At 34.1% G+C, this 72,089-nt stretch overlaps 1 pseudogene; it reads left to right on the top strand.

The window, feature by feature from the left end:
* Positions 1-24,138: 24,138 nt before the first annotated feature.
* Positions 24,139-60,069, top strand: LOC127541442 (60S ribosomal protein L6-like; annotated as a pseudogene).
* The last annotated feature ends 12,020 nt before the right edge of the window (positions 60,070-72,089 follow it).

The following is a 72,089-nucleotide window of genomic DNA, read 5'->3' as shown; positions in this document are numbered from 1 at the left end:
AAATGTTTAGAGAGCATTCAAGGAAAATGTTCAGATACCATTGCTAGACTTATAAAAAATCAAAGTTTAATTAGAACCTGAGAGCATATCGTTGATCTTTTAAAAACTGTACAGCACACATCTCCTTGGATCTCTAAAGAAAAAGATTTGGATCCAAATGAGTGGAAGTTAGTGGGAGAACAGCTAGGTGAATTCTACATTTCTCACCCAAACTCAATTTCTAAAAATATACTTTATACATACAATTTAATAGAATTGGCTATAAGAAATTATTTAAGTGTTAGAATGAAGAAAAAGAAAGTGCAGGAGGGAGAGTTGCCAATTATACTAGATGAAAAGGAGCAAGAATCAGATAACAATGGAGTTAAGTACAATTCTGATTATGATACTTCACAGCAGAAGGAATTAGGTCATTCCACATCTCATGACCCTCCTCCTTGAATGAACCCTTCCTGGGTGGTGGAAGAAGGGGAAGGGAGAGAGGCAGAAACACAATCAGTGTCTCCTGTAAAGAAGAATATGACAAGATTAGAAGAGGCATTAATTAAAGCAAAAAATGAAGGAGAAGATAGATCTGATTTTATAAATGCATATCCTGTGATTGAAAAGCTCGATTCTTCAGGTCAAAAAGAGAGAAAATACACTCCTTTTAATTTGGAAAAAATTAAAGATTTGAAAAAGGGTTGCACTCTTTATGGGGCTACATCCTCTTATGTGAAGATGTTACTAGATAATTTGTCTTATGAAATCTTAACCCCAAATGACTGGAAATCCATAGCTAAGACATGTCTAGAACCGAGACAAAATTTATTGTGGCTTTTGGAGTTTCATGAATTATGTAGGATTCAAGCTCAATGCAATAGACATATAGGAACTATTGTACAAGTTGCTTTTGACCAACTAGCTGGTGAAGATCAGTATAGAGAGAATTCAGAACAGATTTATTTTCCCATAGCAGTGTATGAGCAAATTTCTAAGGCTGCAATAAAAGCTACCCAAGAAATATCGGGTGATTCTGTTGCTGATTATGCTCACCATTGAAAGAACATGGCTGACAATGAGACTGTTAAAAGAACTCTAAAATCTTCAGGAATCATTGGATTTCCTAACATAAGATAAGACTGTTTTAGTTCTTGAAAAACCAGCAAGAATCATTAGATTCCTTGAGATGAAAAATTATTGATGAGACTTTTGTAGTACTTCAGAGCTTACAGAAACTATTGGATTCCTGGCACATGAACTAATGGACAATGGAATCCTTTTGGACTATTTCTAGGACTTATGGACATGTATAAATTTTCACATTGATTCATGTTATTTGTTACATCATTACTAGCCTGTGTTATATTGCTATGTGCTTATGTAATTGCAAGAATCATTGGATTTCTTGAGATGAAAAATTGTTCATGAGACTATTGCAGTACTTAAATTTTCATGTTGATTCATTTTATTTGTTACATTACTACTAGCCTGTGTTATATTGAGTATGTGCTTATGTAAATTATGTATAATGCCTCCCATATTGATGGATTTATGTATACCATGTATATCTGTTTCAAAGTTCTGGCCCATATTGATGGATTTATGTGTATCTGTTTCAAGTGAGCCCCTTCAGAAACCTGCTAATCTGATTTGACTTTCTATTTCCTTTGGTGTTTTCATCTCCCTTCCTGAGGTGTCAGGGAAGGCGTGATTACCTTTTTTGGGGGGTTCTCACCTCCTTGAGAAATCAGGGAGGTCATGACCACCCTATGTTCTAAAACAAAAGAAAGGGTGAGATGTTGGAATCTTTACAAACTGCTAACTCATTAGAGTTGATAGATTATTGATCTGATCTTACAAGAAGATGTTTTGGGCCAGAACCTGAAACAAGGTACTAAGTAGAACTAATTGATACAATGCTTGTTTGCACCTTTACTCATTGGAGTTCACATGTTTGGGAAATTTCAGGGTTCAGTATGAGATATCTGAATTCACAACTCCCTTGAAGCTCTTAGGGCCAGAGAGCGCTATGGGAGAAAACCCATAATCTCATTCTCTCAGAAGAGTCATATATAAGCCAGTGAAGATTGATTCATTTCAAAGAATATTTTCCACTTGGCTGGCTGGTGGTGGAAGAAGAGTTTTCAGAGGAAGAAGCTATGAGTCGAGAGTTCAGTGAAGATTGAGAAGGTTCTCTCAGAGGCAAGACAGATTCAACTTGGTGCTTGTTCTAGAGGCTGAAGAAAGCAGAGGCAGAGGCTGAAGGACAAAACCTTTGGATTTGGAGACATTCGGAGGGAGCTCTTGGAACCAAGCAGAGAGAGAGGCCTCAACTAACCAGGCAACTTTGGAAGGAGAAAATAAACATTTGTATTTTTACCAGCTGGCTGCATTTGGGGTAATTATTGATTTGAACTGATACTAAGGCTGCCTCCAGAAAACTTTCCCGAGAAACCTGCTTTCTCCCCCAGAGAGAATTATTCTACTTATTTTAAAAGAAGATCACCACAGTATAGCATCTAACTTCCTAAAGGAGAAGTTAAGAAGTTGCAGCAAAACTATAATAGCGGGAGATCACAATCTTGCACTCTCAGATTTAGATAAATCAAATCATAAAACAAATACAAAAGAAATTAAAGAGATAAATAGAATATTAGAAAAATTAGGTATGATAGATCTCTGGAGAAAACTGAATGGTGACAGAAAGAAGTATATTATCTTCTCAGCAATTCATGGAACCTACACAAAAATTGACCATATATTAGGACATAAAGACCTCAAAATTAAATGCAGGAAGGCAGAAATAGTAAATGCTTTCTTTTCAGATCACAATGCAATAAAAACTACATTCAACAAAAAGTTAGGTGTAAATAGACCAAAAAGTAATTGGAAACTAAATAATCTCATCTTAAAGAATTATTGGGTGAAACAGCAAATTATAGACACAATTAATTTCACTGAAGATAATGACAACAATGAGACACTATACCAAAATTTGTGGGATGCAGCCAAAGCAGTAATAAGGGGAAATTTTATATACTTAAGGGCTTACTTGAATAAAATAGAGAAAGAGAAGATCAATGAATTGGGCTTGCAGTTTAAAAAGCTAGAAAAAGACCAAATTAAAAACCCTCAATCAATTGCTAAACTTGAAAATCTAAAATTAAAAAGAGAAATTAATAATATTGAAAGTAAAAAAAAACTATTGAACTAATAAATAAAACTAAGAGGTGATTTTATGAAAAAAAATACATAAAGCTTTGATAAATCTGATTATAAAAAGGAAGAAGGAAAATCAAATTGTAAGTCTTAAAAATGAAAAGGGAGAATATTCTACCAATAAAAAGGAAATGAGAGTAATAATAAGGAGTTATTTTGCCCAACTTTATGCCAATAAATTTGATAACCTAAGTGAAATCCCTCCCAAAATATAGGCTTCCCAGATTAACAGAGGAAGAAGTAAATTGCTTAAATAGTCCCATTTCAGAAAAAGAAATAGAACAAGCTATTAATCAACTCCCTAAAAACAAATCCCCAGGACCAGATGGATTTACATGTGAATTCTACCAAACATTCAAAGAACAATTAGTCCCAATGCTTTATAAACTATTTGAAAAAATAGGGAATGAAGGAGTCCTACCAAATTCCTTTTTATGACACAGACATGGTACTGATACTTAAACCAGGTAGGTTGAAAACAGAGAAAGAAAAGTATAGACCAATCTCCCTAATGAATATTGATGCTAAAATCTTAAATAAGATACTAGCAAAAAGACTACAGAAAATCATCCCCAGGATAATACACCACGATCAAGTAGGATTTATACTAGAAATGCAGGGCTGGTTCAATATTAGGAAAACTATCAGTATAATTGGCCATATTAATAACCAAATTAACAAAAACTATATGATCATATCAATAGATGCAGAAAAAGCATTTGATAAAATCCAACATTCATTCCTATTAAAAACACTTGAGAGTATAGTACTTTTCCTTAAAATAATCAGTAGCATCTATTTAAAACCAGCAGTAAGTATCATATGTAATGAGGAAAAACTGCAACCATTCCCAATAAGATCAGGAGTGAAACAAGGTTGCCCACTGTCACTGTTACTATTTAATATTATATTAGAAATGCAAGCTTTGGCAATAAGAGTTGAGAAAGAGATTAGAGGAATAAGAATAGGCAATGAAGAAACCAAATTATCCCTCTTTGCTGATGATATGATGGTATACTTAGAGAACCCCAGAGATGCTATTAAAAAGTTATTAGAAACAATCCACACCTTGCTAATGACACTCTAGATTTAATCATGATTATTCATTTTATATTTCTCTCAAATTTGAAAATAATGGAGATAGGATACTTCATGGACTATCGACATTACTAAATTACTTTAATTCACAGGGTTTAGCAATTAATTTTTTACCTACCTTGTCCTTAATGTATTCAAATAATTTAATCCAGACAAACTATATCCTATATGATAACAAATTGATTGTATGGGTTTTAAATGACTAGAAAACAAATTGAAAACTGGTGAGATATCATTGTCCTTGAGGTAGGAAAATATGATCAGTCTTATTTACTTAACCTCAAAGAGTAAAAATGATTAAAAGAAAAGAAAGTCAGATTGTGGAATAACATAAAGAAATCTAGTTAACATTAAGCCTTGCCCAAAATGTGGACAATCTGCTTTGAGAGAGAAACTAAATGTTCAATTCTTAAAGATACTGTACAAGAGAAATGTCAATGACTTTCTTTGCAACACTACCAAGTGAGGCTGAAAATATATATATATAATATATATATATATATATATATATATATATATAATTTAATTTAATTTTATAATAACTTTTTATTGACAAAACCCATGCCAGGGTAATTTTTTTTACAACATTATCCCTTGCACTTGCTTCTGTTCTGATTTTTCCCCTCCATCCCTCCACTCCCTCCCCTAGATGGCAAGCAGTCCTATATAGTTAAATATTTGCAGTATGTCCTAGATACAATATATGTTTGCAGAGCTGAACAGTTCTCTTGTTGCACAGGGAGAATTGGATTTAAAAGGTAAAAATACCTGGGAAAAAAAACAAAAATTCAAATAGTTTACATTAATTTCTTTCTTTGGGTGTAGCTGCTTCTGTCCATCATTTATCAATTGAAACAGAGTTAGGTCTCTTTGTCAAAGAAATCCACTTCCATCAGAATACATCCTCATACAGTATTGTTGTTGAAGTGTATAATGATCTCTGGGTTCTTCTCATTTTACATAGCATCAGTTCATGTAAGTCTCTCTAAGCCTCTCTGTATGGCTGAAAATATATTAACATGTAATTGGGAAATATTTAACAAAATGAATAAAATACAATAAAATATAGATAACATACATTTTAAAATTGTCAATATGCAATTTACATAGATCTTTATGCATGGATTAGTGGTCCTCATTTCTAGCTGAGTTTAACAACACAGCTACTGAGGAAATGTTGTTAGTATTATCTCTAAGGTTCCATCTACTTTTGAAATGTAGGGATTATTTAAGTTATTATTGCTATAATATCAGTCCAATCAATTTTATGACTTTTTATATACAAAACATATGCATGAGTAATTTTTCATCACTGACCCTTGCAAAAACTTCTGTTTCAGCTTTTTCCCTCTTTCTCTCCTTCCCCTCCCCTAGATGGCAGGTAGTCTCATTCATGTTAAATATGTTAATGTATATGTTAAATACACTATATGTATACATATTTATACAGATATCTTGCCATACAAGAAAGATCAGATTTAGAAAGCAGGTAAAAATAACGTGAGAAGAAAATACAAAAAGGCAAGCAAACAATAACAGAAAAAGTGGAAATGCTTTGTCATGGTTCATACTCATTTCCCAGTATTGTTTCTCTGAGTATACCTGGTTCTATTCATTACAGATCAATTGGAACTGATTTGGATCTTCTCATTGTTGAAGAGAGACACATCCATCAGAATTGATCATCATATATTATTGTTGTTGAAATGTATAATGATCTCCTGGTCCTGCTCATTTCACTTAGCATCAGTTCATGCAAGTCTCTCCAAGCCTCTTTATGTTCATCCTGCTGGTCATTTCTTATAGAACAATAATATTCCATAACATTCATATACCACAAATTACTCATCCATTTGGTAGGCATTCCTTTAATTTCCAGTTTCTACCCACTATGAAAAGGACTGCCACAAACATTTTTGCACATAGGCGTCCCTTTCCCTTCTTTAACATCTCTTTGGGATATAAGCCCAGTAGTAACATTACTGAATCAAAGGGTAGGCACAGTGTGATAAGTTTTTGAGTATAGTTTCAAATTGCTTTCCAGAATGGTTGGATCCATTTATAACTCCACCAACAATGCATCAGTGTCCCAGTTTTCCCACATCCCCTCCAACATTCAATATTATCTTTTCTTGTCATCTTAGCCAATCTGACAGGTGTGTAGTGGTATCTCAGCATTGTCTTAATTTGCATTGCTCTGATCAACAATGATTTGGAACACCTTTTCATATGATTAGAAATATTTTCAATTTCTTCATCCAAAAATTGTCTATTCATATCCTTTGACCATTTATCAATTGGAGCACTGTAAAAATGTTTTCCCAGTTTATTGCTTTCTATAATGTTTTAATTATTTTCTGGAGGTCTTTGGACCAGCCTTTATTTCAGCAGAGAAATTATCACAAGAATAACCAAGGATAAAGTTCAAATTCTTTATTATCTCCTTCAAAGTATGTCTCCTTCACTTGGGGCCTGGCTAGTTTTCTAGAGGTCCTTCAGATGCAACTTGGTTTCAGTGGAGAAATGAAGGAGAGTCATCAAGCCTGATCAAAGATTGAATGTCTCTCTGGGTGCAAGGGCTTGTGATCCAGCCTCCAGCCACCACAAAGGTGAGAGATGGAATGAATGTCTCTGGCTGAGTTTCTTCCAGTTTATATACTCTATTAAAATTACATCATCATAGGTGTGAATCTTTTAGAACTATTAAGTATTAAGTATATATACTGACTAGAAAACTATTAATCACTATGCTAAACTAGCTAACCATTGTATTATCAATTCTACTGACTTAACATCTTATAAGAATCCTTGTTTCAGAGTTCTGGCCCATTACAACTTCCTTTCTAAGCCTGCCTGCATTAATTTTGTTTGTACAAAAGCTTTTTAACTTAATATAATCAAAATTTTCTATTTTGTGATCAATAATGATCTCTAGTTTTTCTTTGGTCAAAAATTCCTTCCTCCTCCACAACTATCCTATATTCTTCTAATTTATTTATAATCTCATACTATATGTCTATCATGAACCCATTTTCATCTTATCTTAGTATATGGTGTTACGTGTAGATCAATGCCTAGTTTCTGCTATACTACTTTCCAGTTTTCCCAGCAGTTTTTGTCAAATAATGAATTCTTATCCCCAAAGCTGAGGTCTTTGGGTTTGTCAAACACTAGATTATTAAAGTTATTGAATATTTTGTCCTTTGAGCCTAAACTATTTCACTGATCAACTAGTCTATTTCTTAGCCAATACCAAATGGTTTTGGTGACCATTGTTTTGTAATATAGTTTTAGATCATGTACAGCTAGGCCACCTTCTTTGAGGATTTCCTGTAAAATTGTATCTAGGCTCTTTTTTTCATCATAATTTTTGGGTAGTTTAATGATTCTCAGGTTCTCTCTCTTAGATCTATTTTCCAGATGTGTTTTTTCCAAGTAGTTATTTAGTTTTTTTTTAATTTTTAATTTTTTTGGTTTTGCTTGATTGATTCTTGATGTCTCAAGGAATCATTCATTTCTATTTGTTTATTATCTCCTTCAAAGTATGTCTCCTTCACTTGGGGCCTGGCTAGTTTTCTAGAGGTCCTTCAGATGCAACTTGGTTTCAGTGGAGAAATGAAGGAGAGTCATCAAGCCTGATCAAAGATTGAATGTCTCTCTGGGTGCAAGGGCTTGTGATCCAGCCTCCAGCCACCACAAAGGTGAGAGATGGAATGAATGTCTCTGGCTGAGTTTCTTCCAGTTTATATACTCTATTAAAATTACATCATCATAGGTGTGAATCTTTTAGAACTATTAAGTATTAAGTATATATACTGACTAGAAAACTATTAATCACTATGCTAAACTAGCTAACCATTGTATTATCAATTCTACTGACTTAACATCTTATAAGAATCCTTGTTTCAGAGTTCTGGCCCATTACAACTTCCTTTCTAAGCCTGCCTGCATTAATTTTGTTTGTACAAAAGCTTTTTAACTTAATATAATCAAAATTTTCTATTTTGTGATCAATAATGATCTCTAGTTTTTCTTTGGTCAAAAATTCCTTCCTCCTCCACAACTATCCTATATTCTTCTAATTTATTTATAATCTCATACTATATGTCTATCATGAACCCATTTTCATCTTATCTTAGTATATGGTGTTACGTGTAGATCAATGCCTAGTTTCTGCTATACTACTTTCCAGTTTTCCCAGCAGTTTTTGTCAAATAATGAATTCTTATCCCCAAAGCTGAGGTCTTTGGGTTTGTCAAACACTAGATTATTAAAGTTATTGAATATTTTGTCCTTTGAGCCTAAACTATTTCACTGATCAACTAGTCTATTTCTTAGCCAATACCAAATGGTTTTGGTGACCATTGTTTTGTAATATAGTTTTAGATCATGTACAGCTAGGCCACCTTCTTTGAGGATTTCCTGTAAAATTGTATCTAGGCTCTTTTTTTCATCATAATTTTTGGGTAGTTTAATGATTCTCAGGTTCTCTCTCTTAGATCTATTTTCCAGATGTGTTTTTTCCAAGTAGTTATTTAGTTTTTTTTTTAATTTTTAATTTTTTTGGTTTTGCTTGATTGATTCTTGATGTCTCAAGGAATCATTCATTTCTATTTGTTTATTCTGATTTTTAATGAGCTATTTTCTTCATTAGTTTTTTTTTTACTTCTTTTTTTATATGTCCAATTGAGTTTTTAAATGAGTTCTTTTGCTCTGTGTAATCTTTTTTTTTTTTTTTCCATTTCACTATTTTTTTTAAGTGAGTTATTTTCTTTTTCCAATTCACAAACCCTACTTTCTTGGGAATTCTTTATCTTTTCCAATTCACAAATTCTGTTTCCCTGCATTTTCTGTGAGTTTTTTACCTTTCCAATTCACATTTCAGGAAGTTGTTACTCTCTTGTAGAGCTTCTCTTTCATTTCCCCATTTTTCTTCCAGCTCTCTTTTAAGATTCTTAATAGTCTCTTCTAGGAGAGCCTTTTGTGTTAGGGACCAACAATTGTCTGGAGACTGTCTGCTATTAGTCTCCTTGGGGTTGAAAACTGGCTCTCTTTCTGTATAGAAGCTATCCATCATGCTTTTGATATTTTTACTCATATTTTTTTAAAGCCTGTAGGGTCTGCCTTCAGGGCCAAAAGATTACCAGGTTCCTCTGTAGAGCAGTGATAGGTGTATGGATGGTAGCTGTCCTGCCTACAGGCTGCAAAGAGCTGTAGGGTACGGGAGTGCTCTAAGTAAAATTTCCCCACTGGAAGTAACTAGGCCTTGGTTGAGCTGTGGAAGTGCCCTGCAAAGAACCCTGTTGTTTGGATTAGTAACTACCCTGGGGCTAGAATCTGAGCAGTGAAAGTGACACTAACCCAGGCCAAAGCTTGCAGTGGGGCTGTGGGTATTGCCAGTTGTCCAGCAAATAGTGTTGCAGGGATTGGAAGTGTCTCTGCCCAGGGAAGCACAGTGGCTTCAGAAGTTTTATTGCCCTGGGCTGCACTCCCCCTGCTGTGCAGATTAGTGACTGCTTGTTAGAGCCCCATGCTGCAGTTTGTAGTTGCACAACTGTGTTGTAGTCTGTGCTGAGTCACTTCTGGTTTTGGGTGTTTATAGCCAGATCTTGTTAGGTTCTGGTACTTTTAGAGTACCCTCGGGCTTGGCTTTAATTTCTCTGCTGATCTGCTGTTTTGCAAGTGGAGCAGAGCATAGGGCAGAGTCATCTCTATAACTTTTCTAGCCACAGAAGCCACCCCTTCACCTGGTCAGCTCTGGATGCTAGTCTCTCCTGTCTTCCTGCCTGCACTGATCTACTCTGGCCCCTCAGGACAAACCTTTCTTGGCAATCTTCCAGATTATCTTCAGCTGGTAAGTTGTTGTACTTCTAATATTCGTGGGTTTTACCAGTCAAGCACTATTTTTGAGGCTAAATTTAATAATTAGTTGTGAGGGTACATTAGGAGCTTAGAAAGTCACATTGTCTTTTCCGCCATCTTGGCTCTGCCCCCTTTCCTTCTTTATGATTTACTTTGGATAAAGACCCAGTAGTAGCATTGCACAGTTTTATAGCCCTAGGAATAGTTGCTCTCCAATATGGTTGGATCATCTCACAACTCCACTAACAATACATTAGTGTTCCAGTTTTCCCACATCCCCTCCAATATTTATTATTGTCTTCTATTATCATCTTAGTCAACCTATAAGGTGTGCAGTAGCATCTCAGACTTGTTTTAATTTGCATTTCTCTAATCAATAGTGATTTATAGCATTTTTTTTCAAATGACTATAGATAGATTTAATTTCATCATCTGAAAATTGGGTGTTAATACACTTTGACCATTTATCAATTGGGGAATGGCTCTCATTTTTATAAATTTGACTCAGTTCCCTATTTGTTTGAGAAATAAGGTCTTTAATATGAGTATGTTGAAATATTAGTGTGCTATAAGAAATGATGAGCAAGATACTCTCAGAAAAACCTGGAAAGACTTCCATGAGCTGATACAAAGTGAAACATATTGTGTAATAAGTAGCATCGATATTATAAGATGACCAGCTATGAATAAATTAACTATTTTTAGCAATGTAATAACTCTGAATGACTTATAATGAAATCCATATCTGGAGAAGAAATTTATTGCATCTGAACACAAATTAAAGAATGTTTTTTTTTTAACTTTATTCTTCTTGAGGTTTTCCTTTTGTCATCTTTTTTTCTTTTATAACATTATTATTAAGGAAATCTTCTATATGATTACATATTATATATATATATATATATATATATATATATATATATATTATATATATATATTTACCTATTTTTCTTAGAATGCAATCTCTTCTATGCATGCTTGCAGATCTTTCCTTAAGGCTTAGGATCTCCTCCTTTTCATCTCTATAAATTTGTTGCCCACCCCCCAAGACAAATATTAGTGGTTATTGTATTTACTATTGTGCTTATAAGTGCTACTGTTCCCTTCAATCAAAAGTGAAACTCTCCCTCCTCAAATTTTCCTAGAGTAATTTTCAGTATATTTTGTTTGCTTCTATCTTATCATGTATGTTTTACTTATATAAACAAAATAGTAATAGCAGCTCATATAACTAAAACATAAGCTTCTTGAGACAAAGGCTGTCTTAGTTGTGTTTTTGGATTACCAGAAAACAATTGAGATTATAAAATCTCAATAAATGTATAGTGAATTTAATGGACATCTATCAATCTATCTGTTTTTCTGTCTGTCTGTCATCCTGATGAGGGCCTGAGTAAATAGATGGGGAGAGAGAAAAATTAAAATATTGGTGGAATTATGTCCTGAAACAAACAGGGAAGGAAGGGCACCGATGGGGATCAGTTTAAACTTTGTGGAAGACTATGGGTAGTCACATTTTGCTACATTCAATCAGAAATCTGAATTTATCAAACCCTGAGGTTAAATTTCTTCTATCAATATGTTCATGGATCATGCTAACTTTGATAAATCCAGCCTGCCAAGCATTCTGCCTCACATATTTCCCATGCCATGGGTGGCTGTCCTGTCATCTCCCCAGCATGCTACATGGGGTTTTTCTTCTTCTTTTGCCTAACTGACTCTGCCACCTAAGGACATATTTCAACCTCATTTGTTGTTCCCTTCATCCTGGTTAGTTCCACTAGGGAATTTATCTTTTCCATGATTAATTTCAAAAATCCCTTCCAATGCTCTCCAAACTCTTATTTCATATTTATCTGTCCTGACATTTATTGTATCCCTTCTTTTTTGCCTGTAACCTCTTCACCTAAATAAAGCTACTTTTTGCTGAAGAGAATGGCTAATGTGAATTCCCTGCATGACTGAAAGGTAACATTTGTGCCTACAACAATCTCATTAAACACATCATTTGGACCTAGAAATTGCTCTCCTAAATCACATCAATCTGTCTATGTATCTAGCTAGCTAGCATTTTAGGTTATAAACTAAAAACTAAATTTTAACTTAGTTTTAGTGTATAAATTTTAATTGGTAAAACCTCCCAAGATATCTTGAGATTTCAGCACTGGGAGCATTTTTTAAACTCAAATTACTTTGACTCTTATACATGGAACAATAATAGGTCCCAGACCAAAACTTACTTGGTCCTTGTTTGGATCCAGATTGGCTCAGAGTGAATGTAAATAGAATTATTTCTGGTTTTGTTGGGAATCTTAAGGGTCTTATCCTCCCAGACTGATTTTTTAAAATTTAACTAATTATAAGATGTCATTTTCTGTCTTATATCTTAACTAGCCTTAATCAATGATTGGGCATCACCTCTGTCAAAATGAGACATGTTAAAGATCTCAGCTTTAAAAGGCCAGGGTCTTTCAGGGCATTCAGGGCCATCTTCAGTCTTGATCTAGATTTTGTTCATGGACCCACATGGCACTGGAGGAGAGAATGAGTTTAGTGATTTCACACAGCTTTCCCTCTCTTAAGTCTAATTCACTTGCATGTCATGGCATAACCTTCTTCATCAAGCATAAAGGGCAAACAACAATTATCTGATACATGGGCAAGATAGATAATATACACATATGTACATATATAGTAAAATTATTTAGAAATCTACATATGTGCATATCTTCCCAATTTATTTACATCTATATATCTTTCTATAATTTCCTATCTCAAGAGAGATAGATATAGATACAGATATAGATATGGGGCAGCTAGGTGCCACTGTGGATAAAGTCTTGGACTTGGATTCAGAAAGATGGAGTTCAAATACAACCTCAAATGCTTATTACTTGGGGAACTCCAGCCAAGTCACTTAATTCTGTCTGTCTTAATTTCCTAGAGAAACAGATTTCCTTTTGAAGTGGCTAATCTTCCAGTATCTCTGCCATGAAAATCTCAAATGGGCTTGCAAAGAGTCAAACAGAACTAAAATGAACGAATCACAATATTACAAATTTGTTTCTTCTTTCTTTTTGTGCAATTGCAGAAGCAGAGAAAATAAATGCTTGCTAATCAAAAAAAAAAGTTAAAATAACAAAAAAGGTTGCAGATATTATCCCCATTATATAGATTATTCTGAAAGAGGTCAAATTGTTCTGCCACCATAAGTTTGACTTCTAAATGATGACTTATTTTTGCTCATGGTAAACTATGAATTAAAAACCTCTATTTTTATACAGGCTTGGTTTTGGTTGATGTGGGGAACTATCCATGAGGAAATTCTTTCCTCCAATGAAGATTGGTGATGGATCTCTAAACTTAACTCTTCATATTCTTCCAAATATTCAAATGGATATGTCATTGCATTCCTTTGGATGTTTCTTCCCAGAATACAATGTGAAACCTACAGATGCCTCCTGTTCTATGAAGCCCTTATCATATCTTTCCATGAATTTATTACAGATTCTCTTCCCAGCATTCTAGGGCTTTAATCCATGACAAAATAATACTGGAGTGATCAGGTTATTACTTTTGTTATCCCTTGTTATCCCCTACTTTTTGCCAGAGACCATGGGACCAGTCCATGTTTTTCTTTTAGATAGTTATCTACTACTAACTTCTTTGACTTGTGGCATTCATATAGCACCTTGATACACACACACACACACACACACACACACATATATATATCTTTGTAAAGTGTTTAATACAATGTCTGGTATGTAAGGTGCTTAACAAATTATTGTTTTCTCCCCCACTCTCCACGCCCTCACTATGCTGCTCTGGGCACTGATTACCTTTCAGTTATCCTCTATGGTAGTCTCATATCTAATTCTTCAGAGAATATTGTATTCCATGTCTCACTGTCATAGAACAGTGACTTAATAATCTTCATTTTATCATGGATGTCTGTGTCTCTATATGACTTTGAGACATAATTATTTGTAATAAAGAAAAAATAATTGTCTAAAAAAGGAAATTTTATTGCCTGTGGTGATCTTCTTCTTTTAAAATAAGTAGACTAGTTCTCTCTGGGGGAGAAGGTAGGTTTCTTGGGGAGGATTTCTTGGAGGCAGCTTTAGTATCAGTTCGGATCAATAATTACCCCAAATACAGCCAGCTAATAAAAATACAAACGTTTATTTTCTCCTTCCAAAGTTGCCTGGTTAGTTGAGGCCTCTCTCTCTGCTTGGTTCCAAGAGCTCCCTCCGAATGTCTCCAAATCCAAAGGTTTTGTCTTTCAGCCTCTACCTCTGCTTTCTTCAGCCTCCAGAGCCAGCACCAAGTTGAATCTGTCTTGCCTCTGAGAGAGCCTTCTTAATCTTCACTGAACTCTCGACTTGTAGCTTCTTCCTCTGAAAACTCTTCTTCCGCCACCAGCCAGCCAAGTGGAAAATATTCTGGAATGAATCACTCTTCACTGGTTTATATATGACTCTTCTAAGAGAATGGGATTATGGGTTTTCTCCCATAGTGCTCTTTGGCCCTAAGAGCTTCAAGGGAGGTGTGAATTCACAAAGTTACAAAGTTTACTTTGTGAATCTGGCGTACTTGTGAATTCCAATGAGTAAAGGTGTGAACACAAGCATTGTATCAATTAGTTCTACTTAGTACCTTGTTTCAGGTTCTGGCCCAAAACATCTTGTGAGATCAGATCAATAATCTATCAACTCTAATGAGTTAGCAGTTTGTAAAGATTCCAACAATTGCCCTTCTGTCCTACCTAATTTTTTTATTCTCAGACTCTATATAAAGTCTCAAACATATTGTATTTGAAACCACCTTATTTTAGTAAAGCAATCATAAATATACATATATATTTGCACATATATGTCTATGTACAGTGTAATTTCAAATGCAGTGTATGACTCTAACTCAATGTGTAAAAATAATATGATGCCACCATGGTGCAAGACTTCTATTTTCTTCTATAATATTTAGCAGCTGTCCCAATTCTGAAATGGGTACTATTTTATCATTTTTATGTTGCCTCACAATCTCTACAATCATTTAAAACTATTCTAGTAAATCCACTTATTGTTGTATGCTGCTTACTAATCTAATTAGACTAAATCCTACTCTCTAGAATATTATCTGAAACTATCCGTGCATGTTATTTTTTTAGGATAGAATGACTTTCATGGCACTGAAAGTGTTTTGATCTAAAGTTTTAAGATGATGAGAATGATATAAAAACTATTTCCCATCTTTAAGAAATTTTCATATCCAAGCAAACCAAAATGATAACTTTAGCAATTAAGTGTTGTGTTGATGTCTTTCCATTAAAAAAGATTTGTTAGTTTACATAACAATTTAGCTAAACAAATAATGAATATTCCTAAATCACAGTTACAAAGGAATATTTTCACTCAGGAAAGCGTCAAAATTGTATGATAAGACATAACAATTCTACATGTAAAGAGAAGAATTATTGAATCCAAGGTACTCATTTTATCTCTTCAAGTATTTCAAGGGCTGCCATGTGCAATTTAGATTGGGATCACAGGAAAAGAGATTAAAAGAGGATGAGAAATCTTGGATGATACCTAATTTAACCTAGTTATCTTATATATATAAGAAAGCCTCTGAGGCCATAGAAGAGAATTAACTTGACCAAAGTAACAAGTAGAAGGAGAAGGTCCTAAAAAGGGGGGGGGGAACCCCTCCAAAACCAGTCTGCTTTTCACTAGAGAATACTACCTCATTCTTACCTTAAAAATAGAAGAAACAGGGATGGAAATTGCAATAGTACATGTTTCATCTCAATTTAACACGGAAAGCCTCTAAATGACTAGATAGTCATAAAACTGTGAATTCCCCTCATAGCACCAAAGGAGTTAGTCAGTGCAACATCAAATGTGATGTATGCCTTTAAGGCAATGTGTAATAATAATATGAAGCCACCAAGGTACAAGACTTCTATCTTCTTCTATAACATTGAGCAGCTCTCTCAATTCCAAAATGGGTCTTATTTTTATCATTTTCATGATGACATGTTTCATGTTGATAGTCATTTGTTGAGGATATGAGAGTTAGATAAAAATTGAGTTAATCTTCCAAAGTCATTTCTGACTCAAATGCAATCATTCAGTGGAATTTTGTTACAAAGGAATATGAAAATGAGAATTAATTTATTAATTTTTACAATATTTATTTTTAACTTTCAGAAAAACCCAGGGATAATCTAACAACGGAAAACAAAAATTTTAGTTGCAAATAAGAAAAGAAAAGGTCTCAACCTACTTTGAATTTGAGAAAATATTAAGCAATATTGGAATTATAAGGATGAAATTTTTCCAACAGTATATTCCAAACAGTATAATTACAACAATATAAAAGAAAAACACTCTTAAGTACAAGATTTGTAAGTAGTATTCATGGGTTAAGATTTCATTTCTTTCACAGCAGGATAGCATTAGACTTGAGAACAATAAATCTATGACTTCAGATATCTATTCATAAATGAGCAAAGTATAAGCAATTGGCTAAGGCAGCATAGTTAAATTGATTGAATTGGACCTGTAGTCTTTGTAGGTCCAAAAACCACCTTATAGATAATGTATGATTCTGGAAAAGTAATTGAACCTTTCATGGGTCAAACTTTTGGCCTGCTGAGAAAATTCCAAATAAGGCTTAAACCATATTAAAAGGTAATTGGTAATTGTTCAATAAAATAAATAACATAAAAATGGATAAATAATTCATATTTGTGATTTTTTAAGTCCATTAGGGGATTTGTTTTAATTTGGTTGTAATACAAACACTAGGCAATCCTACAAAGAAACAGTCAATCTGCCTTGGTAAAAGAGTTTCTTCATTCAGAAGTTTTTTACAATGAAAGCACAAATCTATTTCCATTAAATAAATTAGAAATTTTAATATAATGATGTAATTTGGAGAAAATGGTTATCAAAGAGTCCTTGAGTAAAGACACATGACTGATACATAGTAATGGAAGTATATATTATACAAAGGAATATACTAGTTTAAAAAGGATGGTTATATAGTAAAATACAACAAGAAAATTCATTCTAATAAAGAAGTCACTTTAAAGAAGCAGGGGGAAATAGTGAATATCATTGAAAGAAGAAATAGAAGGTCTGCTGGAATTGGGACAAAATCAAGTATAAAAGAAATAGATAATAAGTCTGGGGAAATAGTATACTAGTTGAATAAGAAAGCATGCTATACTAATAATGGAACTATTTTTCCCCAGCCATTTGCTAAATCTAAATTGGAGGAAATGATGTAAAACTTAAAAGGATGCAAGAACTCCCTCTTACAATTTTGCATCGAAAAGATAAGTTTTCCTCTTCTCTAAATGCACACACACACACACCACACACACAGACACAACACATGCACACATAAGACACACAGAGATACACAGAAGCATACTAACAAATGTCCACGAAAAATGAGGGTAGGTATGTAATAAGGATGATGTCCTTCAGTTGATTGATGTATTTCCTAAAAATCTATTTTCTATGAAAAACTTTTTGTGCAGAGGGTTCATAACACATGTTTAAGCTTCCTTCATTCTCTATAGAACAAGCCCTCTCCTTCCTCTGCTTCCAAATAAATTAGCCTTCTTCCTCATCCATGTCCTATTGTCTCCTGACTCTATGCCTTTTTACTGCCCCTCCTACCTGTAATATTCTTCCTTGTCTTTGCTTTTTGGCTGTCTTGTCCTTCAAGTCCTATATTCTGCACAGAGCTTTTCCTGTCTCTCAAACATTCACTGGTAGTATCTTCCCTCTAAGTTACCTTCATTTAGCCTTAATAGATCTTCTTTTATAAAGTTTTATGTATGTTGTCTTCCCCTTTGGATTAGAAAATCTTTGTTGGGAGAGGATTGTTGTTAGGGAGAAAGGAGGGGTGGACTGTTTTTGCCTTTCCTTTTGTCTACAGAATTTAGCCGTTTTCGAAACAGAGTGTTTAATAAATATTTGGTCACTTGATTATGCTGTAATTTAACTTAATTACCTTTTAACCCCTCCAGATGTTTATTAGTTCCAAAGGTGGTGTTTATCAGATTAAATAAAAGAGAGAAAATTAATGCCTCTTCACATGAAAACCCTTGGTTATCATGCCTTTTTATTTTCAAATCCTTTGTCAAATCTTCACATTACATTTCAAAACTACCACTCTCTATCATTTGTTACTCTCCTCTAACTACGGCACACTTTACCAAAGTCCATTCTAAAATTTTTCACTAAAAATGACAATATTCCAGACATGGCCTCATTAGATTATTTCCTCTTTGTTTTCATTAGGTGCTGATTACAAGATTTGAGGTAAAACACCTGTCCTTCTGGAACAATCCAAGAAGATCGGAAGACCTTAGACCAAGAATTAAACATTGTGAAGAGCAAACATCTCCAGACTAGCTAAGCAAAAAAGCCAAATGGGAATTCCTGCGGTGAGCTAGGTTTGGCTGGACCCTCACTAGAAACTACAGAAACTTTCATCTCCTGGATAGTGTGCCAGAGGGGATCTGAGTCCTGGAATAGTGAGTGAACGTATGCTGATTAGGAATGTCAGGCCCAGCTGTGCTGCAGGGAAATGGCCTTGGGCAAAAAGGAACCAGCATACCCAGTGAATGTAGAAGCAGTGGATACCACTGGATACTGGAAGTTGCAGGAAAATGGAGTTTTTGGAGTGGTTTTCCAGATCAGAGAAGGGAGCTGAAGTGAAGCTAAAGGCACCATCTCCCCAACAATGATTAGAGATGCATACACTAATATTTCTCATTTAATTAAAAAAAATTAACCAAGAAAGAAGAAAGAACCCAATCATGGAAATAAGGAAGACTAGAGTTCATCTTCAGAGGAGGACACTGAAGTAAATATAATAATCTAGTATTTAATAAATCCTCAAACTCCAGCTTCTACCATAAGAACTCACTATTTGACAAAAATTGCTGGGGAAAATGAAAAATAATATGTCAGAAATTTGGCATAGACCTATATCTCATACCCCCTACCAAAATATAGTCAAAATGGCTTCATGATTTGGGCACGAATGGTGAAATCATAAGCAAATTAGGAGAGCAAGGGATAATTTATGTTTCAGATGTTTGGAGAAGGGAGGAATTTATGACCAAAGAAGAAGTAGAGAGCATTATAAAATGCAAAATGGACAATTTTGATTACATTAAATTAAAAGGTTTTTGTTGGAATCTTTACAGACTGTTAAGTCATTAGAGTTGATAGAGACAATGATTATCTAATTTAGCGTGGTTCAGTATGATTGATCTGATCTTACAAGGAGATCTTTTGGGCCAGAACCTGAAACCAGGTACTAAGTAGAACTAATTGATACAATGCTTGTGTTCACACCTTTAGAGAGCTCATATAAGCAAGAAGTATTTAAGTACTCATTGGAATTCACAAGTATGGGAGAGTCACAAAGTAAACTTTGTAACTGTGAATTCATACCTCCCTTGAAGCTCTTAGGGGCAGGGAGCACTCTGGGAGGAAACCCATAATTCCACTCTCTTGTATCCCACAGTCCCTCTCTCAGAGAAGGAGTATAAATAGAGTTTCAGTGAGCCAGTCAAGGGGGTTCAGCTGAATTAGATTGGAGAGGAGCACTCTGGGAAAGACACAGAGAACTCTGGGATATTGAGAGCCAGGAGCCCTCTCTAGGAGGCAAGACAGATTCAACTTGGTGCTGGCTGGAGACTGAAGAAAGCAGAGGCAGAAGCAAAGGACAAAGCTGCAAGAGCTCTTAGAACCAAGCAGAGAAATAGGCCTCAACTAACCAGGTTATTTTGGAAGGAGAAAATAAACATTTGCATTTTTACTAGCTGGCTGCATTTTGGGTGATTATTACTCTTAATTGAAACTAAGGCTGCCTCCAGAAAACCTCCCCGAGAAACTCACTCCCGGAGAGAATCATTATATTATTTTAAAAGAAGAAAATCACCACAGGTTTTACCCAAACCAAACCAACAGAAACAAGATTAAAAAGGAAGTGCAAAGCTGGGGAAAAAAAAATTTACAGCCAGTGTTTCTAATAAAGATTTCATTTATAAAATATATAAATAACTGTGTCAAATTTCTAAGAATACAAGTCATTCCCGAATTAATTGAATTGTCAAAGGATATGAACAATTTTAAGATGCTATGTTCATATGAAAAATGCCCTAAATTACTATTGATTAGAGAAATGTGAATTAAAACAGCTCTGAGGTACCATCTAAAACCTCTCAGATTGGCTAAAATGACAGAAAATAATGATAAATGTTGGAGGGGATGTGGGAAAATTGGGACACATGCACTGTTGATGGAGTTTTGAACTGATTCAACCATTCTGGAGAACAATTTGGAATTGTGCCCAAAGGGCTATAAAACTGTAAAACTTTGATCCAGCAGTGACAGTACTGGGTCTGTATCCAAAGGAATTCATAAAGGAGAGAAAGGGACCCACATGTGCAAAAATGTTTGGAGCAGCTCTTATTGTTGTAGCAAAGAATTGGAAAATGAGTAGATGCTCACCAATTGGGGATTGGCTGAATAAACTGTGATATATGAAGGTAAAGAAACATTAATTTTCAATAAAAAATAACAAACAAAGTGATTTTATAAAGGTCTAGAAAGATTTACATGAAGGGTTGCTTAGCAAAACAAGCAGAACTAGGAATACAATCGCAAGAATGTGCCATGATCAAATATGAAAGACTGGGTTCAGTAATCTAAGTCAATCCCAATAGACTCTGGATAGAAAAGGTCATCTGCATCAAGAAAAAGAACTATGGAGATTGAATGTAAATCAACACAACATATTCCATGTTCACTTATTTTTCTCTCCTATGGTTCTTCCCTTTTATTCTGATTTTTCTCTTCCAACATGATTCATAAAACAATGTGTATTTTTAAATTAATTAATTAGCAGACAAACAAACAAACAAACAAAAAAACCAAAACTGCCAATCACCACCTTAAAGATATCCTTTGTGGAAAATATATAGGAATATTATTGCCAAATTTCAAAATGTCCAGGTAAAAGAGAAAAATTTTCAAGAAACCAGAATAAAACATTTTAAATAAGCTGGAGCAACAATAGTATAATTGCAGAGGAATTATCTGCACCCTCAATAAAGACCAGATGTCCTAGAAACACATACAAACATACAAACACATTCAAAAGAACCACGCTTGTGGCTAAAAATATCATAACCAATAAAATTATCTATGATATTGAATGGGGGGAAAATGAGCCTTTAACCAACTTGCAGATTTTCAGAATTTTTTTTCAACCAAACTTGAACTCAGTAGAAAATTTAAAATATAAGAGCCAATATCCAACATTAATTTTAAGGAACTTAACATTTGACAAACTATTTGTTTTTCCCATGAAAATGTATATCATTATGTGTAAGATTGACATCAGTAATTGGGTAGCTCAAAAGAAAAAAAATTATCCAAAGAAGGTGCAGAGGAAGAATAGGTAGTCTTTAGAGAGAGTAGAAGGGCTCTTCATTTTGAAAACATTGGGAATGAATTAAGTAGGCAACACAATATATATGTACTATGAAGGATATAGTACCATCCCAAATCTATAAAGAAATAAGGGAAGAAATAAGTGGAAGAAAAGCAAAGGGTGGAAGAAGAAGACAAGGAAAGGAACCACGGATGGGGGAAAATTAAATAATATCAAGACAAGTTAAGGAGTAGAATTAAAGTAGTAGAGTTAGAAGGGATAGTAAAGAAGAGATATACACAAAATCTACAACAAGTACCAGGAGTCCAATTTATTAGGAAAAAAAAAAACTTAAAAATATGTCACTAAGATTCATAGATCTACTATTATATATCCTTTCTTGAACTAGAAATGTTTTCTTATATATTTTTAATCCTTTCTGATGTTCTGCTGAGGACATGACAATTTTCTGTTCTGTTCTTTTTTGTTTTCCTTTTCTTCTTTTTTAATTTTTTTGGTACTTTACCCCCCTCCACACACACACATACACACACTTTTTTCCCTCTAATGTTTATCAATTTCCCTTAAAAAGCATATGAGAAGGTTATCACCTTCTCCAGTGGTGATACTCCACTGGTGGTACTCCAGTGAACACACACAAGAGCAAGAAGGGGAAAATGTTTTTCCCCCAAGTTGTTTAGAGAACACACAGAAACAATGAAAGTAATGGCAAAGTATAAGCTTTATAAGTCCTGATAAGATCAGGGAGCAATGAGGAATTTGACAACAATTTCTCCTCACTGCTCTCCATAACAGTAAGGAACTTACTTTGAATCATGTACACTGATTTAAAAAAAAAAAAACATTCATACACATTCCTTTTTCCCCTTTGTCATCAAATATGACCAGACAAGATGAGATTTAAAATGTATTACTATAGAATTATCTTAAATAATTGGCAACAAATAATGCTGAGAAATGATTTTACATAAACATAGTCAAATTAATGAAACTGTTCAATTATAACATCAAGCTTAAGTGAGTAGTACTTCCAGATTCTGGATGCTTTTGCAGTAATATAGATAGATTTTCACTTATCAGCCTAAAGAATTGCAATATCAGGTAATAAGTGCTTTAGGGTCATTTAAGAATAGATTTAGAGCTATAAAGTACACTAGAGTTCATCTAGGATAGCTCCCCTCCCACATTTTACAATGAAACAAAGTCACCCATAGTAGTCAAGTGATTTGCTTAATGTCACATAACTAGGAAGAATCAGATCTGAACCCATGTCTTCTCTTTTTATGTCCACCATTCTGTTCATTGCATCACACTAACTTCCTGTTTAGAATATAGTCATGATTTCAGAATGAATGAAAATGCTATTAGTTTATGAAAGTAAGAGGTTTTCATTATACATAATGAACTTCACTCTCTCTTCCATTCTTACTTCTTTCTTTCCTTTCTTTTATCCTTGACCACGTGGAGAAATTTAATGATTATATGCCCATTTTAAAAAATGAATTCAGTCATAAAAAGCAGCATATTTTAGCAAAATCATTTCCATTTTCTGGAAGATAGCCAATAGTAAGTTTTGTTTATTTAGTTAAAGCAGACCTTATTTGATGAAAAATTCTATATGACATAAGCCTTCCTCAGAATTCACCCATATAACTATTGGTCCCCAATGAAAGTATTACTATTTTGTAATTTGTAATGGAATTCAACAGCATATCTTTAAAGGACAATCGACTTTAGGAAAAACAAAACAAAACAACTGTGTGGCTTTTTTGGCAGGATCTGAAAAGTCCAGGTTATATGGAAAGTGATAATCAGCAAAAGAACAAGGGAGAAGAAGTGAATACAATGATATTCTGAGGTAGAGCCAAGAAGAATCTAGAGGTAAATTAGAAAATTAATAAAGAAGGGAAAAGGAAGAATTACTTTTAGCTAGTCTAATTTTAGGAACACATAAATGAAAGAGGAAAACTAAAACTATACATTTTTACTACTAGGCAAAAAATAATTCTATCCATGTGTAATATAATGTGATTTAACACAATTGATCTTGCTAATTTAAAATAACATTTAAGCTTTTAGACAATAAGAGAAAGTATCTCCCCTCCAGCAGAATAAACTTATAGAAAGTAAAAGAAATAAATTGTGTCTCTTCAAGAAGAATTTGAAAATAAGGACTGAAAGAGTATATCTTGTAAATACATACAAGTAAATTCATACAAGATCAAATTTAAATTTTTATATTGGTAATCTAATATTTAGCAATTTTGCTCATTTTAATGAACACATATGTCTAGATATATAGAATGGTGTATATGTGGTATATATGGTATATAGCTTTTTAGTATATGTGTGTTTGCATATGTGTATGTATATACACGTGCACACATGATTGAGGGATCATTCATGCTAATGATATCAAAGATTCATTTAATATAATATTGCTAGCTAAAATATCAAGAAAAGAAAAATAGGGGTGGATTCAAGATGGCAGAGTGTAAACAGGTCTTTGAGCACATTCTGGCTTCACTCAGATTAACACCAGATCAAGCCCCTGGACAGGTTTGATATTTGTAGTGTAACAAATTTCCAGCAAAAAATATTTTTAGAAGAAATTCAGGAAAGGTGTGTCTCAATCAGGCAGGGGGCATTGCAAACCAGCTCAGGCAAAGCATAGGGATCCAAGGTTGAGAGGGTTAACTCTGGAGGAATCTAGTAGAAGGCTCATAGCCAAATTACTGTAGCTTTTACTACTCTGTCCTAGTTCAGAAGCTCATGGATCAGCATACTAGATGTGAGACTTCCAACATAACTACAGAAAACAAATAATGAGCCCCTAAACTCCAACACAACAAGTGAGATTTGACCTCTCCTACCAACCAGGAAGAGGAAGCCAGTAGCACAGGTGCCAGAGTCACTTGAAGCCACTGTAGAGGAAGCTTGGGACAATCTTCCCTTTGGCCTAAGAGCAGATCTCAACCTTTAAAAATGAGGAAAAGAGCAAAAAAGAGCTCTAACCATGGAAAACTTTTATGAAGACAGAGAAGAGACCTCAAACCCCAGAACGCTAAAGACAAAACATCTCCAAATGAAGCCCTAAAGGGTGATATATGTTGTCCTTCATCTCATGAGGCCCTCTTGGAAGAACTCAAAAAGGATCTTTTTTGGGAGAGGGGAGTGATTTTTATATTTTTGTAATTTTTATTTTATTTTATTTTTTTATTTATTGAAGTTTTATTTTCAAAACATATGTAACAATATATTTTTTTCAACATTGTACCTTGAAAAACTTTGTGGTTCAATTTTACCCCCTTCCCCCACCCTTCCCCTTGATGACATGTAATCTAGTATATGTTAAACATGGTAAAAAATATGTGTTAAATACAATATAGGCATAAATATACAATTAACCTTGCTGTACAAGAAAAATCAGATAAAAAAGTTTAAAAAATGAGAAAAAAATAAAATTCAAGTAAACCAAAACAAAATAAAGTGAAAATGCTTTGTTGTAATCCAACCTCAGTTCCAACACTTCACTTTCTGGATATATCATCACAAGGTCATTGGAATGGACTTAAATCATCTCATTGTTGAAAAGATTTACATCCATCAGAATTGATCATCATATAATCTTGTTGCCATGTATAATAATCTCCTGGTTCTGCTCATTTCACTAGCATCAGTTCATGTAAGTCTCTCCAGATCTCTCTAAAATCATCCTGCTTATAGAATAATAATATTCCATAACATTCATATACCATAACTTATTCAGCCACTCTTCAACTGATGGGCATCCGCTCAGTTTCCTGTTTCTTGCTGATACAAAAAGGACTGCCACTAACATATTTTAGCATATGTGTGTCCCATTCCTCCCTTTAAGCTATCTTTTATAAGCCCAGTAGAAACATTGCTGGATCAAAGGGTATGAACCGTTTGATAACTCTTCAGACATAGTTCCAAATTGCTTTCCAGAATGATTGGATCTGTTCACAATTCCACCACAATGTACTAGTGTTTCACTAGTTTCCCACATCCCCTCCAACATTTGTAATTATCTCTTCCTGTCATCTTAGACAGCCTGAGAGGTATGTAGTGATATCTCAGAATTGTCTTAATTTTCATTTCTCTGATTCAAAAAGGATCTTAAAAGAGAGTTAGAAGAAAAATGGGGAAAGGAGAGCACTGGAAAAGAATACACAGAAATTGAAGAAAATAATTCCTTAAAAAATAGTTTTGTACTATGGAAAAAGAAAACAACTTTCTTGAAAAGCAGAATTTGTGAAATGGGTGGGGTGGGGGAGAGAAGCTCAATTGGTCAAATGCAAAAGGAGATAAAAAAGCTAACTGAAGAAAATAATTCACTGAAAATTAGTATTGAACAAATTAAAATGAGTGACTCAAAGAGACATCAAAATCAATTTTAAAAAATCATAAAAATAAAAAATAGAAGAAAATATAAAATACTTTATGGGAAAAGCAATACACCTGGAAAACAGGTCCAGGAGAGACAATCTAAGAATTATAGAACTACCCAAAATGCATGATGAAAAGTAAAGAGCTTAGAAAACATACCTTCAAGAAATCATCAAGGAAAATTGCTCTGAGGTCTTATAACTAAGGGGGTAAAATAACCATTGAAAGAACTGACCAATTACCTCCTGAAAGAGACTGTAAAATGAAAACTACAAGAAATATTGTAGCTAAATTCCAGCATTATCAGATCAAGAAGAAAATACTGCAAGCAGCCAGAAAGAAACAATTCGAATATAAAGGAGCCACAATCAGCATTCATTTTAAAAAGATCACACACAATATACAAAGAGCCTGTGATATGATATTCCAGAAGGCAAAGGAGCTTGGACTGGAGACAAGATCAATTATTTAAGAAAATCAATCATAGTCTTTCATGGAAAATGATGGACATTTAATGAAAAAGGTAATTTTCATTTATTATTGATGAAGAGACCAGTGCTGAACAGAAATTTTTATCTTCAAATACTGAAATAAAGAGAAATATAAAAAGTTAAAAAGGGGAGAAAAATGTATATTTTTAAAGATTAAAATATTTATGGGAATATACATGGTAAGATGATATATTTGACTTTTGAGAACTGTATGTTTGTTAGGTGTATACTCAGAGAATATAAGTATAATTTGACTTTACTGTAATGACAAAGGAAAATGGATGGGAAAAGGATTGTACTAAAAGAACAGGGGAAGGGAGGCCAAGTGTGGTAAATTACATCACATGAAGATGCAAAAAAAAATAGATCTATTACAATTGAAGGAAAGAAGGGAGGGAGAGGAACATTATGTGAACTTTAATCTCATCCAATTTAGCTCAAAGAGAGAAGATCAAATATATTTGGTTTGATATGGAAACTTGCTTCATTCACTTGGGAAGTAAGAGGAGAAAGGGGAAAGGGAGAACAGAGTAGAAGTGAAAGGGGTGAGGAGCTGTAATAGGGGAGGGCAGATGAAGGGGTCAGAAGCAAAAGACTGGTGAGGAGGGAAAAGAGGAAAGGAAAAAGTATAACTTAGAGAAAATAAGATAACAGGAAATGAAGAGGTAGTAATTTTAACTGTGAATGAATTCTCTCATAAAATGGAAGTTGATAGCAGACTGGATTGAAAGTCAAAACCCTACAATATGGTTTGTTTTGTTTTGTTTTGTTTTTTTTTAAATAAATGCATTTAAAGCAGAGGGATAGATACAGAGTAACGATAAAAGTCTGGAGCAAAATCTATTATGCTGCATCTGAAATAAAAAAGCAGGGTTAGTGATCCTGATCCCAGATTTAATAAAATCTAATCCTAAAGAACAAGTGAAAGAACAAATCATAGAGACAATCAATAATTTCATCCCAAAGAATGAGAATAATGAGACAACACAGCAAAATTTATGGGATGCAGCTAAAGCAGTACTAAGAGGAAATTTTATATCTCTAGGGGCTTACTTGCATAAAATAGAGAAAGGGAAGATCAATGAAATGGTCATGAAACTCAAAAAGCTTGAAAAAGAAAAGAAATGAAAAACCCTCAATTAGATACAAAATTTGAAATTCTGAAAATAAAAAGGGAGATAAAAAACAAAGAGTTGATTTTATGAAAAATCAACAACATAGATAGAACTTTAGTATATTTGACTAGAAAAAGGAAAGAAGAAAATCAAATTGTTAGTATCAAAAATGTAAAGGGTAAATTTTCCACCAATGAAAAGGAAATTAGAGCTATAATTATGAAATATTTTGTTCAACTGTATACCAATAAATCTGATAATCTAAATGAGAAAAATGAATACCTACAAAATTATAGATTGGCCATATTAAGAGAAAAGGAAATAAATTACTTAAATAGTCCCATTTTAGAAAAAAAATTTGAATAAGCTATTAATCAAATCCCTTAGGAAAAAACTCCAAGACCACATGGATTTACAAATGAATTCCACCACACTTTTAAAGAACAATTAATCAAACCTTTAAAGAACAATTTATTCCAATATTATGAAAACTATTTACAAAATTAGGGAAGAGGAGGCAGAGCCAAGATGGCAGAGAGTAGACAGATCTTTAGCTGAGCTCTCTCTGGCATTCCTCAGATCAATACCATACCAAGGCTCTGAATGAGTTTGGAGTGACAAAATGCAAAAATATTTGGCGTGCAATAAATTTCCAGCAGCAGATATTTTGGAAGACCTTCAGGAATGTTTTATTTCAATTGAGCAGGAGGAAGAGAGAAGAGGGGGCAGAGAGGTAGTCAAGTGGAGGTGTAACACAGGGACTCAGAATGGTATGGCGTCTGTGGGCCTGGAAATCTACTGAGAAGCTCTTAGCCAAAATACAGTAATGTTGGCTGCAAGCAAATGGATCAACAGATTGCCTGTGAAACATCCAACGAAATATAAAAGGCAAATAGTGAGCCTCTGAATGCCAGATTAACACAAGAATTGGCCATACCTACCCACCCTAGAAAGGAAGGAAGTAGCACAGGCCTCAGCATGAAGTTGCTATTGCCTGTAGAGGAAGGAATAAACTGTTTTTCTTTTTAAAACACAAAAATATCAAAATAAAAAGCAGAAAGGCAGAAATAGTAAATGTATTTTCCTCATTTCATGATGCAATAAAGATTACATGCAATAAAAGGCCAGGGAAAAATAGACAAAACATTAATTGGAAACTAAATATTCTAATCCTAAAGAGTGAACAAATGAAACAAGAGATCATAGACACAATCAGTTTCATCCAAAAAAATGACAATACTGGACTTCTGGCCAAGATGCTGGAGAGGAGGCACACATCTACTTAAGCTCTGCATTTCCTCTCAGAATTTATTTCATGACAAGCCTCAGAATTAGTGCTTGACTGAAAAAAAAAAAACAAAAAAACAACCCACAAATAATTACCAAGAGAAGACATCCTTGAAATTTGCGAGAAAAGGTCTGTTTTTGCTCGAGGTCAGGGACAGTTTTAGATTGGGTACAGGCTGAGGGCAGGTAGCATCAGCAAGAACATGGCAGGCAGCTCACAGCGGAGCAGAGCTGGGGTGTGATCTCAGCCGTCTCTGCGGGGAAAGCTTTACTATAGTATTGGATACTTTGCCCTGGCAGCAAGCTAGTAGACAAACAGAAAAGCTAAAATTACAGGGGGTGAAGACTATAACCCTGAAAAGCTAGGGTCTCTTGGGACTTAGTCACACACACACACACACACACACACACACACGCACACACACACGGTTTCAGCATGCTCTCAGAGTGTCAGAGCACAGACACAGCACAGCCATAGCTGTCCAGCTAGTGCCTCACTGCTGCCCCCCACCCCAGTCTGTAGAGAAAGTTCGGTAACACCATCCAACCCCTCAAAAAAAAAGTAGATTGCATTTTGTTGTTGTTGTTGTTGTTGTTTTTTGCTAGTTTGTCTTTAATTTTTCTCTGACAAAATGAGCAAAAAATTTAAATGGACTTTAACCCTTGATAGCTTCTATATGGATAGAGAACAGTAAACCTGAGGAGACTAAAAACAGACTGTCTCCAGATGAATCCCCAAAGGAGGATATGATCTGGTCCTCAATACAAAAAAAAAATCATAGAAAAAATTAAAAGGGCTCTCACAAGAGAGCTAGAAGAAAAGTGGGAAAAAGAAAGGGAAGCTTGGCAGCAGAGTCTGGATAAGTCAACCCACTCATTTAAAGATAGAGTGGATAAAAAAATCACATCATAGAAAAAAAACAGAATTAGTGAACTGGAAAAAGAAAATAGCTCTCTAAAAAATACAATTGGTGAAATGGAAAAAAAATTCCATAGAACAAAACAACTCACTTAAAAACTCAATTATACAATTAAAAAAAGATGTAAAAAAAGTAAGTGAAGAAAATATTTCATTGAAAATCAGAATCAAACAAATGGAATTGAATGACGCAAGGAGATACCAAGAATCAGTCAAGCAAAACCAAAAAAATGAAACAATGGAAAAAAAAATGTGAAATATTCTTGGGAAAACAACAGACCTGGAAAATACATCTAGGAGAGCCAATCTGAGAATTATTGGACTCCCTGAAAAATATGATGAAAAAAAATGCATGGATATTATTTTCCAGGAAATTATCAAAGAGAGCTGCCCAGAAGTTATAGAAACAGAGGGTAAAATAGAAATTGAAAAAATTCATTGATCACCTATTGAAAGAGACTCTAAAATCAAAACACCAAGAAATATAGTGGCCAAAGTCCAGAACTATCAGACAAAGAAAAAAATATTGCAAGCTGCTAGAAAAAATCAATTCAAATATAGAGGAGCCACAATAAGGTTTACTCAAGACCAGGCAGCATCCAAATAAAAGGATTGAAGGACCTGAAATATGATATTCCAAAAGGCTAAGGAACTTAGTATGCAACCAACAATAACTTACCCAGCCAAAATGAGCATCTTTTTCCAGGGAAGAAGAAAGTCAATAAAATAAGCAAATTTCACCTATTTTTGATGAGAAAAACAGAACTTAACAAAAAGTTTAATCTTACAAATATAGAACACAAGAGAAACCTTAAAAGGTAAAAAGAAATCTTGGGAACTATATTTCTGTTATAAAGATATATAAAGAATATATTTATACCTTGTTCTCAAAACTAGAGGTGGAAAGGAAATTGTACCAGAAAAAGGGTAAAGTGGAGCTACTATATCTCACAAAGAGGCAAAGGATACCTATTATATCTGAGAGAAAGAATGGAGGGGGATGAATATAGTATGAATCTTACTGCCATAAGAATTGGCATAAAGAGAAAAATGTTAGACATATTCGATTTATGGTGAAACTTTTCGCACCTCATTGAAAAGTGGGAAGGGAAAAGTGAAAAGGGAAGGAATATGCTAAGCAGAAGGGAATACAGAAATTCTGAGGAAAAGGAGTAAGACAGGGGGAGGAACTCTTACGTGGGGGGAGGGATACTAAAAAGGGAGGGCTGTGAGAAGCAAGTGGTGCTCACAAGCTTAATACTGGGAAGGAGGGGAAGGGGGAAAGAAGGGAGAAAAGCATAAACAGGGGTTAACAAGATGGCAAGTAATACAGAATTGGTCATTTTAAACATAAATGTGAATGGGGCAAACTCCCTCATAAAGAGGAAGCGGTTAGCAGAAAGGATTAAAAGCCAGAATCCTACAATGTATTGTTTACAGGAAACACACCTGAAGCAGGGAGATACATACAGAGTAAAAGTAAAAGCTTGGAGCAGAATACTATATTTCAGGTGAAGTCAAAAAAGCAGGGGTAGCCATCCTGATGTCAGATCAAGTAAAAGCAAAAATTGATTTAATTAAAAGAGAAGGGGAAGAGAAATATATCTTGCTAAAGGGTAGCATAGATAATGAAGCAATATCAATATTAAGCATATATGCACCAAGTGGTGTAGCATCTAAATTCTTAAAAGAGAAATTAAGAGAGTTACAACAAGAATTAGGCAGCAAAGCTATAGTAGTGGGAGATCTCAACCTTGCACTCTCAGAATTAGATAAATCAAGCCACAAAATAAATAAAAAAGAAGTCAAAGAGGTAAATAGAATACTACAAAATTTAGATATGATAGATCTCTAGAGAAAACTGAATGGAGACCAAAAGGAGTATACTTTCTTCAACTTGCACAAAAATTGACCATATATTAGGACATAAAGACCTCAAAATTAAATGCAGGAAGGCAGAAATAGTAAATGCTTTCTTTTCAGATCATGATGCAATAAAAACTACATTCAACAAAAAAGGGATAAAAAGACCAAAAAGTAATTTGAAACTAAATAATCTCATCTTAAAGAATGATTGAGTGAAACAGCAAATCATAGACATAATTAATAACTTCACCCAAGAAAATGACAATAATGAGACATCATACTAAAATGTGTGGGATGCAGCCAAAGCAGTAATAAAGGGAAATTTCATCTCTCTAAAGGCTTACTTGCATAAAATAGAGAAAGAGAAGATCAATGAATTGGGCTTGCAACTAAAAATGCTAGAAAAGGAGCACGTTAAAAACTCCCAGTCAAACACTAAACTTGAAATTCCAAAAATAAAAGGAGAGATCAATAAAATTGAAAGTAAAAAAAAAAAACAAAACTATTGAATTAATTAATAAAACTAAGAATTGGTTCCATGAAAAAAATAACAAAATTGACAAACCCTTAGTAAATCTGATTTAAAAAAGGAAAGCGGAAAATCAAATTGTTAGCCGTAATAATGAAAAGGGAGAACTTCCCACCAATGAAGAGAAAATTAGGAGTTACTTTGCCCAACTTTATGCCAATCAATTCAAGAACTTAAATGAAATGGAAGAATACCTTCAAAAATATAGCTTGCCCAGATTCACAGAGGAAGAAGTAAATAGACTAAACAGTCCCATTTTAGAAAAAGAAATAGAACAAGCTATTAACCAACTCCCTAAGAAAAAATCCCCAGGACCAGATGGATTTACATGTGAATTATACCAAACATTTAAAGACCATTTAACTCAAATGCTATATAAACTATTTGAAAAAATAAGGATTGAAGGAGTCCTACCAAATTCTTTTTTGTGACACAGACATGGTACTGATAACTAAACCAGGTAGGTTGAAATTAGGAAAGAAAATTATAGACCAATCTCCCTAATGAATACTGATGCTAAAATCTTAAATAAAATTTTAGCAAAAAGATTACAGAAAATCATCCCCAGGATAATACACTATGACCAAGTAGAATTTATACCAGGAATTCAGGGCAGGTTCAATATTAGGGAAAGTATTAACATAATTGACTATATCAATAACCAAACTAACAAAAACCATATGATCATCTCAATAGATGCAGAAAAAGCATTTGATAAAATCCAACATCCATTCCTTATAAAAACACTTGAGAGGATAGGAATAAATGGACTTTTCCTTAAAATAGTCAGGAGCATATATTTAGCACCATCAGTAAGCATTATATGCAATGGGGAAAAACTGGAACCTTTCCCAGTATAATCAGGAGTGAAACAAGGTTGACCACTATCACCATTATTATTCAATATTGTATTAGAAATGCTAGTCTAGGCAATAAGAATCAAGAAAGAGATTAAAGGAATTAGAGTAGGTAATGAGGAAACCAAACTATCACTCTTTGCGAGTGATATAATGTTATACTTAGAGAACCCTGGAGATTCTACTCAAAAGCTATTAGAAATAATTTATACCTTTAGCAAAGTTGAAGGATACAAAATAAATCCATATAAATCCTTAGCATTTTTATTCATCACCAACAAAATCCAACAGCAAGAGATACAAAGAGAAATTCCATTCAAAATAACTGTCAATACCATAAAATATTTGGGAATCTATCTAGCAAAGGAAAGTCAGGAATTATATGAGCAAAATTACAAAACACTTTCCACACAAATAAAGTCAGATTTAAATAATTGGAAAAATATTTAGTGCTCTTGGATAGGCCGAGTGAATATAATAAAGATGACAATATTCCCTAAACTAATCTATTTATTTAGTGCTATACCAATCAGACTCCCAAGAAAATATTTCAATGATCTAGAAAAAATAACAACAAAATTCATATGGAAGAACAAAAGGTCGAGATTCTCAAGGGAATTAATGGGAAAAAAATCAAATAAATGTGGCCTAGCTGTACCTGATATAAAAATATATTATAAAGCAGCAGTCACCAAAACCATTTAGTTTTGGCTAAGAAATAGATTAGTTGATCAGTGGAATAGATTAGATTCACAAGACAAAATAGTCAATAATTATAGCAATTTAGTGTTTGACAAACCCAAAGATCACAACTTTGGGGATAAGAATTCATTATTTGACAAAAAATGCTGGGAAAACTGGAAATTAGTATGGCAAAAATTAGGCATGGACCCACACTTAACACCATACACCAAGATAAGATCAAAATGGGTCCATGATCTAGGCATAAAGAACGAGATTATAAATAAATTAGAGGAGCATAGCATAGTTTATCTCTCAGACTTGTGGAGGAGGAAGAAATTTGTGACCATAGATGAACTAGAAATCATTATTGATCACTAAATAGAAAATTTTGATTATATCAAATTAAAAACCCTTTGTATAAACAAAACTATTGCAAACAAGATTAGAAGGGAAGCAACAAACTGGAAAAACATTTTCACAGTTAAAGGTTCTGATAAAGGCCTCATTTCCAAAATATATAGAGAATTGACTCTAATTTATAAAAAATCAAGCCATTCTCCAATTGATAAATGGTCAAAGAATATGAACAGAAAATTTTCAGAAGATGAAATTGAAACTATTTGCACTCATATGAAAGTATTCCAAATCACTATTGATCAGAGAAATGCAAATTAAGACAACTCTGAGATACCACCACAAACCTGTCAGATTGGCTAAGATGACAGAAAAAAATAATGATGAATGTTGGAGGGGATGCAGGAAAACTGGGACACTGGTGGAGTTGTGAATGAATCCAATCATTCTGGAGAGCAATCTGGAATTGTGCCCAAAAGTTATCAAACTGTGCAAATCCTTTGTTCCAGCAGTGCTACTACTGGGCTTATAGCCCAAAGAAATACTAAAGAAGGGAAAGGGACCTGTATATGCCAAAATGTTTGTGGCAGCCCTGTTTGTAGTGACTAGAAACAGGAAAATGAATGCATGCCCATCAATTGGAGAATGGCTGGGTAAATTGTGGTATATGAATGTTATGGAATATTATTGTTCTGTAAGAAATGATCAGCAGGATGAATACAGAGATACTTGGAGAGACTTACATGAACTGAAGCTAAATGAAATGAGCACAACTAGGAGATTATTATATACTTCAACAACGATACAGTATGAGGGTGTATTCTGATGGAAATAGATTTCTTCAACAAAGAGAAGATCCAAAACACGGTTTCAATTGATCAATGATGGACAGAAGTAGCTACATCCAAAGAAAGAACACTGTGAAATGAATGTAAACTGTTTGCATTTTTGTTTTTCTTCCTGGGTTATTTTTACCTTTTGGATCCAATTCTTCCAGTGCAACAAGAGAACTGTTGAGTTCTGCACACAGATATTGTATCTAGGATATACTGTGATATATTTAACATGTATATGATTGCTTGCCATCTTGGGGAGGAGGTGGAGGAAGGGAGGAGAAAAGTTGGAACAGAAGTGAGTGCAAGGGATAATGTTGTAAAAAATTACCCAGGCATGGATTCTGTCAATAAAAAGTTATAGTTATTAAAAAAAAAGGAGAAGAAGAAAAAAGAAAATGACAATATTGAGAAAATGTACTAAAATTTATGGGATGCATATTCATAACATAGAGAAAGAAAAGAACAATAAATTGGCCATGCAGCTAAAAAAGCTAGAAAAAAGGACAAATTAAAAACTTCCAATTAAATGCCAAATTTGAAATTCTGAAAATAAAAGGAAAGATCAATAAAATTGAAAGTAAGAAAACTATTGATTTAATAAACAAATGAAAGTTAACTTTCTAAAAAACAACAACAAAATAGATAAACCTGTAGTTAATTTTGTCAGAAAAAAAGAAAGCAGAAAATATTTTTTGTATCAAAAATTAAAAGGCAAAATTTTCACCAATGAAATGAAATTAGAGCAATAATTAGGACCTATTTTGCCCATCTATATGCCTATGAATGTGTTAATCTAATTGAAATGGAATAATTCTTACAAATATAGATTGCCCAGATTAACAGAAGAGGAAATAAATTACTTAAATTGTCCCATTTTAGGAAAAGAAATTAAACAAGCTATTAATCAACTTCTTAAAAAAAAAATCTCTAGGGCCAGTTGAATTTACCTATGAATTCTATCAAACATTTAAAAACAATTCTAATATATATATGTGTACATACACATACATATATTAGGTAAAGAAGGACTTCTACCAAATTCCTTTTATGACAAAGATATGGTACTGATACCTAAACCAGGTAGGGTCAAAACAGAGAAAGAAAAAAAATATATAACACTTTGTCTAATTAATATCAATGCAACCATTCTAGAGAGCAATTTGTAACTATGCCCAATAGTCTTATCAAACTGTGTATATCCTTTGATCCAGCAGTGTTTCTATTGGGCCTGTATCCCAAAGAGGTCATAAAAAAGAGAAAAAGACTCACATGTGCAAAATATTTGTAGATGTAGTGGCAAGGAACTGGAAAATGAATAGATGGCCATCATTTGGAGAATGACTGAATATGTTAGGGTATATCAATGTAATGGAATATTATTGTTCTATAAGAAAAAATCAGCAGGATGATTTCAGAAAGGCCTGGAGAGACTTATGTGAACTGATCCTAAGTGAGTAGAACCAAAAAAAATATATTCAAAAACACAACAAGATTATGTAATAATCAATTTTGATGGATGTGACTCTTTTCAACAATGAGGTGATTCAGGTCAATTCCAATAGACATGTGATTGAGAGAGCCATCTGTATCCAGAAAGGGTACTGTTGGGACTGAATGTGGATCTCAGTGTACTTTTTTCACATTGTTTGTCATTGCTTGCTTGCTTTTTGTTGCTGTTGTTATTGTTATTGTTGTTATTGCTGTTGTTTTTCCTGGAAAGAGTGAGGCCAGATATTATCACATCACAAAAAAAGTAATCAAAACTACGTTGTACAGTATAAAAAGTGGGGAATGAAAAGACTGATAGATTCAATGTACTGCATTGTCCAAATATAGAAATAAACACATATAGTATCTCATGTTGAGAGATGGATGCTTTCTTCATCAATAACTACATGAAAACAGATGGAACATGAAGCTGGATTTAGAATTAAACACCTTTAGTTCAAATCTCATCTCTCCTACAAGCTATGTGACTTAGGGCAAGTTATCGCCTTCCAGTTACCTCAGTTGTAAAATGAAGTATTGGAGTGAAGAGCACATGTGAACTAGCTAAGAGCCTAGTCCTTTCTTCTCTATGTCTCCCTGTATGGAAAGTGTGATTTCATTTCATAACATATTCCAAGGGATTAAATTTGAGTCAATTCTCTATATATTTTAAGAAATGAGGCCTTTATCAGAACCCTAAAGTGTAAAACTAATTTCCCAATTTATTGCTTTCTTTCTGATCTAGTCTGCATTCATTTTGTTTATACAAAAACTTTTTACCTCAATATAATCAAAATTATCTATCTGGTGTTTAATTATGAGTTCCAGTTTTTCTTTGGACACAAATTATTTCCTTCTCCACAGATCTGAGAGGTAAACTATCCTATGTTCTTCTAATGTGCTTATAGTATGACTCTTTTTTTTTTTTTTAAATATTTATTTATTTATTTTTATTTCATAGCTTTTTATTTACAAGTTTTATTTACAATTTACAAGTAAAAATTACAAGTAATTTTACAATATTGACAATTGCCAAACCTTTTGTTCCAATTTTTCCCCTCCTTCTCCCCACCTCCTCCTCTAGATGGCAGGATGACGAGTAGATATTAAATATATTAGAGTATAAATTAGATACACAATAAGTATACATGACCAAACTTATTTTGCTGTACAAAAAGAATCAGACTCTGAAATATTGTACAATTAGTCTGTGAAGGAAATCCAAAATGCAGGCAGGCAAAAATATAGGGATTGGGAATTTGATGTAATGGTTCTTAGTTACATCCCCCAGAGTTCTTTCGCTGGGCATAGCTGGTTCAGTTCATTACTGCTCCATTGGAACTGATTTAGTTCATCTCATTGCTGAATATGGCTAGGTCCATCAGAACTGATATAGTATTGTTTGTTGCAGTATATAATGATCTCCTGGCCCTGTTCGTTCCACTCAGCATCAGTTCGAGTAAGTCTCTCCAGGCCTTTCTGAAATCATCCTGTTGGTCATTTCTTACCAAACAATAATAATATTCCATAATATTCATATACCACAATTTATTCAGCTATTCCACAATTGATGGGCATCTACTCAGTTTCCAGTTTCTGGCCACTACAAAGAGGACTGCCACAAACATCCATGCACAATATAGTATGACTCTTTATGTCCAAATCACGAACCCATTTAGATCTTTTGGTATGGTATTAGGTTTGGGTTGAGCCCTAATTTTTTTCCATACTAGCTTCCAATTTTCCCAGCAGCTTTTGTCAAATAGTGAGTTTTTATCCCAAAAGCTGGGGTCTTTGGATTTGTGAAATACTACATTGCTATAGTTATTTCACTATTTTGTACTGTGATCCTAACTGTGATACTAACAATCATCCTGTTGGACATTTCTTAGAGAAAAATAACATTCCATAACATTCATATACCACAGTTTAATCAGTCATTCTCCAATTGATGGGCATCCATTCAGTTTCCAGTTTCTTGACATTACAAAAAGGGCTGCCACAAACATTTTTGCACATGTGGGTCCCTTTCCCTCCTTTAAGAGCTCCTTGGAATAGAAGCCCAGTAGTAACACTGTTGGGTCAAAGGGTATACACAATTTGATAATTTTTTGAGCATAGTTCCAAATTGCTCTCCAGCATTGTTGGATTCATTCACAGTTCCACCAACAATTGATCAGTATATTGACATTTACTTTGAATGGAATTTCTTTTTGTATCTCTTGCTGTTGGACTTTGTGGTAATATATAAAAATGTTGATGATTTATGTGGATTTATTTTGTATAATGCAACTTTGCTAAAGTGGTGAATTGTTTCTAGTAGTTTTTAAGTTGATCCTCTAGGTTTCTATAAGTATACCATCATATCATCTGCAAAGAGTGATAATTCCTCATGACCTACTAGAATCCTTTCAATCTTTTTTACTTCTCTTATTATCAAAGCTAATATTTCTTTTTTCATTATAGCTTTTTATTTACAAGATATATGCATTTAGTAATACTGCTGGATCAAAGGGTATGCACAGTTTGATAACTTTTTGAGAATAGTATGCACAGTTTGATAACTTTTTGAGCATAGTTCCAAATTGTTCTCTAGAATGGCTGGATGTATTCACAATTCCACCAACAATGTATCAGTGTGCCAGTTTTCCCACATCCCCTCCAACATTTCGCATTATCTTTCCCAGTGATTCTAGCCAATCTGACAGGTGTGTAGTGGTATCTCAGAGTTCTCTTAATTTGAATTTCTCTGATCAATAGTGATTTGGAACACTCTTTCATATGAGTGGTAATAGTTTCAATTTCATCATCTGAAAATTGTCTGTTCATATCCTTTGACCATTTATCAATTGAAGAATGGCTTGATTTCTTATAAATTTGAGTCAATTCTCTATATATTTTGGAAATAAGGCCTTAATCAGAATTTTTGACTATAAAAATGTTTTCCCAGTTTATTGTTTCTCTTCTAATCTTGTCTGCATTAGTTTTGTTTATACAAAAGCTTTTCAATTTGATATAATCAAAATTTTCTATTTTGTAATCTCTAGTTCTTCTTTGGTCATAAATTCCTTCCTCCTCCACAGGTCTGAGAGGTAAACTATCCTATGTTCTTCTAATTTATTTATAATCTCATTCTTTATGCCTAGATCATGAGCCCATTTTACCTTATCTTGGTGTACAGTGTTAAGTGTGGACCAATGCTTAGTTTCTGCCAAAATAATTTCCAATTTCCCCAGTCACTTTTGTCAAACAGTGAATTCTTATCCCAAAAGCTGGGGTCTTTGGGTTTTCAAACACTAGATTATTAAAATTATTGACTATTTTGTCCTTTGAACCTAACCTATTCCACTGATCATATAGTTTATTTCTTAGCCAATACCAAATGGTTTTGGTAAACATTTCTTTATAATATAGTTTTAGATCTGGTACAGCTAAGCCACCTTCATTTGATTTTTTTTTTCATTAGTTCCCTTGAAAGTCTTGACCTTTTGTTGTTCCAGATGAATTCTGTTGTTATTTTTTTCTAAGTCATTAAAATATTTTTTGGGAATCTGATTGGTATAGCACTAAATAAATAGATTAGTTTAGGTAGTATTGTCATCTTTATTATATTTGCTCACCCTATCCAAGAGCACTTAATATTTTTCCAATTGTCTAGATCTGACTTTATTTGTGTGGAAAGTGTTTTGTAGTTTTGCTTATATAGTTCCTGATTTTCCCTTGGCAGAAAATTCCCAAATATTTTATATTATTGGCAGTTACTTTAAATGGAATTTCTCTGTGTAACTCTAACTGTTGGATTTTGTTAGTGATATATAGAATGCTGATGACATATGTGAGTTTATTTTGTATCCTGCAACTTTGCTAAAGATGTGAATAATTTCTAAAAGCTTTTTAGTAGCATCTCTGGGCTTCTCTAAGTATACCATTATATTATCTGCAAAGAGTGATTATTTGGTTTCCTCATTACCTACTCTAATTCCTTTACTCTCTTTATCAAGTCTTATTGCTGAAGCTGGCATTTCTAATACAATATTGAATAATAATGGTGATATTGGGCAACCTTGTTTCACTCATAATCTTATTGGGATGTTCTAGTTTGTCTCTATTACATATGATGTTGCTGATGGTTTTAAATAGATACTACTGATCATATAAGAAAAAGTCTATTTATTCCTATACTCTCTACTGTTTTTAATAGGAATAGGTGTTGGATTTTATCAAATTCTTTTCCTTCATCTATTGAGATGATCCTGTGATTTTTGTTAGATTGGTTATCGATATAGTCAATTATGCTGATAGTTTTCCTAATATTGAACCAGCCCTGCATTCCTTGTGTAAATCCTTCTTGATCATAGATCATAGGGATGACTTTCTGTAATCTCGTTACCAATATTTTATTTAAATTTTTTTATCAATATTTATTAAGAAAATTGGTCTATAGTTTTCTTTCTCTGTTTTCATGCTACCTGGTTTAGCTATCAGTACCATATGTGTGTCACAAAAGGAATTTGGCAGGACTTCTTTCCATATTTTTTCAATTAGTTTATATAGTATTACAATTAATTGTTTTTTGAATGTTTGATAGAATTTACATGTAAATCCATCTGACTCTGGAGATTTTTTCTTAGGGAGTTGATTAATAGTTTGTTCTATTTCTTTTTCTAAAATGGGACTATTTAAATAAATTATTTCCTTTTCTGTTAATCTAGGCAATCTATATTTTTGTAGATATTCCTCCATTTAATTTAGATTATCAAATTTATTGGCATATATTTGAGCAAAATAATTCCTAATTATTGCTCTAATTCTCTCTTCATTGGTGAAAAGTTCTCCCTTTTCATTTTTGAGACTAACAATTTTGACTTTCTTTTTTTCCTTTTTTACATTAACTAAAAGTTTATCTATTTTGTTGTTTTTTTCATAAAACCAACTGTTAGTTTTATTTATTAATTCAATAGTTTTCTTATTTTAAATTTTATTAATCTCCCCTTTTATTTTCAGAGTTTCAAATTTGGTATTTAATTGAGGGTTTTTATGGTCTTTTTCTAGCTTTTTCAGTTGTAACCCCAATTTATTGATCTTCTCTTTCTGTATTTTATACAAGTAAGCATCTAGAGATATAAAATTTCCCCTTATAATAGCTTTGGCTGCATCCCACAAGTTTTGGTATGTTGTCTCACTATTGTCATTCTCTTGGATGAAATTATTGACTATTTCTATGATTTGATGTTTTACCCATTCATTCTTTAGGATTAGATTATTTAATTTCCAATTAACTTTTGGCCTATTTTTCTTGACCTATATTGCATGTGATTGTTTTTTGCTTCATGATCTGAAAAAAATGCATTTATTATTTCTACGTTTAATTTTGAGGTTTTTATGCCCTCATACATGGTCAAATTTTGTATAAGTTCCATGAACCACTGAGAAAAAATGTAAACTCCTTTATTTCTCCATTCAATTTTCTTCAAAGATCTATCATACCTAACTAACTTTTCTAACATTTTTGTTTGCCTCCTTAACTTCTTTTTTATTTATTTTGTGATTCCATTTATCTAGTTCTGATAGAGCAAGGTTGAGATCCCCCACTACTATAGTTTTGCTGTCTATTTCTTCTTGCATCTCTCTTAACTTCTAGTAAAATAAAGTTTCCTTCCTTGTCTTTTTAAATTAGATCTATCTTTGCTTTTATTTGATCTGAGATCAGAATTGCTGCCCCTGTTTTTTTACTTCACCTGAAGCTTAATAGATTCTGTTCCCAGAATCTTTTCTTTACCTTCACTTTGTATATATCACTCTGCTTTAAATGTGTTTCTTGTAAACAACATATTATAGGATTCTAAGCTATTTGCTTTCATTTTATGGGAAAGTTCATACCATTCATAGTTAAAATAACTAATTCTGTGTTTCCTGCCATCTTATTTGCTCTGTTAAGCTTTTCTCTTTCCTTTCCCCTTTCCCTCCTCCCCAGTATTTTGTTTTTGATGACCAATTTCTTCAAACAGCCCTTCCCCTTTTGAACTCCTCCCCCTTTTTTTATAACTCCTCTAATAATTCTGTTTTCCCTTCTATTAATCTTTTCCCCTTTTCCCTCTCACTTCCCTATAAGGTGAGACAAGTTTCTCTGTGAAAACAAACATGTCTGATATTCTTTCTTTCAGCCAAATCTGATAAGAGTAAGATTCACACAATGATTAACACCTTTCCTTCTTTGCCTCAGTTATAATAGGTCTTCTTTGCCCCCTCACGAGATGTAATTTCCCTTATTTTAACTCCTTTTCCCTCTTTTGCCAGTACAATTCCCTTTAAACCTCTAGTTTCTTAATATGAATAATTCATATTATCATAATAAAATCAAATTATACCTGCATTCTCTAAGGGTATACCCTTAACAGAAATATAGTTCTCAAGATTTCTTTCCTTTGTACCTTTTTATGTTTCTCTTGAGTTCTTTGTTTGGACATCAATTTTTTTTGTCTAGTTCTGGTCTTTTCATAAGAAACAGCTGAAATTCACCTATATCATTGAATATCCATCTTTTTCCCTGAAATATAATGATAATTTTAGCTGGATAGCTTATTGTTGGCTATAATCCCAATTCCTTTGCCTTTTGGAATATCAGATTCCAGGCCCTTTGATACTTTAATGTTTAAGCTGTTAAGTGGCAACTTGGTATTTAAATTGTTTCTTTCTGGCTGCTTGCAAATTTTTTTCCTTAGTGTTATAGTTCTGAAATGTAGCCATGATATTCATTGGGAATTTACTTTTGGGGTCTCTTTCAGGAGGTGATCAGTGAATTCTTTCAATGGCTATTTTGCCTTCTGATTCTAAGATATCAGGGCAATTTTCCTTTATGATTTCCTGTAAGATAATATCTAGGTTCTTTTTTTCATCATGGTTTTCAGGAAGTCCAATAATCCTTAAGTTGCCTCTCCTAGATCTATTTTCAAGGTCAGTTGTTTTTCCTAGGAGGTATTTCATATTTTCTTCTATTTTTTTCATTTTTTTTTGTTTTTGTTTGACTGATTCTTGAAGTCTTATTGAGTCATTCATTTCCATTTGTTCAATTCTAATCTTTAGTGTGTTATTTTCTTCAGTTTACTTTTTTAGCTCTTTTTGTAATTGGCCAATTGAATTGTTTTGTTTATTGCATTTATTTTTCATTTCACAAATGTTGTTTTTCAGTGAATTGGTGTCTTTTTAATATCTATTTTATAGGACATTGAAATGATCTCATTTTCTTTCCCCATTTTTATTTTAACTCTTTTGATCCTTTATGCAGTCTTCAAGAAAACCTTATGAAATGGGGATCAGGTCATATCTTTCTTGAAGATTTAATCTGGGGTTGTTTTGCCTGTAGGAACCTCAGGATTTGAGGTCTGTTCTTCTCTTTCTCCATAAAAGCTATCTATGGTGAAAGTTCTTTTTGTTTTTTTTTTTACTCATTTTTTTTTAAGGCTTTAAGTCTGCTCAATGCAAAGGAGCAATAGCTGCTTTAATTTGCCCTGGGGTAATTCTGCTTAGTGACTTCTGGTGTTGGATAATCTCGGCTAGGTCCAATGTGCTTCCAGGATGCAATGGTTTACAATTTGCCTTTTGTAGCAAACCTGCCAAAGCACCTGCTTGCAACCATGACAGAGTAGCCTAAAGAGAATCACAGAAGATACCCAGATGCATGGAAGCTGCAATGCTTTGACTCTCCATTCCAGCTCTTTGCTCCAGTCTGCCTGTGCTGCAGTCTGGACTTGGCAGATTATCCCCTTGCCCATTTGAAACAGATCTGTTCTGAAGTTCTTCCAAGGTATTTTCTTCTGGGCATGTGTTGTACTCCAAATATTTGTGGATTCTTTGACTCCAAAACCCATCTAAAAGATCAAAAAAGAAAAAAATTAAAACCGCAAAGTTTTTCAAAGGATTCAAGGAATTAAAATGATTTTGAAAAGTACTTCTGTTTATCTATTTATCTATTTTAAGAAGTTAATAAGATCAGAAAAGTATTCCTTGTCTCCACCTGCAATTAGCTTTTTTGTCTGAATTTGGTAATTTTAAAAAGGTGAATCAAGACCTTGTAATAGTAACATTATTTATTATTTTTCATAAGCATAAAGTGTATATTCCCATTTAAATGGGAAGGGTTTTTATAGTTGAAATGAACTCTTTGCTTCTGAAAACTACCTTCCATTATCTCTTTATTCATCCCACATCCTTCACCATTCATCAACAATACAATTATTTTATGTTTTTTAATAGCAACTGCTTCATGATCGTACATGCAACCAAGGCGAATATTCTGTCATTAGCCCACTACATATCCATAAACCAACAAATAAAGCTGCTAAGTGTATGCTCCATCTGTAAATGTAAACTGAAATGGACATAGCTCCCTAAAACAGTCTAATATTTTTTTAAAGGACTGACAACTATTCGTAAACCTGGTGAACTACAATGCTATGCCAAGATAAAAGTTTGTGTCTTCAGTATTGCATGTGAGAAAACCAGTTCTCTTTAAGCCCTTTTTCTTAAGCTGGACAACCAACTTAATTGGTTATACAGTAAAATTCCCCTGTGGGGGAGTTAATTTTGTATTCCTGACTCCTGACTAATTCTTCCTTACCCCAAAGCCCCCTCTGTGAATCATCTTGGAGCCTGAGTGAGAAAATGGGTGGCTGAGGTGACAACGCTGAACTCTCACTCCAAGCTCTCTTCCACCACATACTGTAACAGATGTGGAAACCATGCTCAAAAGAAAGATGCAACGACTACAAAGAATTATGCCTCACTTTCACAGTCTTCTCTAGAATAGTTGTCTTGCCATTTAGCATCTAAGTTTTACTGAAAACAAAAATTCTTCACTATGAAGTGATGCTTCTTCACCAGTTATTCTCACACCAAGATGAAATACATAAATACAAATATATATAAATAAATGCTATGCTTTACCATCCAAGTAACTTGTTGTCAAGGATACTACTAAGCCAGAGTGTGAAAGCAAAAAGCTTGACAAACTCCACTCTCCCCCTCTACTGGAGAAGAGAAGGGGACATTGACATCAACTTCTTTTTTCCTCTTAAAAATAGCCATACACATTAAATAAATCCACATTTTGATTAGGAATAAGAAAGGAAGGAAGGAAGGATCTGTGAATGAATTTATTTGGGGATCTACTGGTTTTCGGGGAATGGAGTTAGGAAGAAGGGTTGGAGCTCTTCCTGTCTTGTTCCATGCACATTCAAAATCTCCATCTCCCCATTTATATGTGTACAGGTTTTAAAGTGCCTCCGAGGGAAGAAGGTGCCTTAGAAGTGAGAGGGAAGACAGAAGGTGAGGAAATAAAATTCTAAATACTTTAGATTTTATATATTTGCTTTAACCAGTCACTTTTCTTTTGTATATCTCTATCTCTATCTGTCTGTCTGTCTCTCTCTCTCCCTCCTTCTCTTTCCTTTCCTACCTCCATCCCTACCTTGTTCCCTCTTTCCCTCCCTCCCTCCCTCTCTCTCTCTCCTTCCCTCTTCCCCCTCACCTTCCCCCCTCATCTTTTCCCTTCCCCTTCCTCTTTGTCTCTCTTCCCCCTCTCTCTCCCTCTCCCTTTGTCCCTTCCCTTCCCATTTCCCCTCCTTTTCCCTCTCCTGTAGAGGGCTGAAACTGCAAAAAGGTATGCTTGAATCAGACAACCAGCACTTAAGGCTAATTACCTATTTGATGTGAGATAATGACTCTAGTATATTTGGATAATGGCTCTTCTTACCATTTGGTACTTGCTGAATGTTTGGTGTTAAGATAATCAGAGGCAAGGATTGTGGGGGAGGGGGGAGGGAGGGGCGTGTTGAAGAGAGGGCAGGGTCACTTGGTGGCAGGAGGAGGAGGAGAGAGATTAGTGACTCTGAACTCCAGAATCCAGGATTTTGCTTGCCTGCTTCCTTCACTTCTCCCTCTAAAGACCAAAGACTTTAACTTATCCTGATTCTGGCTAACCCCGAGGCCCTCCAGAAGCTTGCCAGTACTCTACTCTGTCTCTCTCTCTCTCTCTGTCTCTGTGTGTGTATCTCTTTCTCTGTCCTTCTCACTCTGTCTCTTACTATTACAATAGAATAACTATTACAATAAGAATAAATGGATGTTTGTGAAATCATATGGTAATCTAAAGAGATTGTTTATCCTTAAAGCACATTTTAAAATATTTTGTTTATGTTGTTAATTAGTTCTTAGTTACATGTAAAAAAATTTAACATTAACTTTTTGAAAATTTTGAGCACCAAATTCTCTTGTGCTCCTCCCCTATCTATTGAAAAGGCAACCAATATGATATCAGTTTTACATGTGAAGTCAAAATATATTTCCACATTTGTCATATTGAAAAAAATATTCAAAAAACAAGAAAAATAAAGCAAAAAATAAAACCAAGCATATGCTTCAATCTGCACTTAGAATTCATCAGTTCTCTCTTTAAAGATATACATCATATTTTTTTTTCAACAGTCCTTCTATTGAAGCAATACCCATTAAAGTTGTGGTATATGATTATAATATAATACAATTATACTAATACATAATGATGAGCAGGTTTCAGAAAAACCTTAAAAGATCAAAGCCATGCAAAATGAAGTGAGCACTATAGAAAGTAACCAGTGTAGTAATGATAATCATAGTGGAAACCTTAGGTATTCTGATTGAATACTTTCATTTTTCCACATTCCCTCTAGAAAGTATCCTCATACTTTTCTATCATGTTAGCCTATGTGATAGATATGGATTGTAACTCAGAGTTCTTTTAATTTGCATTTATCTAAGCAATAGTAATTTACAGCACTTTTTCATATAATATTGATAGATTTGATTTCTTCTGGAAATAATTTATCAATTGAAGAATGACTTGAATGTTTATAAATTTGTCTCAGTTTCCTATTTGAGAAATGAGGTCTTTACCCAAGAAACCTGCTATATAAAAAAAAAATTTTTCCTGTATTCTTTCTGATTTTGGACTGTATTTGTTCAGTGTAGAAATTTTTTTTAATTTCATATAATCAAAAATTTCCCCTCATTCTTCCTATCTTTTGTTTGGTCATAAATTCCTACCTTAATCAAAGATAATATAGACACATTTTCCCATGATACCCTAATGTTTATTATTTTTATGTCTAAATCATTTACCAGTTTGACCTTGTTTTGATATACTGTGTGAAATGTTGATCTATGACTAATTTCTACCAAACTTCTTTTTAGTTTTCCCAGCATTTTTTGTCAAATGATGAACTATATTGCCAGATATTTTGATTTGGAGGTTTATGAAATGCTATATTCCCAAATCTATGCTACAGGTCTAGTAGTCTATTTCTTGGCAAGTAACAAGAAATTTTACTGTTTTTTAAAAAATTTTCCCCAATTATACGTAAAACATTTTTAATATATTACCTTATGAATCATGTTAGGAGAAAAAAATAAGGACGGAAGGGAAAAACCACAAAAGGAAAAAAAATAAACAGAAGAAAAAAAAAGTTAAAATAATGTGTTGATTTACATTTAATCTCCATAGTTCTCTCTCTGAATGATAACATTTTCCATTCAAAGTTTATTGGAATTGTTTTATATTACTGACTTGCTGAGAAGAACCAAGTCTGCCATAGTTGATCATTGCACAATCTCATGGTTCCTGTATAGAGTGCATTTCTGCTTCTTCTTATTTCACTCAGCATCAGTTCATATAAATCTTTCCAGACCTTTCTAAAATCAGCTTGTTCATCATTTACCTTATAAAACAATATTCAATTGCTCTCATATTCCATAATTTATTCAAGTCATTTCCCAATTGATGGGCATCTACTAATTTTCCACTTTTTTGCTAATGCAAAAAAAAAAAAAAAACAAAACAAAAAAAAAAAACCTTTTTTTTTTTTTTTTTTTTTTTTGCATATGTGGGTCTTTTTCCTCATTTATAATTTCTCTGGGATACTGACCTAGTAGTGCTACTGTGGTATCAAAGGGTAGGCACTGTTTCATAGACCTTTGGGCATAGTTCCAAATGGCTCTCCAGAATGGTTGGATCATTTCACAACTCCAACAACAATCAATTAGTGTCTCAGTTTTCTCCATCCCTTTAAACATTCATCATTACCTTTTTCTGTCATCTTAGCCAGTCTGAGAGATATGTAGTAGTACCCCAGAGTTGTCTTAATTTGCATTTCTCTGATCAATAGTGATTTAGAACATTTTTTTCATATGACTAGAAATGATACTTTAGTATTTTGTGATTAGATTTACCTAATTTTGAGGAGACTGAGGTAGCCCCTCAGTATAGTTTTATTGCCTATTTCTTCTGGCTATAGACTATCTCCTGCTGTGAGCAAGATACTAATCTCCTGTGCTCCACTAACTGTATAACTGGCTTAATTTCTCTAAGAATTTGGATTCTGTATCACTTGGTGCATATACATTTAGAATCAATATTACTGTTACCATCTATGATATCCTTTAACAAGATATAGTTCCTTCCTTCTCTCTTTTAATTACATCTATTTTCATTTTTGCTTTATCTAAAATCAGTATTGCTATCCATGCTTTTTTTTTTTTTTTTTTTTGCTTTGGCTGAACCATAATAAATTCTTCTCCAGCCTTTTACCCTTACTCTGTTTCAAATGTGTTTCTTGTAAAGAACATATTGTAGGATTGTGGGTTTTTTTTAATCCACTCTGCTATCTGATTCCATTTTAGGGAAGAATTCATCCCATTCACATTCACAGTTATGATTCTCATCTGTGCATTTCCTTCAATCCTGTTTTCTCCTCTGTATGTGTTTTTGTTCTCTCTTTTCACCTTGATGATCCTTAGTAGTATTTTGTTTCTAACCCATCCTGCCTTCAATCTGCCCTCCCTTCTATCACTTCTCCTCTCTTCTTTGTCGACTTTCGCCTAGTGTTTCTGTCCTCCCTTCTATCAAGGCCCTCCCTTTTCTTTCCCCTTTTCTTTCCTATTTCCTTATGGAAATATATACATATAATTTCTATAACCTACTGAGTGAATATGTTATTCCCTCTTTGAATAAAAAATTATAGGATTAAGCTTCAGACAATGTTCATCTCTGTGTCTTCTTTCCTTCTATACTACTAAGTCTTTTGTGTCTTTTTGTGTGATCTAATTTATCAAATTTTACTTCCCCTTTCCTCTTCTTCCAGTACAATCTTTTTCCACCCCTTAAGGTCTTTTCTTTGACTACATCACATCAGAGTCAATTCATGCCCACACCATCAGTCCATGTATGCCCTGTCTAATTGTCCCAAAGTTTAGCATTTAAATATATTTTTCCTCTTTACCTTTTTATGCTTTTCCTGAGTCCTGTGTCAAAAATTATTGAAATTCTCTTATTTCACAGAAGATCCATCTCCTCCCTTCAAAGATGACACTCAGTTTTGCTGCATATTTGATTCTTAGTTGTAATTGCAGGTCCCTTGCCTTCCAGAATATGGTATTCTCTGATCCTTATTTTAGAAGCTGCCAGATGCTGGGTAATTCTGGCTGTTGCTTCTTGATACTTGAATTATTTGTTTGTTTGTTTTTTCCTGGAAAATTGCAGTATTTTTTCTTGACACAATTCTGGAGTTTTGCAACAATGTTTCTTAGGGTTTTTCTTGTAGGATCTCTTTCTAGAAGTTATTGACATTCTTTCAATAAATATTTTGCTTTCTTGTTCTAGTAGGAACAGTTTTCCTTGATGATGTCTCAAAGAATGCTATTTAGGTCCTTTTTTGATTGTAGTATTCAGGTACAATAATATTCAAAGTGTCCTTCCTGTATCTATTTTAAAGGTTAGCTATTTTTCCAATAAGATCCGATAGATACCAGAGAGACAATTTAAAAACAATTGGCCAAATGCAAAAAGAATCCACTGAATATACTTTGAAAAGCATAATTAATTTAATGGAAAAAGAAATACAAAAGTTAACTGAAGAAAATCATACATTAAAAACAAGAATGGGCCAATTGTGTTTTTTAAGGAATTGTTTTCTTCAGTGAATTTTTGTTCTTGCTTTTCGAAGCTATTTACTCTCTCTCTCTCTATCTCTGTTTCTGTCTCTCTCTATGTGTCTCTGTATCTGTCTTTCTCTGTCTCTCTCTTTCTCTGTTTTTTCTTTTTTTTTCCTATCTAGTGATGTTTAAAAGTGAGCTCTGCTTCTATGTTACACGAGGCACTGTCCCAAGCTTCTTGTGCAGCTCTGACCTTGGCTTTGAGACAGGAGCTTGATGTCTAGCTCATAGTAGGGGGTAGCCCTACCTGCTCTCCCCAGGAAATGGCCTGGTTTCATCGGGCTGTCAATTTGCCTTCTGTGCTGGGACTGGAGACTGCCTACTCTGATACTGAGCCAAGGCCAAAAGCCTCAGTTGTTGATCTGCTGTAACTAAAATTCTCTTACTGGCTTTCCTGGACACCATCTGTGCTGGGATAAACATGCCTTTCACCTCAGTAAGACTGACCTTTTTTGAAGTCCTCCTAATCTTTAGCTGGAGAGAATGGTTTCATCCTTGTTCAGACTCTATTCAGAGACTTGATTTCATGTGTTTTTTGAGGAAAACTGGAAAAGCTCAAACAGCTTCCTGGCTTTACTCCACCATCTTAGCTTCACCCCTGGAACTCCAATTATGCTCATTAAGCAAAATTCTTTTCATATGAAAAAAATGTTGTATCTCCATTTTTTATTTGATCAAATCTACTTTTAAGGTTTTATATTTCCATTTGATCAAATCTACTTTTAAGGTGCAATATTCTTCAATATGTTTGGTGTCTCCTTTACCATTGTTTTTTCATAATTTTCCTGTTTCACTCATTTCTTTTCCCAATTTTTTGTCCATCATTCTTACTTGATTTTTAAAAATCACTTTAGATTTTTCTTTTTGGAAAAATCCTTTTTTTCTTTTGTTGTTGTTGTTGTTGTTGAGGTTTTGTTTGTAGCTAGCTTAATTCCATTGTCTTCTGAGTTTATGTTTTGATCTTCCTTGTCATTATAGCAAGATTTATTGTCAGGTTACTTTATTGTTGTTTGCTCATTTCTTTAGACTATTTATTGCTTTTGAACTCAGTTAGAATTTGGCTTTGTTTCCAGAGTGAGGATTTGAGTAAGGGCTTTTTTTTGGGGGGGGGGGGCGAGTAACTGTTTCATGCTTTCTTGACTTATTCTTTTCAGAGCAAGTTCTGAAGTTTTAGAAGTTTTTAATGCTGAAAGGTAGTGTGACCTAGAGGATAATGTGGTCATAAGGTTCCTTACCCAGAAAGTCCCATGATCCATTGTGATTACAAAAGTATTACTCTTCAAGTCTCCTTTTTTTTTTTTTTTTTTTTTTTTTTTGGTAACTGCAGGCACTTTTTTCTGTCCTGGAATTATGAGCTAAAAATGGGTATAGGCAATGGAGTTAACAATCAGTGCCCTCTCATGCCCCTGTGCCAATATAGGAATCCCTTGTAATTTTTTCTGACCAATTGCAAGATACCATTTCTATTTCTGGCTTGAGAATTCTCAAAGTTGTTGTTGTTATCTCCAAGGCCCATGGTTGATGTTGCCACCACATGGGCTCTGGGCCAGTCCCAACCCTAATGACATAGAGCTTTCCTTCCAACTTCTAAAAGTTGTCTTTGCTTGGAAAAAAGTCTCACTTTCCCCTTTGCTCCCTTGCTTGAAAATTTGATTTGAGGTGTTATTTTAAAGTTATTTGGAGGGAATGTAGAGAGAGTTAATTATATTCGCTACTCCAACATTTTGGTTCTGCCTGCAACAAATTTCTCATACCATTCGCTTTCCTTCCAGTCAAACCAGACTGCCAAACTTACCATTCTTCTCATATACCACAGTATCGACGCACTACATCTTCTAACTCCATTCCTTTGCTCTCACTATCCCATATCACTGAAATGCTTTCACTAATTCCTTTGTCTACTTCAGTACTCCTTCAATATGAAACATTTCCTATTCCCTACTTCTTCAAAATCCTTTCAACTTCAGCAACCTATAATGCTTCCTGTCTAAAATTTATATTTTATAGTGGTATATAGTATCTTCACTAGTATAATAAAGCTCCTTGACATTTTCATATTTAGGTTTATATCCCAATTACTTCTTATTTTCAACAAAGAAAATTATTAAGGTGAGAGTTTAGACTAGGAATGAATCATCAGTTACGCTTTAGAGCTTCCTCACTCAAACTTCCTCACTCTTGTTTTAATATTTAATCTGAATAGTTATGTCTTCCATAAATTACTGTCAAATCTTTAATCAAACAGAAGCATTAAAACATAGTCAAAAATAGACAAGAAATTTTTTGGATAATTCATTACCTTGAATTTTCCTGATTTCTATCCATTTGTGTAACTTTCATTATGGCCACTGACTTTACCACCTTTACTTAGCACAATACAACTGAATGTTTCCCCACATCATTTAAACATAAATATCCCAACCACTGAAAATTCTTAATAGCCAAACTCTGAGCAAGTATGCCACTATTATTCAGAATTCAAATACTAGAGTGAAAATCAAATAAACATACTCCTTCACCTCATAACAAATTCAAACACATTTTTAGAAGACACAAACTTCAGGAACTAAAAGTTTGCAATATTAAATAAGTATAGGCTAAAGTTTTCTCAAAAGCAGTATCTTGGGTACCACACCAGGCCACAGCTCCTAAATATTTATGAGAAAAAATTCTAGGAAAGTAAAGTCAGCTAGATTTAAATCATACACATACACAATCTTAAAAATGATATTCTCTTAAAAAAGACACAAAGCATATTCTCAAAAGACCATTTTTTCTAGGAGAGATACAAAATAAGCATAGCCAGAGTAAGAAAGTCCCACTGTCTTCATCTCCTAAAGAGCATTTATTATGGACATAAAAAGGACTATAGCTGCAACTACACTGAACTTTATTTCACAAATGAAATTCAACAGTCCTCTACTACTAAATTAAGTTGGATAACTGAAAATTGCCTCAATGCAGTTTTTTTTTGTTTGTTTTTGCTACAAACTAAGATGGCACTAAATGTTTGCATTTTTTCAATGTGAAGCACTATTGACCAAAGATGATTTTAACACTTCTATAGGCACAAGAATTACATTTAAACTCCAGGGAAGAGAAATACTGTATTAAAAAAAAGTTTTTTAAATAACAAAAATAATCATTACAATTAACTCATTACAATGTCAAAGGCATGAGATTGGGATAAGCAGTAGCCTGACAAAAAGTAGGAAACTACTGATTTCAAATAAATTAAATATGTCTTACTATTTTGTCTTTCACTGCCAATTAGTTATAAATCTTTTACTTCAGCTCTTTCAACCTGTTCATCATTCATTGTTGTATTCCCTTTAAAATGTAAGATCTTTAATATAAATTGTTTATTTATATTCCCAGAAACTAGCATAGTGCCTAGCACTTAATAGAAACTTAATAATACTTGTTGAGGGGAGCAAAGATGGTGGGGAGGACACATGCTTCATTCAGAGTTCCCCTTCTACCCCCACTACTGATTACAAAATTCAGCATCTGAAATAGTGCTTGACTGGTAGAATCCATGAATATTGGGAATATAACAAATTACCAGCAGAACATAATCTTGAAGATCACCAGAAAAAGTCTGTCTTGAGCGGGTAGGAAGAGACCAGTGCAGGCAGTGAAACAGACCATGGAGGCCAATCACAAGCTAAGCAGACTGGGGGTGGGGTGCAGTCTCCACAGGCAGAGAATTTGCAGGGAGAACAGGTTGGCTGCTTTGCTTTGGTTGCAAGGCAGTAGATCAGCAGGGAAGTTACACAAACGCAAAACATAGAATATACCCCCAAATCCAAAGTTTCACAAGACCTGGCCACACCCACCCAGCACCGGGAGTGACTCAGCATGATCACAATGTAGTTGCATTTCCCAATACAGCCTCTCTCGCCAAGGCAGTTGCACTTCCTCAGAAAGGCCACTCTTCCATAGCATGGACACTCTTCACAGCTTATTCACAGGACAGCCACTGTCCTTCTGTCCCTGTTCTGTAGAGGAAGCTAGGAACCTCCTTGCCCTGGAGGCAGATCCCAAAGGTTATTTTTTTAAAAAAATAAGTAAAAAAGCAAATTATAGATATAATTATAGATAGCTTCTATATAGAAAGAGAGCATATTTCCAACCCTGAGGAGACCAATAGCAGACAGTCTCCAGACAAAACTCCAAAGGGGGGATTTAACCGAGTCCCCACCACTTAAGGCTCTCCTAGAAGAGATTTTAAAAGATCTTAAAAGAGAGCTAGAAGAAATGTGAGAAAAGGAAATAGAAGTTCTGCAAGAAAGTGTAGAAAAGGCATATAACTCATTAAAAGAAAGATTTGAAAAAGGAAACAACTCCTTGAAATGTGGGATGCAACCAAAGCAGTAATAAGGGGAAATTGTATAGCTCTAAAGCCTTACTTGACTAAAATAGAGAAAGAGAAGATCAATTAATTGGGCTTGCAATGTAAAAAGCATAAAAAAGACCAAATTAAACCCCCCCAATCAAATACTACACTTGAATTTCTACAATTAAAAGGAGACATTAATAAAATTGGAAGTAAAAATACTATTGAATTAATAAATAAAACTAAGAGTTGATTTTATGAAAAGCTTGACAAAATAGATAAACTTTTGGGAAATTTGATTAGAGAAAGGAAAGAAGAAAATCAAACTGTTAGTATTAAAAATGAAAAGGCAGAACTTTCCACCAATGAAGAGAAAATTAGAGCAATAATTAAAGGTTACTTTACCCAACTTTATGCCAATAAATTTGATAACCTAAATGAAATGTAGCCTGCCCAGATTAACAGAGAAGGAAGTAAATTGTTTAAATGGTCCCATTTCAGAAAAAGAAATAGAACAAGCTCCCTAAAAAAAATCCCTAGGACCAGATGGATTTACAGGTGAGTTCTACCAAACATTTAAAGAACAATTAATTCCAATGTTAAATAAACTACTTGAAAAAATAGAGAATGAAGGACTCCAACCAAATTCCTTTTATGACACAGACATGGTACTGATAACTAAACCAGGCAGGTTGAAAACAGAGAAAGAAAATTATAGACCAATCTCCCTAATAAATATTGATGCAAAAGATTACAGAAAATCATCCCCAGCATAATTTATATCAGGACTGCAGAGCTGGTTCCATATTAGGAAAACTATTAGCATAATTGACTATATCAATAACCAAATTAGCAAAAACCATATGATCATCTCAATAGATGCAGAAAAAGCATTTGATAAAATCCAGCATCCATCCCTATTAAAAACACTTGAGAATATAGGAATAAATGGACTTTTCCTTAAAATAATCAGTAGAATCTATTTGAAACCATCAGTAAGCACCATATGTAATGGGGATAAATTTACCCATGCATATATCTTGTAAATAAAAAGCTATAATTAAAAAAAAAAAAGAAATGTCCAGCAGGATGATTTCAGAAAGGCCTGGAAAGACTTACATGAACTGATACTGAGTGAAATGAGCAGAACCAGGAGATCATTATATATTTGAACAACAATACCATATGATGATCAATTCTGATGGACATGGCCCTCTTCAACAATGAGATGAACCAATCAGTTCCAATTGTTCAATAATGAAGAGAACCAGCTACACCTAGTGAAAGAACTATGGGAAATGAGTGTGGACCACAACATAGAATTTCCACTCCTGTTTTTGTCTGCTTGCATTTTTGCTTTCCTTCTCAGATTATTTTCACCTTATTTCTAAATCCATTTTTTTTGTGAAGCAAGATAATTGTCCAAATATGTATACATATATTGCATTTAACATATACTTTAACATATTTAACATGTATTGGTCTACCTGTCATCTAAGGGAGGGAGTGGGGGGAAAGAAGGGGAAAAGTTGGAATAGAAGATTTTGCAAGGGTCAGTGCTAAAAAATTACCTATGCATACATCTTATAAATAAAAAGCTATAATAAACAAACAGATAGATAGATAGATAGATAGATAGATAGATAGATAGATACTTATTGACTGATTCCTCTAAGACTTGTTGAACCAATTATTCTTTCTTTGTCTTGTCATATTTTTCAATTATTCCCTCTCCATTGACTCCTATATTTTTGCTAACAGGCTCAGGGTTTTGTAACTGTAGTAAAAATCCATCAGTCATTACCTTATCCCTAAAAGACCATCCTATCTTTATCCCCCCTTCACTACGAAATTGCATTTACTGCCAACATTTTTTCACCACTGACTCACTCATCAACACAATCTGGTATTTGTGCAACTACTCTGTTGAAACCAATTTCTCAAAAGTCAAAGGTCTCATCATCATTAGATCCAATGAACTCTTCTCATTCTTTATTCTCCTTTGTTGAACTGTAAATTTATTTGATATTATTGACCATCTCCTTCTGGATGCTCTATCACCTTGCTTCTGGAATAACTTCATCTAGTTACAATCTTTCCTCTCTAGCTGTCTCATCTATCTTCTTAATTTGCTTCTCTTCACCTTTACAATGCTAATGTTTTCCAAGACTTTGTCCTCTATCTTTTCCCTCTCCTCTCTTAAATATTTTGTCCTTATCACTCAATGACCCTTAAATCTTGTTGATTCTGTTAATGTTAACTATTCCTGATCTCTCTTGCAAACTCTGAATCAACATTTCACACACCTATGGATCACTTCCATATGATTTCTCCCATCTCAAATTCAGCAATTCTGTAACAGAAATGGATATGGATATAGCTATATTTTTTTTCTCCTAGGGATCTAAAGCATTTAAAGTGGGAGTGACAGTAATATATGGCACTGTTATTACAAGTACAGTCATAACAAGGGGAGGCTCTGCCTAGGTCTTGCCCCTTCCATGTTTGGAGTGAAGGGAGGGTACTGTCATAGTCATAGAACTCTGGAAATTGTGATTTTAAGGCCAACAGATGATTTTAAAAAATGTCTCTTATGGATCATTGCAAAAAAGAGTTTTATTTTGCTGGGAGTGCATTGTGCCTTTCTATATGTCAGTCCCCTGAGAAAAAATTGTATCCATCAGAGCGTGCTGTTTAAAATACTATACCCTTTCTTAAGCCTGTTCCTTTTTCTAAGGACTCTGAGGATTTTCTGTTTGGGGGAAAAACATAATTCACTTAATCAAACTTTTTAAAAATGATATTGTCATGGTTGACTCTTTGCTGTACCTTTCCTCACTCATCTTCCATCATTTATCACTTTATCAGTTCTACCTCTACAAAACTAGGACAGCTGGGACACTCTTCATCCATTTTCTCTTTCTATAACCAGCAAAATATTTCAGTCCTTCATTATTACTGGTCTCCTTTTTTATTCTGATCTCTCCAAAATATTCTGCTCGATTAATATTCCTGACCATACATTGATCAGGCATGAAAATACTATTTTTACATTCAATGAGGACAAATTCTTTAAGCTAGTATTCAAAATTTTGAACTTCTTGGTTACATTTTACTTTATAATATATCTTACCTCATAAAGTTTAGGTTTCTCATCTCTAAAATAAATCTGAACATTTCATCCAAATTCCTCATCAGATACCTTTAGAAAAATGCAATGGCCATTTCCACTCATATTATTTTTGTTATCTCTGGGAACCCTCTTCTTCCTGATACTCTTTTCTTTTTCTGCTTTCTAAGATACCACATTCTCTAGGTTCTGTACCTAAAAAGAACAAAATATAACTACTTGCTTCTTCCCAAAAGCATATAATACTTTTAAGCTTACTTTTCCTTACATTTAGAAGGCCTTCTATTCATCTTTGTCTATGGAAAAATAAATATTATTTAACATCAAGCTTAAAAGTCTCAATGAAGCCTAATTTGATTTGCCAGAAGAAATATTATTGTCTTTTCTTTTAGATATTCTACAGCAGTTTGTTTTACTTCTTTTGTCATTATTGTTTCTTTCAGAGTTGCTCATGTATTAGTCATATGTCTCTTGCTCAATTACAAATTGCTTAATGTCAAGGGTCAAAATTTATTATTTTTCTATCTCCCCCTGTGCTTAGCATATTGCTTGGCATAGTATGAAAACCACTTGAGAAAAGTTATCAGAAATTCCTCGATTTTTACTTTCAATTATCTATTTATGTTCACTTGAGTTTTGTCATTGATGATGATGACATTTTTTCCTACTATATTTCAGGCTCATTAGGGATGAAAACCTTAGCTATACCACATTGAATATATCTTGTAATATTTACCATAAGATCAAGCAAACGAATGGTCAATAAATGTGGAAATAAGTACTATAGTTACAGATCTTGGCAACTAGCTTCATAGTAGATAAAGCATTGGGCCTGGAGAAAAGATTTTAGTTCTGGTACTGCCTTAGATACTTACTAGCTTTGTAATCTTAGACAAGTCATTTTTAACATCATTGTTTCAGTTTCCACTGTTTCATGAAACTGAAAATGGGAATAAATAATAATAGATACCACCTCCCACAGTTATAGTGAGGTTAAAATGAGATGATATTTGAAAATGTTTTGCAACCTTTTAAACACTATATATGTTCTAATTATTATTAATAGCCATTAATATATGATTTTTTAAAAGTGAGGCAGTAGAAATAGCACTGCATTTGAACTCAGATTGTGGATTCAAGTTTAGTCTCATGTATTTGTTACTGTATGATCCTAATCAAATAACTTCCATAGGTTTCAGTTTAGTATAAAAATCAATGTACTGGCTCTTTCCCTTCTCTCAAGATGGTGAACAAAATCCTTCAAAAGGAACCAAAAACAATAGGAAAAAAAAAGAAAAAAAAAAAGAAAAGAAGAACAAAAGAAAGATGTGGCTGAAAAGTTGGTGAAAGGGCCTTGAAAACATTGCTGTAGGAATCCAGTTCTGGCCAGAGGGATCAATACTCCAGGTCTACAATGCATTTGCAATGAGCCATGTACAAACAGAAATATGCTTCACTAAAAGCCCAGATTGAAAGGGAAAAGAGAGAAAAGATGTCCGCTATTATCCCAAAATCCATTGTTGGTAATAAGAATGGAGAAACCTGTGTGGTAAAAATTCACAAAAGGCTTGAGTATTACCTTATGAGGATGTGCCCACAAAGCTGCAAAATCATGGCAAAAAGCCCTCGGCCAGCATGTGAGGAGACTTCAATCTAGCATCGCTTCACATCATGTTCACTGGCCACCACGGGGGCAAGTGAGTGGTTTTCCTACTAGAAGTAGCTGCTTGTGGATTGCTATCAGTGACTGGGCCTCTGGTCATCAACTGTGTTCCTCTGTGAAGGACTTCTCAGAAATTTGCCTCTATCACCTCTACCAGGGTTAACCTTTCTGATGTAAAAATTCTAAATCATCTTACTGAAGATTCTCTTCAAGAAGAAGAGGATCTACAAATCTCAACATCAAAAAGGAGAGATTTTTGACACAGAAAAAGCAAAAATACAATACTACAGAATAGCACAAAGCTGATTAGAAAATAGTAGACCCTCAGATCCTGCCCCAAATAAAGCAAATTCCTAAACTCTGTGGCTACCTGTCTTCTTTATTCTCTCTGCAATGGAGTTTATCTTCACAAACTGGTGTTTTAAATGTTTTGTAGAGAACTTTCAGTAAAATATTTTGAATAATTAAAAAATAATGTACTGAATCAGATAGCTGCCATAGTTCCTACTACCTACTACATATAATTTCATAAGTAGATGATTTATGAACTCTTTCTAGCTAAAAATCTATGATATCACAATGAGTTTATGATTACGGACTTGAGTTGACTGTAATCAGTTTTGCTCACTCTCAAAACTGCAAATACTATCTTGATTTATCTTAGGCATCATCATCACTCTCAGCTTGCATAGCATGCTGGCCATATTTCAGGTGCTCTCCAGCAAAGCAAAACACTTTTTGAATCTTCACAGATAATGAAGAGAGGGGGAGGGAGAGAAAGAGAGAGACAGAGGCAGATAAAGAGGGAGAGAGAGAGAGAGAAAGAAAGAAAAGGAGAGAGAGAAAGAGAGAGAGAGAGAGGGAGGGAGAAAAAGAGAGAATCAACACTAGAGATAAATTAGAACTCAATAACTGACATTTATACTAGTGACATAGGGATAGAGATATGAATATAAATGAATACATAACCACATTTGTAATATTTCCTTGTAGATCACTTACAATCATCCTATCTCTCTCTATTTTTTATCTTTATATATATATTTGAAAACCACATTGTTATGCAGTCCTTAAAAGCAATTCTTTTCAAGTTATACAAGATATTTTTTCAGAGCAATATGACATTGATCATTAGGGCCCAAATATCATTGATCAGAAATGCAATTCTCATTTTATTGGTTTACATGATTTTTCTCCCAGAAATATAAAGCTTTAAATGGAGGGGGAAATCCTATTACGTCACATATGCCCTTTCCGTGTCTTGTATAGTTCTCTAATGCATATAGTCTCTGCCACTTTTATTCCATTCATCTTATTTTATTATATCTTTTTATTTACAAGATATATGCATGGGTAATTTTTCAGCATTAACAATTGCAAAACTGGACCCACACTTAACACCGTATACCAAGTTAAGATCAAAATGGGTACATGATCTAGGCATAAAGAACGAGATTATAAATAAATTAGAGGATCATAGGATAGTTCATCTCTCAGACTTGTGGAGGAGAAAGAAATTTGTGACCAAAGATGAACTAGAGACCATTACTGATCACAAAATAGAAAATTTTGATTATATCAAATTAAAAAGCCTTTGTACAAACAAAGCTAATGCAAACAAAATTAGAAGGGAAGCAACAAACTGGGAAAACATCTTCACAGTTAAAGGTTCTGATAAAGTCCTCATTTCCAAAATATATAGAGAATTGACTCAAATTTATAAGAAATCAAACCATTCTCCAATTGATAAATGGTCAAAGCATATGAACAGACAATTTTCAGATGATGAAATTGAAACTATTACCACTCATATGAAAGTGTTCCAAATAACTATTGATCAGAGAAATGCAAATTAAGACAATTCTGAGATACCACTATATACCTATCAGATTGTCTAAGAGGACAAGAAAAAATAATGATGAATGTTGGAGGGGATGCGGGAAAACTGGGACACTGATGCATTGTTGGTGGAGTTGTGAACAAATCCAACCACTCTGCAGAACAATCTGGAATTATGCCCCCAAAGTTATCAAACTGTGCATACCCTTTGATCCAGCAGTGTTACTTCTGGGCTTATATCCCAAAGAAATACTAAAAAAGGGAAAGGGACCTGTATGTGCCAAAATGTTTGTGGCAGCCCTGTTTGTAATGGCTAGAAACTGGAAATTGAATGGATGCCCATCAATTGGAGAATGGCTGGGTAAATTGTGGTATATGAATGTTATGGAATATTATTGTTCTGTAAGAAATGACCAGCAGGAGGAATACAGAGATGCTTGGAGAGACTTACATGAACTGATGCTAAGTGAAATGAGCAGAACCAGGAGATCATTATACACTTCAACAATGATACTGTATGAGGATGTATTCTGATGGAAGTGGATTTCTTTGACAAAGAGACCTAACTCAGTTTCAATTGATAAATGATGGACAGAAGCAGCTACACCCAAGGAAAGAACACTGGCAAATTAATGTAAACTATTTGCATTTTTGTTTTTCTTCCCGGGTTATTTTTACCTTCTGAATCCAATTCTCCCGGTGCAACAAGAGAACTGTTCAGTTCTACAGACATATATTGTATCTGGGATATACTGCAACATATTTAACATATATAGGACTGCTTGCCATCTAAGGGAGGGGGTAGAGGGAGGGAGGGAGGGGGAAAATTGGAACAGAACCTAGTGCAAGGGATAATGTTGTAGAAAAATTACCCTGGCATGGGTTCTGTCAATAAAAAGTTATTATAAAAAAAAAAAAAAAAAACAATTGCAAAACTTTTTATTCCATTTTTCCCTTCCTTCCTCTCACCCCCTCCCCAGATGGCAGGTAGGCCAAAACATGTTAAATATATTAAAGTATATGTTAAATACAATATATGTATACATATCCATACAGTTATTTTGCTGCACAAGAAGAATCGGGCTTTGAAATAATGTACAATAACCCGTGAAGGAAATCAAAAATGCAAGTGGACAAAAACAGAGGGATTGGAAATGCTATGTAGGGGTTCACACTCATTTCCCAGAGTTCTTTTGCTGGGTATAGTTGGTTCTATTCATTACTGCACTGTTGTAACTAATTTGGTTCAGCATCAAAAGGCTCCAGCCTTTTACCTTTACTCTGTATGTATCACCCTGTTTTAAATGTGTTTCCTGTAAACAACATATTGTAGGATTCTGGCTTTTGATCCAGTCTGCTATCTGCCTCCACTTTATGGGAGAATAATTCCTGCCATCTTATTATCCCCAGATTATGCTTTTCTTTTTTTTCCCCATTTACCGCCCTTCCCAGTATTAAACTTATGGGCACCACTTGGCTCACGCAGCTCTCCCTCTTTAGAATCCCTCCCACCCCCTTTGAGTCCCTTCCCCATTCTTATACTTTTCTCTTTTTACTCTTTTCTTTTTCCCTTTTATTCTCCCACTTTTTAATGATGTGAGATGAGTTTCTCTATAAACCAAATATGTCTAATATTTTCTCTTTGAGCCAAATCTGATGAGAGTAAAATTCACACAGTGTTCCTTCCCTTCCCTAAATTACCTCATATGCGATAGGTTTCCTTTGCCTCATCGTTGTATGTAATTTCTCTCTTTTTATCTCCCCTTTTCCCTTTTTCTGATACTATCACCTTTCCATTTCTACTTCCCTTTTTATTATAACAGTAAAATCAAATTATACACACACTTTTTATGTATGCCCATAACCGAAATACAGTTCTCAAGAGTTTATTTTACCTTTTATGCTTATCTTGAATCCTAAATTTGAAGGTCAATTTTTTTTTGTTTAGCTCTGTTTTTTTTCATTAGAAATAAATGGAATTCACTTGTTTCATTGACTGTCCATCTTCTTTCTTGGAAGAAAATGCTCATCTTAGCTGGGTAGTTTTTTCTTAGCTGTATTCCAAGTTCTTTTGCCTTTTGGAATATCAGATTCCAGGCCCTTCGATCCTTTAATGTGGAAGCAGCTAGATCCTGAGTGATCCTTATTGTGGCTCCTTGGTATTTGATTTTGTTTTCCCTGGTTGCTTGTAATATTTTTTCCTTAGTCTGATAGTTCTGAATTTTAGCCACAATATTCATTGGGGTTTTTATTTTAGGGTCTCTTTCAAAAGGTGTTCAATGAATTCTTTCAATACCTATTTTACCTTCTACATCTGGGTAGTTCTCTTTGATGATTTCCTGTAAAATAGTGTCTAGGCTCTTTTTTCATCATAATTTTCAAGAAGTCCAATAATTCTCAGATTATCTCTCCTAAATCTATTTTCCAGGTCTCTTGTTTTTCCAAATAGATATTTAACATTTTTTCTTTCTTCTTCTTCTTCTTCTTCTTCTTCTTCTTCTTCTTCTTCTTCTTCTTCTTCTTCTTCTTCTTCTTCTTCTTCTTCTTCTTCTTCTTCTTCTTCTTCTTCTTCTTCTTCTTCTTCTTCTTTTTTTTTTTTTTGGTTTTGCTTGACTGATTTTTGATGTCTCAACAAATCATTCATTTCTATTTGTTAAGTTTTGACTATTAATGAATTATTTTCTTCATGAGCTTTTTTTTTTTTTTTTTTTTTTTTTTTTTTACTTCTTTTTGTATATGTCCAATTGAGTTTTTAGATGAGTTGTTTTGCTCTATGGAATTTTTTTCCATTTAACTATTTTTTTAACTGAATTATTTTCTTTTTCCAATTCACAAATCCTACTTTCCTGCGAGTTCTTTATCTTTTGCAATTCACAAATTCTGTTTCCTTGGGAGTTCTCTACTTTTTCCAATTCACATTTGAGGAAGTTGTTTTCTTTTTCCACTTTTTCAAATTTTTCTTTTTGTGAGTTATATGCCTTTTCCATACTCTCTTACAGAGCTTATCATTCCTTTCCCCATTTTTCTTCTAGCTCTCTTTTAAGATTTTTTATAATTTCTTCTAGGAGAGCCTTGTGTGATGGGGACCAAGTTACATCCTCCTTTGGGGTTTATGTCTGGAGACTGTCTGCTATTAGTCTCCTCAGTGTAGAAAACCTGCTCTCTTTCTGTATAGAAGCTATCAATGGTTACAATTTGCTTGGCTTTTTTACTCATTTTTTTTTTAAAAAGCCCTTAGGATCTGCCTTCAGGGCATGGAAGTTACCAGCTTCCTCTACAGAATAGAAATAGATAGATGGACAGTAGCTGTCCTGAAAATAGGCTGCAAAGAGCAGCTGAGCTGCATAAGTGCCCTGGGAAGAGACCTGCAGCAGAAGTGTCTCTGCCCTGGGAAGCACAGCCATGCTATGGTCATTCTACTGCCCTGGGTAGAGAGACCCCACTCTTCCCCCCACCCAAGTTTTGCAGAATTGTGGCTTCTTCAGACAAAAGCCTTATGTGCAGAATGTGGCTGCACAGCTGTTCTGTGGTCTGTGCTGAGTCACTTTCAGTGCTGGGTGGGTGGTAGCCATATCCTGTTAAATTCTGGTGTTTTGGGGAGTACATTCTACCTTTGGCATTTGTGTAACTTCTCTGCTGATCTACTGCTTTGCAACTAAAGCAAGCAACCAACCTGTGGTAGAATCTTCTCTGCTAATTCTCCACCTACAAAGACTGCTTCCACCCTGGTCTGCTCAGTGTGCTAGCCTCCGTGTTCTGCCTTCCTGCCTGTGCTGGCCTGCTCCCACCAATCAAGACAAACTTTTTCTGGCAATCTTCCAGTTTATCTTTGGTTGGTAATTTATTGTACTTTTAATATTCGTGGATTTTACCAGTCAAGAACTATTTCTGAGGCTGAATTTGGTAATTAGTAGTGAGGGTAGAAGGGGAGCTTATAATGACTCATGTGTCTTCTCCACCATCGTCTCAATTCAGTTTTAAATGACTTTAGTATTACTTGCCTATTATCTCCTTTAGGGAACTGTTGTATTCTGAGAACCAAAAGAGCTCAATCTCATCAGATCTATCTTTTGCATGTGGTAGGAAGTGGTCTTTTCAGAGATTGTATAGTAGAAAATATGTGTAAATAGACCATAAAAAGCAACAGCCTCTCCAAAAAGAGAAGTTTTATATGACATTGATCTTGTGTATTTAGGCACTTTAAAAATTTCTATTGTTTAATAGAAATATAAAGCATTTTAGTGGAATAGTTTCCTACTCTGCATTCAGAAATAATGACATGCCCACAAGAAAAAATTTGCCAGATCCCAAAATGAAAATCTCCATGTAGAACTTCCAGAGACTTTTTAAATAGCAACAAAAAAACCATTTTTAAATAGCAACATTGATACCTACAAAGAGCAATTATACTAGCTCTTGGTAGATATCAGGCAGCTCAATGTTCTGTTCCCAGCAGGAAAGCATGGTTAACATATAACCATGAAGTAGCCTCTTCCAGTAACCAATGCCAGAATCCAGCCCTGTCTAATAAGGAAATGTCTCAGATAGATTGCTTAGGCATATTCCTAATATCAAGCCTGAACTTAGGTCTCTTATTCCTTTAAATCGCATAACTTATAGTTAAGCAAGATGAGTGACGAGGAGCCCACTCCTACCCTTCTTCCCCAGAGTACACATAAACATTAAAGACTCTCTGTGATTATGATCTTACATTCAGAACATGTTTCTCATGAGATGGAAATGGATGTAGAGCAACATGGGATATAATGGTCTGGCCCCAAGTCATAGTTTCTAAACATCAAAACACTGCTTTTCATTGTTTGACCTATAAGTATAGAAATCAGTTTTAGTAAACATGGGTATTTCATAGATATAAATATACCTTAAATTTCTCCATGTGGGATAATCAGTGGTAATTATCCATGGGTTAATATTAAGCATTTTCATTGTATGCTGTAAACAAACAAAACCCATTATATAACACACACACACACACACACACACACACACACACACAAATACATATTTAGACTGAAAACCACATACTTGAATTGGTAGAAGGAATTTCCTCAATAGATGTGATGTAGACTGATAAAATCACAGGTCTGGAAAAAACTCATTTTAACCATTGAAACTTCATTGTAATTCAAGAAAAAAGAAGTCAAATCAAAGAAGGAACATGGGCAGGAAAAACTACTTCTAGTGAAGTAAAGGAAGAAGAGAAAAATGAGCTAGCCAATAAAACTGTTAAGTTTTTAGAAGAAATGGCCTTTGGCAGTAAAAAATATTATGGATCTTGCATAAAGACAAAAATATTTGTGTGTATATTTCTGTTTTGACAGAAAAAAAAAGATAGATCTATCTACCTATTTATGATAGGTAGATAGAGAGATAGATAATTGAAAGATAGATAACAATGATTTGCACCTGTAGACAAAACTTAGAACCTGACAATAAAATATTAAGAAACATTTGTCTTCACTAATGTTATGCTTTCCCTGGCACATTCTATCATGTTTACTATCATTCATTTACTAGAGAGAACAAGTCTTCCTCAACTTCCAGCTGAAGCTGCATGTGTAACTATGCATAAGTCTATGCATAGTTACATAACAGTAACTAGTGTTAGTACAGCTCATATATTAACACAATAGCCTAAAATGAGCCTAATTATTCTTCCCACAAAAATTGCTTTACATATGTTTTGAGTAACAGTGTTTAGAAGTCAACTCATAGATTTTTTTTTTTGATGTTGTAGTGTCTTTAAGATTATTTTACTTTCTTCTCCATTCTCTTTTTAAAAGAGCATAAGCTACTTTAAGTCGCTGGTTAAATATTTGCTACAAAAGTTTAGTATCATTTGCTGATAATTTTTTATATATTCATCAATGCTCTTTATTTTAGTAGAATTTCTGTGTCATACTAAGAATTATTCTTATCTCTATGAACTAATAGGAGTGAGAAGATACTATAGATGATGAAAAGCAGAAGGAGAAATAGATCTGGAAGAAGAAAAAGTGTTCAAGGATCAAAATGATTTCCCAGTTCATGACTACTGTTATCAAGCAGTATTGGTTCAAAATCCAACCCTGGGAGTCAGCTGTTCATCATCTCTCCAGTCAATGCTTGAAGACTCATTATTCAATTTAGTTTATTATAAAATATTTTAGTTATGTCATGAAAGGCATATTTTCTTTGCTAGAAGGCAGTTAATACCAACTAAGTTTAATCACCACCAGGTATGGGGAATTCATTACTACATGATACATCCCATTCTTCTTTGGAAATGTTACAATTACTAGGAAGTATGTCCTTATACCAGGCTTCCACTGCATTTCTATTATTTCCATGTAGTACTTCCAATTTAGGCCTTCAATAATCAAGCAAATATTAAATTCTTTAGTATAGATATCATATCTCATTTCCACACTGTTTCCCCTTTTCCGGTATGAATATCTTTATTTTCTCAATTCATTCTTGAATGACATAAGTTCTGAATCCTGAATCAATCTGGTTTCTTCTACATCTTTTCCAGTTTACCAACCACAAAGTTAGGACTGTTCTAATCCAGTATATTTTTAACTTCTGTTAAGTTTTGTGCTCTTAGTAAAGCCCTTCTAATTACTCATCAAAGCATAAAGGTGACCCAAGTTTCTGAAAGATAAACTAAAAAAAATGCAAACGTCTGTTATCTCACCAAACAGGAAGATCTTTAGTTATGGCCCAAATGATAAATTAAGTGTGTATTTTCTGAGGAACCAATTAATTAAATGCAAACAGGCTTTCTCTGGTAGCTAGACCTCCAGGTAATGATAACATATGAAATATGGAGAAACTGTACCCTATATCTACATCTATATTCAAATTCTAATGATTTTATACAAAATATGTAGGACTCCATGTATAATTAATATTTAATATACTTATTGTCAACATTGGGTCCATTCAGATAAATCGTTCCTAAATGAATCACTCTTTTTTTTTTTTTTTAATAATTTTTTATTGATAGAACGCATGCCAGGGTAATTTTTTACAGCATTATCCCTTGCATTCATTTCTGTTCCGATTTTTCCCCTCCCTCCCTCCACCCCTTCCCCCAGATGGCAAGAGTCCTTTACATGTTGAATGGGTTGCAGTATATCCTAGATACAATATATGTGTGCAGAACCAAACAGTTTTCTTGTTGCACAGGGAGAATTGAATTCAGAAGGTACAAATAGCCCGGGAGGAAAAACATAAATGCAAGCAGTTTATATTCATTTCCAGTGTTCTTTCTCTGGGTGTAGCTGCTTCTGCCCATCTTTGATCAATTAAGGCTCTCTTTATCAAAGAGGTCCACTTCCATCAGAATACATCCTCAAACAGTATCATTGTTGAGGTATATAATGATCTCCTGGTTCTGCTCATTTCACTCAGCATCAGTTCATGTAAGTCTCACCAGTCCTCTCTGTATTCATCCTGCTGGTTGTTCCTTACAGAACAATAATATTCCATAACGTTCATATACCACAATTACTCAACCATTCTCCAATTGATGGACATCCTTTCATTTTCCAGCTTCTAGCCACTACAAACAGGGCTGCCACAAACATTTTGGCATATACAGGTCCCTTTCCTTTCTTTAATATCTCTTTGGGGTATAAGCCCAATAGAAACACTGCTGGATCAAAGGGTATACACAGCTATGAATCACTCTTAAATAACATGTGTTGATTTAGAATAGTACACATTTATTAGTATGAAAGATGTGCTAACAAACAATTTTGTTCCAGTGACATTGATGCTGTATGTAAAGACACTAACTGGTCTGAAATTTGATATACTTTTCGTGTTCTAACCAGCACAGATTAGTACCAGATTAAATAAATAGGCATTTCCATTTGGTATTGGGGATTGAAATTGCCATTAGAATTTAGTATCAGAGTAAAAACATAGTATACCAGAGTTAGGGGATTTTAGCTACGGATGAGGAAAACTGAAACCACTGAATGTTTTGGCAAAAAAATGTAGAGGGCCAAAACTCTGGAGAAGTATACTTGAAACAAGGTGTTAATTAAGTGGAATTGATGAGATAATGATTCTCTAGTTCACATATATCTAGTTTGATGTAATGATATTATCACTTTAGTTTGATATAATGATCTAATCACTCTAGATTGGCTTATACTCAGTATTCTGTAATAATGTAATTGTAATAGGGTATTTAAACTGGAGACATAATCAGATTCGGAGGGAGACAGGTTGAGACTGTCAGACTGTCAGACTACTGGATGAGGCTGGATCAAACTGAGACTGGGTCAGACTATGGCAGACACAGACTATGTAAGAGACATGAAAGACTTTGGACTCTATTCTTGTCCGTTCTCATGGTGTCTATCCTGCTGAGACCAAGTCCCTTTGGAAGGACCTCCAGAAAGCTAGCCTGAACATAACAAAAAAGAATAGTCCAACTTTTTGGAATAAGAAAACCAATGCACAGCACAATGTATTACTTGTTATATATAACTTGGGAGTTTAGTTTCTTCCATTAATGGGAAGTGTGCTTTCTTTGTTCAATGAAAGAAGGAGAATATAGATAGAAGTTGTTGTTAGGCCTATTTTGAATACTCAAGCAACCTAGGAATTTTGAAATTTAGGGGGAAAGAAATTCAATTTTATTTAAATGCAAATTCCAAACAACTATGATGTAAATTTTTAAAAAGACTTTTAAATTGCTAAATTCTTCCAGAAATGACATTATAAAATGCTGATATTTCTAGGAAAATATGGCTAGAACCTGTTTTTAGGGAAAGATTATAAAAATGAATTATAATAGGTCTTTATTTAAAAAGAATATTTTCCTACCCCGTCAAAAAAATCTGATTCCTTATCACATATTCCAATTAGCCTAATCCAGGTGCACTGTCTGCTTTTTCTAGAAAGGTATTATTGACCAATACAAATCTAAGAATTTATTATTTGTCAAAATATATGGTGGTATGCAATAGTCCAAACTAAAATTCTTATTATGCTTTAGATAAAATTACTTTTAATAGAGGTACTAGAAATATATTTGGAATAATTTTCCTACTGTTCAGAAATAGTTTATTTTCAGTAAAAAGCCAGAATTACAACCAGAAACTGCAATTGATGGATGAAAAATATCCTGCTACATTTCCAACAACCTTTTCTTGAAGACCTAAAGTAAAGTATCAATAATACATTATCTTGCAAGATGGCGGAGAGGAAATACACTGCTGTGTAACCTCCGTGTTTTTCTCTCACTATTCATTTCATTTCATGCCTCTGAATTAATGCTTGACTGAAAAAAAACATACAATTACTTACCAAGAGAAACCATCCTTGAGACTCGTCAAGAAAGGTCTGTTTTTGCGAGAGGGCGGGGACGGTATTTAAATCGGAAGCAGTCTGCGGGCAGCAGCTGCAGCGAGAGCACAGATAGCAGCTCAGAACCGAGTAGAGCGGAGAGGGGGTGGGGCGTGATCGCAGCCATCTCTGCGGGGAGAGCTTTGCTACAGGATTAGATACTTTGCTCCGGCAGCGAGTCAGCAGCCCAGCAGAGAAGCTAAAAACACCGGGGGTGAAGAATACAGCCCCAAACAACTGGAGTCTCTCGGAACCTGGCCACCCCTCCCCCACAGTGTCTCAGCCTGCTCGGATCTCAGAGCGCTCGGATCTCAGCGTGCAGGCGCCATAGCACAGTAGGACCCGTGCCTCACGAATACCCTGCCCCTCCCCCAAAGAAAGCAGCCTCCATTCAAGGGGTTTTTTTCCTTCTGTTTCTTTGATAGTTTGTCTTTGATAATTAGACAGAATGAGCAAGAAACTGAAAAAGAATTTAACCCTGGACAGCTTTTATACAGATAAAGAGCAGACTCCAAATCCTGAGGAGACTAAAAACAAACAGTCCCCAGGTGAATCCCCAAAGGAGGAGAGCATATGTTCCTCAGCACAGATGAATCTCATGGAGGAAATTAAAAAGGCTCTCACAAAGGAGCTAGAAGAAAAATGGGAAAAGGAGAGGGAGGCTTGGCAAAAGGAGAGGGAGGCTCTGCAAAAGGAGAGGGAGGCTTGGCAAAAGAGCCTGGAGAAGTCAGTTAAAGAGAGAGTGGATAAAGAAACCAAATCCTTGAAAAGTAGGAGTGGTGAACTGGAAAACAAAATTGGCGAAATGGAAAAAAATTCCACAGAAAAAAAGAACTCAATTGGACAATTAGAAAAAGATCTTTAAAAAGTGAGTGAAGAAAATACCTCACTGAAAATCAGGGTCGAACAATTGGAATTGCATGACTCGAGGAGATAAGAAGAATCAGTCAAGCAATCCAAAAAAATCAAACAATGGAAAAGAATGTGAAATACCTTCTGGGGAAGACAACAGACCTGGAAAACAGATCCAGGAGAGACAACCTGAGAATCATCGGACTTCCAGAAAAGTATGATGAAAAAAAGAGCCTGGACACTATTTTCCAGGAAATTATCAAAGAGAACTGCCCAGAAGTCATAGAAACAGAAGGTAAAATAGACATTGAAAGAATTCATCGATCCCCTACTGAAAGGGATCCTAAAATCAAAACACCAAGGAATATAGTGGCCAATTGCAGAACCC

The sequence above is a fragment of the Antechinus flavipes genome, chromosome 6 (genome assembly GCF_016432865.1).
Source record: "Antechinus flavipes isolate AdamAnt ecotype Samford, QLD, Australia chromosome 6, AdamAnt_v2, whole genome shotgun sequence".
NCBI classification, from domain to species: domain Eukaryota; kingdom Metazoa; phylum Chordata; class Mammalia; order Dasyuromorphia; family Dasyuridae; genus Antechinus; species Antechinus flavipes.
The sequence above is the reverse complement of the archived record's forward strand: the minus strand, read 5'-3'. Positions and strand labels throughout refer to the sequence as shown.